Source organism: Curcuma longa, chromosome 7 (genome assembly GCF_044706935.1).
Source record: "Curcuma longa cultivar G26 ecotype Majalengka, Jawa Barat chromosome 7, ITB_CL_G26_1.1, whole genome shotgun sequence".
Lineage (NCBI taxonomy): Eukaryota > Viridiplantae > Streptophyta > Magnoliopsida > Zingiberales > Zingiberaceae > Curcuma > Curcuma longa.
In genome coordinates this window covers 2,407,053-2,478,183 of record NC_133867.1, presented here as the reverse complement: position 1 = coordinate 2,478,183, position 71,131 = coordinate 2,407,053, and the positions used below count along the sequence as shown (strand labels likewise).

The 71,131-nt window shown below is 35.6% G+C and overlaps 3 protein-coding genes and 1 long non-coding RNA gene across 4 annotated transcripts; 2 read left to right on the top strand and 2 right to left on the bottom strand.

Annotated features, from left to right (window-relative positions):
• The first annotated feature begins 7,215 nt into the window (after positions 1 to 7,215).
• Positions 7,216 to 7,978, top strand: LOC141832417 (uncharacterized). Its single transcript, XM_074719922.1, has one exon. The coding sequence runs from the start codon at positions 7,308 to 7,310 to the stop codon at positions 7,770 to 7,772; it is 465 nt and encodes a 154-aa protein (XP_074576023.1). The 5' UTR covers positions 7,216 to 7,307; the 3' UTR covers positions 7,773 to 7,978.
• Positions 7,979 to 15,219: 7,241 nt separating this feature from the next.
• Positions 15,220 to 18,243, bottom strand: LOC141832678 (uncharacterized). Its single transcript, XR_012602122.1, has 3 exons — positions 18,016 to 18,243; positions 16,696 to 17,410; positions 15,220 to 15,482 (listed from the first exon to the last, which is right to left on the bottom strand). It is a non-coding gene; the product is annotated as an uncharacterized LOC141832678 (long non-coding RNA).
• Positions 18,244 to 18,982: 739 nt separating this feature from the next.
• LOC141832352 (putative WRKY transcription factor 9) lies at positions 18,983 to 20,924 on the bottom strand. The gene is made up of 5 exons (XM_074719856.1): positions 20,694 to 20,924; positions 20,464 to 20,601; positions 19,960 to 20,352; positions 19,735 to 19,848; positions 18,983 to 19,632 (listed from the first exon to the last, which is right to left on the bottom strand). Exons 1-5 carry the CDS (start codon positions 20,895 to 20,897, stop codon positions 19,120 to 19,122), a joined length of 1,362 nt encoding a protein of 453 aa, XP_074575957.1. The 5' UTR covers positions 20,898 to 20,924; the 3' UTR covers positions 18,983 to 19,119.
• A 12,004-nt stretch (positions 20,925 to 32,928) lies between these two features.
• LOC141832363 (serine/threonine-protein kinase PBL27) lies at positions 32,929 to 61,463 on the top strand. The gene is made up of 5 exons (XM_074719866.1): positions 32,929 to 33,297; positions 33,903 to 34,099; positions 34,231 to 34,420; positions 59,938 to 60,329; positions 60,541 to 61,463. Exons 1-5 carry the CDS (start codon positions 33,174 to 33,176, stop codon positions 61,102 to 61,104), a joined length of 1,467 nt encoding a protein of 488 aa, XP_074575967.1. The 5' UTR covers positions 32,929 to 33,173; the 3' UTR covers positions 61,105 to 61,463.
• Positions 61,464 to 71,131: the final 9,668 nt, after the last annotated feature.

The window sequence follows — 71,131 nt, the reverse complement described above, 5'->3', positions numbered from 1 at the left end:
GTGAGTCCTTAGTTGAGTTACTTGATTCCATTTAACTGTTTCTGAATTTTACTGTTCCGTATCAAGGAATCAGATTTTGTATTAGATTTACGATGGTTTAATTTCTTAGCCTAGTTCTTAAACCAATTGGAGTTTGTAGTCAATTACATTTCATTCATTCCCTTAGTTGAATTCATATTTCCCTGAATTTAGGTTAATGTTCCATGTTACTGTTTCGTGCCAATTCGTGGTATTGTTTCCTTCGATCTGAATTCATGTTTCTTGCTTGGTAGTATCAGTTTCAAGAATACGTTTCATTTCATTTGCAATTCATTTGAAAACATCAACAAATCCAAAATCCATTTCATTTATAAAGAAAATCCAAAAATACAACACCCAAGCTCAATTTAAGCAATTATCTACTAGTCCTTGGAAAAATACGACTCGAGGCCCCTATACTTCATTTGTTTGAATTTATTATGGGTTTTCGATAAATTTAAATCAATTTGCAACCTTATTCGTGACATATTAAAGCTAGGGTTGTCAGTGAATCCTCTGTGGGCTATTCAAACGCCTTCGAACACTTTGACTTATACCCATTCATCCCAGGTCCACACCTCCTCGGAGATATTTGCTTAAGATGTCAAAGTATAAGCCTCCATGATCAGAGTTACTTGAATACCGTAAGTCTAAGGAAACTAGCATTTAAGCTGCACTGAGATCTTCATTGACATATGTATAAAATCATATGAAATCCCACGGTAAGCCACTCCAATGAACTAGTTACTTTTAACTAGCATCTACATTTAACTCTCAACATTCAATGTCTCCAGCCAGCAAGATCAGCTGCTTGGTAAACCAAGGAGTTTAAAACGTGCTAGTCTTAATAGAATCGATGACGTTCGTATTCATCAATTCCTCGACTAGGGATAATTTTAATACATTTATAAATGCACATGTAGAGATGCTCACTAGTTGTGATTCAATCATAAATTTTCTCTTATGTTATAAATCATATTGCAGACATTCAGTAAATGAGTTTAAGATCTAATCAAACACATATAAAATGTGCACTCAAATAGTTAATTATTATTTATCCAATAAATAGTATAACTGTAAGGCGATTACCTTAGCACACCTCTCAAATATAATAATTAGTAGGTCAATAATGATCAAATGCTTTGCAGTTGGTAAATGTCCAAGCTAGTTAAAGGATGATCTAATGCTTGACAATTGGTGTAAAGTCCAAACAGGTTAAGAGTGATCGGATGTCTAATAAAGGGAGGGTCTAAGTCGATCTAAGGAGGACCAAATGCTTGGTAATAAAAAAAATCCTAGAAAAGTAAATTTTAGATAGAGAAAAATTTTAGAGGAGTGAACTCTAAGCAAAATGAAAATCATTGGAAGTGAACTCTAGGTAGAGGGAAGTCTTAGAGTAATGAACTTTAAGGAAAGAGAAACTCATAGAAGAGGGGACTTTAACGCTCTGTTTGGGAGGAGGTGATGGAAGGTGAGGGAAGGGGAGGAAAGGGTAAGCAAGGGGAAGGAGAATTTTGGCCCTATTTGGAATGGAGTGAGTTAAGGAGGGGAAAGATAAGAGAAGGGTAAGTTTCACCCTTGCATGTTCACGAATCGATATAATTTCTTACGCTCTAATTTGGGATGTAAGGAAGGGAGAGGGCGGAACTCCTGAAAAATATTTGTATTTCAAGTGTTATTCCTATTTTAAAATCTTGAATTCCCAGATTGACTCTTCTGTTTATGTATTTTATTTTTTATATCGTTGCTCCTCACACAACGAGGGTCGTCACCACCCAAATGCGATGCTAGATCCTGGCACATCCATGATCTAACATGACCCTCGCGTCCATATCTTCTTCTGAAGGAGTCCACACAAAAGGATGACAACCGAGGCGTATAACCCTAATCTTCTGTACTTCTCCTCCGAGGATAGGGACAGGGACTTATCCAAAGAGCATGCATTGTCTTTGTTAGAACCTTCCAGTATCCCAGCTTCTATATGCAATCCTCTGATAGAATTTTTTCGAAAAAATCTTTTTCATCCATAGGTTTAATAAGCTTTACATATTTTTGTCGGTGCAAGGTGTACTAGGTCTGACCCTAGACTTCTCGATATTGGACGATGTACCTAGAGTCTGATATCAGTTCGACCAAGGGTTGTAGTCCAAACAGGACTTAATACTTGGAATGTGAGTGAAGTCTGAGTTAGGTCAGAATTGACCAAATGACTCACGCGAGGAGTGCCTAGGTAGTTAAACTAGGTAGTGTAAGTCATGATCTGGAAGATTGAGCAAGGAAGTCTTTGGTGAGTTGAAGAGCTAGGCAGGAAGAGTCCTGACGGTCGTAGGCTAGGCGAAGGCAAGGCCACGGTTTCGAGGATCAGGCAGAAGTCTTAGCAAGGTCACGTGCACTAGGTCCACTGTCAGCAGGCAATGTTCAGAGGATCGGGAGGCATGACACAAATCCAAGCAGATCAAGAGGATCGGATGCTTAGTGGAAGTCTAGGCGGTCAGGTGGACCGGTAGCCTAGCAGCAAGTCCTAGGGGCCGAGGATCATGGCTAAGCGGAAAGTCTAACAAGTCTGGAGGACTTGTTGACAAAACTCTTCTGAGTGGAGTGAATAAGGGCACGTTTCTAGTGTGAGAAAAATAGGCATCAGGTTACCAGCATCGACCACAAAATCCAAACTAGACCCACAGGGTAAGACTTAAGTTGTTTGTGTGTTTGTATACTTGTCTTACAGGAACCAGGAGCTGGAAGCAAGATGGAGAAAGCATAAGTGAAGCAAACAGAGGCAGCTGAACCAAGCCCGGAGTCAACTCAAGTCAAACCTGAGTCAACTGGATCTAGGCGACTCTATTCAGAATTTAGGGGCCTGGATAGTTCAGGCGCCTCGAAGGTGGATCCAGGCAACTCGATCAGAAGACTCAGCCCGGATAAGATTGAGAAGATCAGATCGGATCATATCTTATCCAGTCGCCTGGATAAGGCTTCCAGTCATCTAAGAAGAGGCTATATAAGAATAGGATGAACGTGCACAACCAGCAACACACCGAGAAATCCTCTTTGATGTGGTGCTACACCTAACGTGAACGGTGTTAGGTTGCAAAGGGCTAAAACATACCTAGATCTCCAAAAACACATGGAAAGATCATGGGTTTTAAAAGGTATGAAGATATCTCCATTGGCGTGAGGCCTTTTGGGGAGAACCCAAGAACAAAGCCATGAAGAAGCTTAGGCTGAGGTGGGCAATATCATGCCATTGTGAAATCTCCCATCGGTACCAAACACAAGTGGATCAGAGCGAGGCCGCTCTTCAACGGACTAACCGCTGAAAGAGTCATAATCCAGATCTAACCATGTGAGTTGAACCTTAAACAAAGGAAGTGGGTGCTTCCATGTCTAAATCAAGAGGACCAGACACTAGGCAGGAAGTCCTAGTTGCGGCTAGGCAGGAAGTCTTAGTAGGTTAGATGGACCGAGGGGCAGAAGTCCTAGTTGCGACTAGGTAGGAAGTCATAGTAGGTCGGGTGGACCGAGGGGCAGAAAGTCCTAGGATCGGGTGGACCGAGGAGCACAGGTCAAACAAAGGCTTTCCGTTTGAGGGGGGCCTGTGGTCTTTTGTTTGAGGGGGGGATTGTTAGGTTGCAAGGGTGCAAACATAGTCCCATATCTAAAACACATGGAAAAGATCATGGGTTTAAAAGGATGAAAAGTATCTCTATTGGAATAAGACCTTTTGGGGAGAAGCCCAAGAACAAAGCCATGAGGGCTTAGACCCAAAGTGGACAATATCATGCCATTGTGGAGATATTTTGATTCCATCGGCACCAACAAACGGGGCCAGGCTCATGCAACCGGAGAAGTTCCAGGAGGAGTGTGCGGTGCTCAGGACTTCCGGATCGGATCTACACTTGTTTGGTTTTTCCTTAATTGTCTTACTTTGTTTTATTTATTATTATATTCTTTATTGGACTGTAAGATGAGTTTCTTCGCCTCCGAACGAACGTTCGGGAAGGAGACCACTAGTGGACGGGTGCCTCCCGTACATAGACCTTGAACGTACTAACCCTGGGGGGTTAGGAACCAAGTAAAATCCGCGAGTTCCTATGCTTATGATCTAATTTCGTTGCATAGTATCTCTGATTGAACGAATGAACAAAAAATGCGACGACCACAGTATTCACCACCCCCTCTAGCGCGCATCCACGATCCTACAATTGGTATCAGAGAAGGTTTGCTCCTGATTGGACTAACTGCCACGGGAGCAAGACGACAAAGATGAAGGGGGAGAAAGGTAATTTTTGTAAAGTTCGCTTTAAATTTTATATAATTTATTTTAAGTGCATAGAGAGAGGGCACTACAAAAATCAATGCCCTACTCGTAAGAATCGGACAGCACCACCGGCGGCAAAGAAACAATCGATGCTAGGAGCCCAGAGAAACAAAGATCACATCAAGTGCCAAAAACGCGGACATTACAAGAATCGGTGCTCGGAGAGGAAGACAGCGGAGAAGAAATCAGAATTAGGGGATGCAATACCGATAAGTTTGTTAAATTATGAAAATACCCCTAAGATGTCGCATGCTAGATTTATTTTTTTTTTAAAATTTAGATAATTTTGTTGAAAATTTAGATAAGTTTGAAAAAGTCAACTTGAAAAATTCAAATTAGATAAAATAAAAAATTTAAATAACTTGAAATTTTCAAATATAGATAATTTAGAAAATTTATATTAATTTAAAATTTTAAATCAAGATAATTTAAATAATTTGACCAATTTAAATTTAAAAAATTTAAATTTAGATAACTCAAATAATTTGACTAATTAGAATTTTACCAATTCAAATAATTCAAAAGAAATTAATTCAAACTTAGAACTTATCAATAATTAAAATCTACCTAATTTGAATAAATTAATTATTAAATTTGAATTAAATAATAATTTGAAAATTTTAAATTTAATAAATTTAATAATTAATAATTTAAATTTAATTAATCTAGATTTAAATTAAATAAATAAAAAATTAGATCAATTCTTTAACTTATTCAACCAAGATAACTTGAATAATTCAACTTTAATTAATTTATTAAATCTGAAAATTAATAAAAATTTAACCAAATAAGATAAAATTAGTAACAATCAAGATAATTGAATAATTTAAATTTACTTAATAATTCAAAATTGATTAATCAAGATAATCCTAATAATAAGAAGAATTCAAAACCCATCAAGATAAATCCTAAAATTAATAATTTAATTATAAAAAATATAATATTAAATATTAAAAATTCTTACAATAAATCTTCAAACTCTAAAAATAATCACTCAAATATATAGATTAAAAATTTAAAATTAAATAATAAAATTAACTATAATCGTATACCTTTTAATCATGAAACAATGAATAATTTTAAGAATTTAAATCCAAAAATTTTAAATTAAATACTAAAATTTTAGAAAATAATTCTAATAATTTTAACAATTCAGATCTAAATCTTAAAGATTTTAATTTAAATTATCATCAAGTTTCATTTAATTATGGAACTTAGCTTAATTTAAAATTAAATCCCCAACCTTAAAAAATTTAAAACTTAAATTCTAAATTCAAAACTAAAATTCAAATTCAAAATTTATCTTAAAATTTAAAAATCAAATTAAAAAAATTATTAATTCAAATCTAAAACTAAATCTATAAATTAATAATTCAAAATTAAACTAATAATCCATGAATAAATCAAAAACAAATTCAAAATTCAAAAATTCAATGTTAAAATCATAAACAAATTAAAAATTCAAAAATTCAACGTTAAATTCAAAAACAATTTAATAAAATAAAAATCAAAATTAATAATTAAAATAAAAAATTATTAAAAGCCATAAACTTAATTATAAAATACTTATAATTATGAAACTAACTTAAAATATTACCTAATGAACTAAATTTTAATAAAATTCAAAGTGTGTCAAAGTTGGTTAAAATATTCGCGGGTCCCAACGAAATGTATCAAATCGAGAATTTGATACATTATTAAAAATAAAAAAAATTACTTGAAATGTTTGATTTATGTATACTTGTCATGTTCATACATATGTCTTATTTTAAATACATATAAATGTCATGTCATCATGTTTATTTACTACTTAGTTTAGAACGGTTAATTAATGATACATGAATGGTTGACACTTGCCAACATAGTACCAGGGTGGGACGAGATGATAGTATGTCAGAAAAATTTAGTCTAGTTGGTCAAGTGGGATAAGAAGTACCTTGCTTGGTGTGCTTAGCTAAGTGAAATTGACCGAAACTACCTCGCCATATCCTAGACTAGTTAGACTAAGACTTCTCAAAAAGTTGATTAAGGTTATAATTTTTTAAAAAGACTTTGTCTAAGGAAGTGATCGTTGTTTCGATAACTAAAAAGGCCCTTGCCTCGCTACGACCTAGAAGCCGATTTTTGAAATGTGGACTTAATTGACTGATGGTTAAACTTGGATATAACACAAGGTCAAACACTCATTAGAACTTAACTTTAAAATTAATAAAAATAAAATTGATAACTCATCTCACATAACCCTTATATGTCATGTACTGAGGCACTTAGAATGGGTAAGATGATAAGGACAGTTAAAATATAAAGTTTTAAAAAACTTTTAAAAATATTCTTATAATTATTTTTATAAAAACTATTTTTAAAAAATTTAATATTTACTTAAAATTCATGCTTGTTGTGTGTATCTATACTATAATTTTTAAAATTTTATATTTTTAAAAATTGGTTGACCAACACTTAGACACAAATCTCTAGGTCAACACTAAATCTAAAAAACTTAAGGCACTTAGGCAAAAAATCCTTGTGGATAACAAGGATGTCCTAAGAGAGTGTCTAGTTGAGGGTAGATCATTCTTGAAAGACTTTATCATTAAAAAACCTTAGTTTAAAATTCTAATATTTTGAAAATATTTTTTTAAAACTCTTATTTTATAAAATATTTTAAAAATTATCTTAATTTACCTCTTCACAAGTGATCGTGGGGTCGATCATATGTGACCGTAAGGTGGCGGATTTCCACTTACCTTTTACAAAAGAGAATAATTTTATTATTATTTTTATTTATAATTAAATCATTTAAAATTATTTAAAACATAAACACTTGCTCTACTTAGACAGCTGATACACGTGTCCATCTCGGTACAAAATTGAGGCGGAGCGGCCTTCGGCACTGGACTAGGGTTTACAGGGTTTCGTCCGACCAAGCCGCCGGAACAAATCTCTCTCTAGCCCTCCTGTCCCTTCGGCCCTAATGGCGACGCTCAAGGACGTGGTTGCCCGCCGCCCGATCGCCGCTACCATCCGCCTCATCGTGCCGGCCGGCGGCGCTCGCCCTGCGCCGCCCGTCGGCCCTGCTCTGGGACAGTACCGACTCAACCTGATGGCCTTCTGCAAAGACTTCAACGCGCGCACCCAGAAGTACAAGCCCGACACCCCCATGGCCGTCACCATTACTGCCTACAAGGACAACTCCTTCGAGTTCACTGTCAAATCCCCCTCGGTTACCTGGTTCCTCAAGCAAGCTGCCGGCCTCGAGTTTGGCAGCCAGCGTCCCGGTCACGTGGTTGCGTCCTCCCTCACCCTCCGCCACGTTTACGAGATCGCCAAGATCAAGCAAACCGACGTCTCTTGCAAGCATCTCTCCGTCGAGGCCATCTGCAAGTCCATCATCGGCACCGCGCGTTCAATGGGCATCGATATCGTTAAAGATCTCTGATTCACAGTGCCACAGCCATGGTTCGCCTCTCTTGCTTGTGCGTTTTCGATCAAGGTTCCAGCTGTTGAGAATTCACTGAAAATTATTTATAAAAGTTTAATTACTTTCTTGCTTGATTCTGTTAATAACGTATGGTCACTTTCTTTATTGTTAGCTATCTCATACTTCTTACTATTGAACGTGACAATCTGGCTTCAAATTCTCTAGTTCATATGGTGTTTCATGTGCATTTACTATTATAATGCACTAATTTAATTAAATTACAATCCTCTGCTGGGAAAACAAATGTGTTGGTAATCCACTAGCTACCTAACAAGGATAGAGAAGTTCAAGGACAAGATTGTGCTTTTCCTGTAAATCTTCAGATTCCAGTAGAAATGATTATCAGAGTTTTAAGGTTAGAGAAGTTTAAGGATAATGGAGATGAGCTTTTTGTGTCACATGATTTTACCTGTGTAATTTTTCTGCAAAGTTAAGTTTAGAAACAAAAGAAAGTATTGCACCATTTAATATGATGCTGAATCTCTTCAATGCACTCTCAATCCTCGCAACCTTGCAGCTTAAATAATATAATTCTTAGTGAATTCTTGCAAGTTCTTAAAATGAACCTCTAATGCTGTTTCTACAGCACAGACCAGTGTAGCAGTCTCATGCTTTAATTATCTTTATTCTCACTGTGACTTCTCATTGGATGATATGCAACTCATTTGCTTTTTGTCATTTCCTTCATATTGGCAAGTCCAGAAATGATTCTTATATTCTAATTACTCTTAAAAAAACCCTCCAGTTTTTTGTCACTTGTAAATTTTCGATATTCCATTTTTGAATTTACATATCATGATTGCATAAGATTGAATGACATGTTGGATCTCACTGTTTGTAAAATTTATGACACTAGATTTTCCCTTAGTAAATTTTGATTGCATAAAGTAGATTGAGTCTCCAATTTTGGCAATCTGGATTCCTTCTCATAGAAGTGAGTAAAATTTTTCAAGACGTGTGAATCAAGAAGTTATATCTGTATTCATAGGCAGTATTTGCAGCAAATTAGTAACAAACTGTAGCTATGGATTAGTTGGTATGATTCGTAATAGTCAAAAATAGGTGTGTGAAAAATGAACCTTATTCTCCACATCAGCTTACTCTGATTTTTTTTCTCATCTCCAAGGCTTGTTTATCTCCATGGAGAGGAGAGAAGAACTACAGTTTTGAACTTGAAAATCCACAGAGAGGAGCTCAGATTGCTTTCTGTGGAGCATTTTTTGTCCCAAAATATGTCCAATTAAAACTGGCAGCTGTGAGACTATGCTTTTGAAAGGGAAGGATGAACCACTTTTTTGCCCTTCCATTTTGGTGCGAGCACAGTGAGTCCATTGTTAGCGTGCATAGTTGAAGGTGAGGTTGCATGCATGAGTGAAGGTGGACATGGGCGAGGTTGAAGTGTGCGAGGGTGAGGCCATGAGTGTAGGAGGGTCATGGGTGAGAGTTAGCATGTGCATGTAAGGGCTAGGAGGGCGTAACGAGCGGGGAAGGCAATGGGCATAAACACATTGGGTAGTCGACATGCACAAATGATGGCAAGGTCACGACAAGCGCAGAGATCAACAGGTGCAGTTGTAGGCAGCGATCGACATGCTCAAGTGTGACAAGTGTAATATCTAACACGAGTGAAGGTAGAGTACATGACTATGGTCGCAGTGTGTGGGTGAGGGTGATGTTATGGGTGTGGGCGGAGGGCTAAAGTTTTTCATGCTTGCTTAGAAATTATAAGATGTAACATAAGCATAGGACAAACAAACTCACAAAAGGAACTAAATTTTTTTGTTAAATCTAAAGATTATTAAACAAGAGAGACTATAATTTCTTTTAAAAGACCCTATAATCAGTCAAACTTGGTAATAAAAAATAATTTATTTCCCCACGCTCGGTAATGAATAATCTATTTCCTTAAAATTTAGTAATTCAAAAAAAATTCTGTGTTGGAACTTATTTTTTTTTAAACAAAATCTAAATTTACTTAATTTATGAAGACTAATCAAAATAAAATTTCCTAATTCTTCTTGCATTAAAGTGGTCTTCTCATGAATTATTATCATCTTCTCTTTGGACATGAGTGATGGTACCAAGATTTATTTCAATCTGTTGGAAAATATTGGTTCATCATTATCTTTTCTGGTTGTCCCTTCTCATGCGTGGGGAAATATTGTAACCTCATATTTGCTCTGGTTTTTGTGAAATCAAATTCTTTGTATTGTCATTTTCAATTAGTAAGAAATAGTTTTATCCTTTTTGATTCTTGAGGAATCAAGCCAAGCTTGTAAATGGAGGTGGATATTTGACTATACCACCATAGCACAAGTTTATTTACAGTACTGGAATGTGCCTCGTGTGAGTTCAACAAGTCTGCAAGTGATGAGAAGAAATAGATGAGAAAATTCTCTTTGTATGCTAACTAGCTTTAGCTTCATAAATGCAGGTCTTAATAGATTCAGATGTCAGAAGGATGTTGTGCAGTTTATCTTATTTGTTTGTTTAGTTCATTGATTTTTCGTTTGCGCTCTTAGAATGACATTAGCCGATCTTATTTAATTAGTGGCATAATAGTTTAGTTGTTGTTGCTTTCGTCCTGAATGATGGTGTTAGATGTTCATTCCTGAGTATCTAACAGTATACATTTGATATTTTTATCAAGCTCGTGTAAAAGTTTTTAGTAATCCAAATGACCCACTGAATTGATTGATTGCCTTGCCCAATTAGATCAAATGGTATGTTTGTGATCTCATTTGGCTCATTCAGCTTGACCATCCCATCCGACCGGACATGGTCCATCGACCTACCTAACTTGATTGACCTGCCTAGCTTGACAAGGCCTTCCAGCTCAATTGACTCGATCTACCTGCGTAACCCACTTTGATTGGTTGGTCCACTTCGTGTGCCCAATCCAATCGACTCGCTTAACATACTTAGAACCAATTGGCACACCCAATTCCCTTGGACTAATCGACCTGTCATACTCTAGTCAGTTTGATTACTTGGACAGCAATTTATTTATTGAGTGAATCCTCCATTATTAATAGAAGTGAAAACTTGTGATATATATATATATATATATATATATATATATATATATATTATCAAATCTTTTCCTAGTCTTACTCTCATAGTCTCTTTCTCATGTGTTGAGATAGTCAAATAATTTTTCTTTGAAATTCTCTCTTCAGAAATTATTTCAATAGAGATGAATAATTTGAAGATCGATTTTTGAGCATATATAATCTATGAACATTTTGAAGATTGATTTTTGAGCATGTATAATCTACCTTGCAGATTTATTGATAGACAAACTAATGGAGAAGATTGTTTACTTATTATTAAAGCCTTGTGTCCATAGAGGCCATTGCTAGACTTTGTCCAACTTAATTAGCCTTTGGTACAAAATCTTTTACCATTAATTGCTATACTACCAATTGATTGTAATCAAGGTAATTGATTTTAATTAATTATATTTTTGTATTTTAGAAGTAAACTTATAATGTTTAATTGATTATAATATGTAGAAATTAATTTTTAGATTATTATTATTTTAATAAAAATAACTAAGTATTACCATCCAAAATATTTTAAATTAATTCAAAATTTCATAGTTTAAATTATTCTAAATTCTTAATGCATTAGTTCTAAATTTAATTTAAATTATTTAAGCTTGATTTATTTAATTAATAATTCAATCTATTTATGCAATCATGAATTCATTTAAAATTTGTTTCGAAATTCAGTTTAAACATTAAATTTATTACTTAATTTTAGTTCTAAATTTTATTTATTTAAATTTGAAATTAATTAACTTATGTTTGATATTTATTTCTTTAATTATAGTTATATATATATTCTTCATGCCATCTTTCTTGTCCTCACGAGTAGGTAGATGGTTTCCTATAGGGGTGTTATTGTTAATAGGCCTGATGTCGAATTCCAATGGATGCAGATTGCCTCACCCTTTGCAGGCTAGATTGCCTCACCCTTTGCAGCTGGCTAGTTTTGTTAAGGGCGAAACTTCCCATGATTTATATATCCTCTTTTCATGCACATCTAGTGAGCATCTAATTTTTTTATTTTATAAATTTTATTATGCTTAATACTATAATCCAACTCTAAAGGTAAAATTTTAAATGATTTAATCATAAATAAATAAATAAATAAATAATCTTATCGACGTATAGTATAAGAGATCGTGTGTTGTAAATAAATAATAACCAAGAAAGCTCTTACCTTATCATGATCTGGAAGATGATTTTTGAAATGTGGACTTAACTAACTAATAGTTAAATTTGAATCTAACACAAGATCAAACGTTCATTAAAACTTAACTTGAATCAATAAAGATAAAATTGACATAATTAACATCTCACAAAATCTATCAAGCAACTCTTATATGTCAAGTACTGAGACACTTAGAACGGATGAGATGATAACGATCATTAAATTATAAAGTTTTGAAAACACTTTCAAAAATTATTAAAATTATTTTTATAAAATAATTTTTAAAAATTTGATAATTACTTGAAATTTATGTTTGCTATGTGTACTTATTATAAAATATTCAAAAAATCTATATATTTAAAAATTGATTGACTAACACTTAGACACAAATCTTTAGTCAATATTATGTCTATAACCCTAAGATATATAGGCAGAAATTTCTTGTGATCAACAAGAATATCCTAAAGGGTGTCTAGTTAAGGGAGATGTACTTCTTGAACAAAAGATCTTTAAAAATATTACTTTAAACCTTTTTGAAAACTCATATTTTAAAAAATAATTTATAAATTAGTTTTTTTAACTTGGATTAACCTCTGAGACATATAGGGAGTTTGTCTTATGGTTAACAATAAGCTCTAAGGAAATGTCAGAGTTAGGAGAAATCTAAATTGAAAGTTTAATTAAAATTCATGGAAGTGCGAGTTTCCTTTGACTTACGGTATTCAAGTCATCTTGATCATGAAGGAGTATACTTTGACATCTTAAGAAAACATCTCCATGGAAGATGTGGATCCAGGATGATTGGGTATAAATCGAAGTGTCTGAAGGTATTTGAATAACCCATAGAGGATTCACCGCTCTTTGTAAAAAGAGATGTATACTCTGCGACCACTTGTTAGAATTGTTATTGAAAGTCTTTAGCCAAAGTATTACATGTCAAGAGTATGACACTTTTGGATACATGTACAAGTAACTTGAATCCACATAACAAGAAAGCAAGTTTGGGCTAGGTGTGACGAAGTCAGCCTAGTGGGGACTGACACATATTGATCATATCCTGAACTAAACGGGTATAAGATGGTGAAATTTTGAATTATAATATTAAATATTAAAAAAAATTAAAATAAAAATTATTATTTATTTATTTTTTTGACTTACAATTAAGTCATTTAAGAATTTTCTTTTAGAGTTTAATAGTTGGATTATAATATTACTGACACATATAGACCATGTCCTGAATTGAGCAGGTATAAGATGATGAAAAGAATGAGACACATTTCATTATAGTTGATAAAAAGTTTAGAAATTATTTTGGAATCAATCGTTTATTTTTCGATCTATATATATATATATATATATATAATTGATATACTGTGCGTCTTAAAAGATACGACTGTGCGCAACATCAGTAATATTGAGGCATCCGAAAACATTCCAGGCACCTGAAATAGTAAATATATTTTTGTTATATTTTTTATTATTTATTTATTTATTTGGTTTACGGTTAAACTATTTAAAATAAAATTATTAAAATATTATAGTATTAAATATTATAGTTTAGGAGTTGAATTATAGTATTAAATATTAAGAAAATTTAAAATAAAAATTATTTATTTATTTATTTATGGTTAAGCCATTTAAGAATTTTCTTTTAGAGTTAAGGGTTGGACCAACGTAGTAAAAAACTTATATTCCTTTTATGAAAATAAGTATATGTATATATGATAAACAGTCAAAATTAAAGAGGCTTTAATTTTAACGTTAATTTGTTTAATTAACTCTTCATTAAATTTTAATTAGCCCTCTTATTTTAATTAAATTAATTAAAAATTATTTTCAATAAAATTTATATTATTTCAATTGAAATGAATTAAGATTTAATTAGTTTTAGTTGATTTTTTTGTCAATTGTTATATGCATTAAAATACCAAAGATATAAATTTTGTACATGCATGTGGCTTATTTGACTCCTAGAAATATTGATGATAAATATTAGTAATGTACTTAATGAAGTAAACTCTTCTTTAATCTCAGATTAGCCTTTATCAAAGTGTGCATCATGACTATATATCCAATATCGCAAAATGCTCTATCAATTTATAAAACCTTTCACATGAGTAATTTTCATATTATTCAATCTCATTATTATCTTATATCATACCAATTAGATGACTTAGGACCTAAAACAAAGTAAATTGAAAACTCATAGTCTCTTGCAATGTCTTCAAGAGCTAAGTTAGATATCTATTGCCATAAATATGAGATGATAAAGAATCATGACTAATGGGATTAATTCTTGATTAACCTAGTGATACACCATGATCTCATGTGTTCTTCAAATCTCAACCATATCATCTAAGACACAATTGTTCTACTTGTGTGGAACTAACCTAAGAATCTATCTCCCATGCACTACACTATTAAATATGCCTATGCACTTGCCATTGAGCAACACACACAACAAAAAAAACCTGATTTAGAGACGGAATATTTCCGTCTCTATTCCGTCGCTAAGTCAGGTTAGCGACGGAATCGAGACGGAAGTAACCCGTCGCGTAAAAATGGGTCGTTGACGTCAGCTTAGCGACGGAATTTATTTTCCGTCGCTAGAATTAGCGACGACTTATTAAAAATCCGTCTCTAAAGTTTGCGACGGCTAAAAATTATCGTCGCTATATTTTAGAGACGGAATATTAAATTTCCGTCTCTAAATTTAGAGACGGAATTTTAAATTTCCGTCTCTAATATCAATTTTTCGGCGAAAGGCATTCTGGTCATCAGGTTACTTAGAGACGGATTTTTTTTATTTTCCGTCGCTAACTAGAGACGGATATAAAAATCCGTCGCTAACTAGAGACGGTTTTTTAAATATCCGTCGCTAACTAGAGACGGATTTTTAAAAATCCGTCTCTAGATAGAGACGGATTTTTAAAAATCCGTCTCTAGATAGAGACGGATTTTTAAGAATCCGTCTCTAGTTAGCGACGAATTTTTTAAAAACCGTCTCTAGATAGAGACGGATTTTTAAAAATCCGTCTCTAGATAGAGACGGATTTTTAAAAATCCGTCGCTAGATTTTATTAATTTTTTAATACATTTTTTCTGTATCACATTTCCAGTAAGCACTGCAATTGTCCCTGTTTACATATCATAATTCAAATTACACAATAAGCACTGCATAACAAAATACTATTTAAAAATTTCATTAATACATAATAAAATCCGTCACATATCAAAATACAATTCATAACAAAATAAAACATCACACATGTCTACAGATTTGTAAGTGTCTAAGTCATCACATCTTGAGTACAATACATATACTATCCATCAGAAAAACAAACAAAGCAGGTTTAACTGTGATAATGAAACCATTCTTGCAATGACGAGATCACCAAAAACTTGAGGATTTTGCTCTTGAGATTAAGGCATCAACTTGACGAATCGAACCTGCAGTTGTAAAAGATTGAACCTGAGTTATTATTGTCAAATAATGAAAGAGATATGACAATTATACGGAAATCTAGATCACAACTAAAACATATATCCTTGCCTTTAACTCAAGCCAAGTAAAACAAATAAGACAAGCAATGGTTTTCAATGAAAAGAAGAATGGTTTTCAATGAAAAGACATGCAAGTTCTGGGGAAATTTTAGTAGGAACTAAGAAGTATAAAGCTTAGTGTATAAGAATTTAAACTTTTCTGGAAGAAGTAGGATGTAATATTGTCTATTAGTTCCACGGATATTAAAACAACATCACAATTCAATTTAAATGATGGCATACCATGATAGACCATCTATATAATTCTTTCCTTGCAATACAAATGTATATCACAGAAATTTCTCTAAAGCAAGTGTGCATTATTATCTTGTAATTGTAAGACTGTCACAAGCACGTGGTTGCATATCTCATATATCATATATGCAGAGTATGGCACAGCAGATGAGCAGAATGTGAGGAAACGACATAGGATCAGCTAGGTTCCATATTTTTCGTACATGCGTACCAAATTTAGGATACTTGTCCCCTGGAAATCAATAGATTGTGCCAGACTTCCAGGCTTTCAGCTTATGATAACTCTAACAGCAATAAGCAACTTATTCCTAGTTTGGATGTATAAGTAATATATTCAGAAGCCTAACACTTTCCAGTTATCATTGCTTTCCCAAGTACAGACAAACATTAAGAAAGAAGAGCATCCAGCAAAAAAATTACAGTATTAAGCAAAAAAGGAGCATCAGATTAATTACCATAGTCGTCTAGGGAAACAAATCACGGTGGGGAAACAAATCCCTAATAGCACTGAAGTAAGGATCATTCATAGGATCATATTATACCTTTACAAATTTGTGGGTCAGATAATAGTAGCTACAGGGTACAACAGAATTCTCCACAGTAGGCATGCTCCAAACAAAATCCCTAATAGCCTCCATTTCTATAAATTTACTATCAAATAAGACAGCATTCTTTTCTAGTACTAGATTTGCTAGAATCAACCTTTCAAGCAACAGTAGAATTAATAAAATGCAGAATGTCTGAATCCTTTGCAGTAAACTTCCTGACTGACCAAATGTAACAAGATTTTCGAAGGAAAACACTCATGAAAGTGCAGTGGATAAATAATACAATGATATAAAGTTACGTAAAAAATTCTACTTACCTTCATTCCAATATATCATGCAATTGTTTACACAACAATCAATCTTCTCCACGGGCAAACCTAAGCCCCTGACCAATTTCTTTGTACTATAGAAACTATCAGTCATTTGATGTTCAGCAGGGAGCAACTCTGACATCAATTGGCAAATGTCATCGTAACATCGTTCTGATAAATGATGTTCAGCCTTGATGTTTAACAATCTTGCAGTAGCTGATAATTGGGAATGACCAGATGGATTACCTTCCCACACTTCTCTTTCACTTGCCTTTAACATGTCGTATAGTTGTTGAACTGCAGGTGTTGGTCTTTCATCCATATTAGATAAATCAGCTGCATTAATTGCGTCATTAACCATAGCTTGCATCATATGGTCAGTAGATGGTGATTCCTCTAAAACAGCTGTGCTAGATGAAGAAGCAGCTGAGGTTCCAATTCTTTCCGAAATATAAGGCTCCCCGTGACAATACCAATTGTAATAGTTTGGAACAAAACCATTTTTACAAATATGCACCTTCACGGTATCCTCATCACGGAAAGCTTTATTTCGACATTTGCAATGATTGCACGGACAACGCAACTCTGCACCATTCATACATTCTGGATGGCTCTTAGCAAAGTTCACAAACTCTTCAACTCCGGCATAAAATTCAGGTCGGAGAAATCCATCATCTAATCTATTGTACATCCATGATTTGTTCATATACATTGTAACCTTCTGCAAATATTTGTAAACTTGAGGATAATACAAATGACAATATTTGTACATCTAATCTATTGTTCACTCTTTAATTGAAAGTATATTAATTGAAGCTAATTTTTTGCATTTACATTCTTAGCTCTCTTCAAGTACTTAGCATAGTTCCTCTGTTTATAATACATGTGACCCAGTAGTTCATAATGCACATTTTCCATTGACCTTCAAAAAGTTATATAGGTGATCAGTTTTATTAGTTGAATCAGAGTATTATCAAATAATCCTAGATAATAACCCTATTTTTCCAACATCCAACTATCTAAGCACATCACCCAGACCTTAAATAATTATAATCAGGATTTCTTGCAGATCACACAATGTTCATCGATTGAATCAACTAAGCAAAAAAGGAAAACTATGTATTACAAAAAATTCAACTTCTGGTACAATCATCGAATCATGCTGCTTAATATGAGAAAAGCTATTGGTGCAATCATGGTATCATAGAAAGCTTTTGGTTCTCATGAAATTGCAGTCCGTCTAAAATGCACAGATTACTCATTAGCAACTAGATTACCCATTAGCAACTGAACAGAGATACAAACATCAGCGGGAGGAAGCCTTACAAGGTGGGAAGATCTGTTGACGGAAGAGGAGTTCGTCGGAGAAGATCTGTTCGCGGGAGCTCAGTTGGACGGAGAACGCGCGGAGCTCTTGGCGTCGCAGAACGGAGAGAGAGGCCGCCGGGAGGAGAGTTCGCTGGAGGAGGAGAGGCCGCCGGGAGGACAGTTCGCCGGAGAGGAAGAGGACGCCGGGAAAATGATTTCGCAGCGAGAGAGAGGAGAGGGAGAGAATCGCGCAGGAGGAGAGGAGGGAGAGAATCGCGAGAGAGAGCAGATCTGTTCGCGCAGGAGGAAAAAAAATGCGGCGGCGAAACCCTAATACTATCTACCTAGCGACGGAATTTAAAATTTTCCGTCTCTAGGTACCGACGGAATTTTAATTCCGTCTCTAGGTAGAGACGGAAAATAAAATTCCGTCGCTACATTTTAATTGCTGACAATATATAATATTTACATATCGAGGCTTTAGCGACGGAAAAATAATTCCGTCTCTATTCCGTCTCTATTTAGAGACGGAAATTTATATTTCCGTCGCTAGAGAGACGGAATTAGAGACGGAATTATTTTCCAGTCGCTAAAGCCTCGATTAGCGACGGACACAAAAAATCCGTCTCTATATGTAGCGACGGAATATATTTCCGTCGCTAATTCCGTCTATTCACTGGTTTTTTTGTGGTGACATGCATGGTCAATATTAATTGTAGCCTAACAAAAACTCCAAGTTACATATACTTGCATTCATTCATCAAAATTATATACATATATATATATATATATATATATATATATATATATATATATATATATATATATATAATGCAAATTAAATTATTAATGATCATGTAGGCATATATATATATTATACGCTCAAAATTGTTTTCAGAGTAAATGCAAAATTATTAAGGAACTACCTACATTACATTACATTACCCTATGGAACAGAAGCAACAACATGCAATTAACAACAACAAAGAAAGAAGTATATATGTAGCAAACAATTCAGCATTCAATCAAGTCTAATATAATTGTCTATTTACCTCTGTCTACTAAATTAATCTTCGATTCGATCGATGGATGGCTAATTAATGAGACCTTAATTCCACTTGCTCATGCACTGTTCTCCCCATCCTTGAGCCCTCCACCGCTGTCCTTGTTGATGTATGAGCTAATGGCGGCCGCCGCCACGGCAACAGTTTCCGGCGTGGACCTCTCATCCTTACTCGATAGCCAAGGATTCCCACCGCCAAAGTGATGAGGGCTGTAATTGCTCGAGAAGGAGGGCATGGCCCATGGGTACTTTACACCGGAAGGAAGTAGCACTTGTTGCTGGCCGGATGATCCCAGTGGACTAGGTTGCCGCTCATGGCTCCCCGCCGCGCCGGCTAAGACGCTGGAGAAGCTGCTCGGATTAGCGTAGTTGCTGATGGAGGAGGAAAAAGATGGGTGCCCCGAGTAAGGGCTCAGGTAGGAAGGTGGAATATTCGCGTCGTTTGGTAGCAGGAAATTCGCCGCCGAGGTGCCGGTGGAAGCTAGGGCGGTGGCGCCGACCGGCAAGGGGTGGTTGTGCGTCCCTTCGTAGGTCGTCACCAGTATCGACATGTCCTCCAGGCACCTCTGCACCTGCATTATATATAAACAATAGAGGCTAACCATGCATCTCCTACGTTCGATCGATCGATCGACCGATATGAAACGACTGATGATCGGCGCGGCTGAATTTACCTGCTTCCTCACCGGGCATCCTGGCGCGACGGTGCATCGGTAGTAAGCCCTAGGGCACGGATTCCCCTTCGCGACCTTCTGCCCGTATTTCCTCCATTGGCAGCCGTCGTTCATCTGGGAATCGAAGTGCACTCCACTGATTGAGCGGATGAAAGATCGATCGAAAAACAGCCTTATATTTATCATTCTTGATTGATTTCTGATGGTATGCATGCATGCACTTACCGTAGGCCCTTGGCACCTTGCTCGAACGGAAACTCTAGTTTTTCTGGTGGCCGGGTTGATGCTTTGGCTCGCGACTTGGGACAGCTCCGAATTGGGATATCGCTGCGCGCCGGCATCAAGCGGCGGCGGCGGCGGCGGCGGCGGCGGCCAGTTGCTCATCGGCGTCGACGTCTCTTTGCCTTTCTCCCGAGCTTCGGCCTCTAGTTCTCTCACTTGTTGGCCATCGCCGCCGCCGTCGTCGCCGCCGCCATAGGTTTGCAAGCTCAAAGATAAAGTCAACTCCTTGTCGTCGTCCAGCAGCTGTTGCTTGGTTTCTTTGCTCTCGCCCGACGACTTCTTCTGCTCCTGGAAGCTGCTGCTCTCCCCTCCGAGAGAAAGACAAACTTGCTGCTCCTAAATTTAGTAATTAATTACCAAAACGAGACCGATCGATCGACTTCAAAATCTAACCTCTCAGCTATCGAATTATGGAATACTCGATCGATAGAAATTAGTAATTAATACTTGTTGATGATTTTGCTGCTGGATTCCCGCCAACTTCGCCTGCAACTCTTGATAGTCTTCGAAGGTCCTCTCGATGACCTCTTTCAGTAGCTTGTTCTCCGCCTTCATGCGTTCCATCTCCGCTTGCAAAATCCCCAACTGGAAGATCCACAGATTTCAAAAACAGGTTTCGCAAAATTAAATGAAAAAAAAGAGGTTAATTAATTAATTCTATATCATTCAAAACTCACCTCATCCTCGATCGAATGGTCGTCGCCTGATCCCCTTCCTGAGACCGACGACTGCTTTGTCTTTTCATCAGAATTCCTCGCATGTCCCTTCCCCTTCTGCTCGCCCCCCTCATCTTCTTCTCCTCGTCCCCGTCGCGACTCCTCATCTTTATCCTCGCCCGACCGATCATCAGCTGTGTCGTCCAAGGACAGATCTATATGCATTATCCTCCCTCCTGATCTCTTAATTCTTCTTCTTCTTCTTCTTCACGGTACGAATGACCTCGTAGCCGATCGATGCCCAACTTTTTCTGTGTCTTGACGTTCCCGAGGCGCTGGAGTCAATGCGCAAAGCGTATTAATTAATTAAAGAGTCAGAAGAAGGAAAAGAGAGAAGTCTCACACGCAGCCTTCAATTTTTAATAATCAACTATCAATTCTACGAAACCACATGATCCCATCGATTTACAATTTTCTAATCCCAGGCCTGACGTCGTTATCTTCACCGAAACCCAACAATTTCAAAAGTCTTCTTGCGACCACCACACCGATGGTTAAATTCCTCCATTGACGTTGAGATGAGATGATGATGATGTTTTGGCTTAAAACTCACGTTGCTGTACTTAATTTGTCTAGCTACCAGCTACGGCGTTTAGGGTTTACTAGCTCTGGTTAATTATCTATCTATCTTTCACATGCATATCCACACACACACGTAGACGTAGCGATCGATCGCAGTTGCCATGGCGTGCATGCGTATTTAATTGAGTTTGCATTTATTGGGATTCAATGATTAGTGTGGGTCGCCACTCGATCCCAAACCTTGGGATTGAGGTTTTAGTCAATGCATTCTCTATTCCCAAGAGTCAGAAACTGGACCTGTCGTCATGCAGAATAATATATATGCATAGTTTATGCAGAGCAAGAATATATAACTACCTGAGGCAGCCAATGACTAATAGGTTTGAAATTCACCATTGTCCAAATGCTAATGTTTTGAGGATTTAATTTTTATAGTTATCTCTTAATTAAACTCCATTGAATTCTACTTGTGATATATATATATATATATAGCTAGCTCATAAAGTTTCATGTGGGTATCTTTTGGTTATATTCATTTTATATAGACACACACATTTAAAATTATTCTTACAGAAAGATATCTAGCTCTGACTTTTTTTACTATTGCTAAATATTGATTTAACTAACAAACCCTAATGCTTAATTTAGTTCTTGTGAAATAACTCACCTTGTAACTTTTGTGTGATGTGTCGGTTATCAACAAATGTAGGCAAGCCACTCGTTTATAATCTTATTCACAACATCTTTGAAACCTTAGTTTTCATCACAAAATTAATTTGAAGCCCTTTGATTCGATTAATTATATTCTTATTTCTCTTAGAAGTGTAGATGAAAATAGATGACAAAATATAGATGCAAAAGAAAGAAAGAATAATTTCATATTAGAAAATTTAAGACAAATAAATTAATTTATATTGACTTATACCATGGAAATAATATGAATATTTTGGGATAAGATGCTTTCTCTCATGTATGTGCCTCAACTAGCTTAATTTTCATTAAAACTAGTTGAATCCATTCAAACCTCTAAGTCCTTAAAAATGCTTGTGGTTGATATTGATTAAGGTTTTATTGTCAGTTTAGCTACATAATTGCTTGATCTAACTGCCTAGGTCAATGAAATGATATTTTAATAGGTATTTTACTAAATAAAATTTGATTTTCTGAATTTTTCTAAAAGTGTTTTTTTCTCATTTTTGTTCAAGCTCACTTCAAAGTTCTCTCCACCCAAATTGGTTAAAAGTTGACTTCTAAGTCAACTCCCATTTTTAAATTAGCTTGCAATGATTTTTCATAAAAAATATATGTGAATTTATATTTTTTTCATATGAAATATGGTTTTTTCCTTCAGATTTTCATAATCTAGTGAAATGATGATTAAATGACATATTTTGACTAAAATAAATTAATTATAAAATCATCTTCCTGAACAAATTGATTTTAAAATTAATTAGTTATTTATAACATTTTCACTTAATATATATATATACATTTTAATTACTAGCTCATGCATGCATGGTAATGTAAATTTAAATTTCTTTACTTAAATTTTTTATTATCAAATAAATATAAATAAGCTTTTACTAGCCTATATATTCATAAAAATCTTATTAGTTCAAAGCCCTATACTTGATATTTCTTAAGATTCCTAGAAGTTTTTTTCTTCTAGAAAATAAAAAAAGACACCAAGCGTATTCTTTAGAGACCAACATGAGCAAATTCTCTTCGGTGATTTTTTTAACATCGGATATCCAACTATTAGAATCAATTAATTTTGAGAGCGGTCGATTTGATTTCACAAAAATTTCTCATCAATTATCAAGATAAATCAGAAAATGCTAATAGAAAGGCACCCATCCAGACGATCAACATTCGTAGGTCCACTTCTCATTAAAGAAAAAAATCTTCTGCATTGCGTCACAACTAAAACTCAAACCTGAGCTACTTGATTATCGCTGGAGCACCTAACTGTTATATATACCGTAACCCCAGAGGCTAATCAACTCCCTACAGTATATACAAACAAACATCAATGGCTAAGCTGTCTCAATAAATACACTACACTGAAATGTGATTTTTTTAAGTTATTATTTATTTATATAATTATTTTAGCATTTCACGGCAAGTGATGTATAATATATTAATTACGCTTCACATCTCCAAAATCCCAAGTCAGAAAGCTTCTGAACTCAGCCAGGACATTGTCAACAAGAAGACCACCTACCATTCCATTAATAATTAGCTCGATTAATTATATATACATGTCCCTGCAAATTTTCTTTATATATATCTATTTCCCCCGGTGAAGATTCCAGCTCTGTGAACTTGCAATAAATAAATTTAAATTTATTTTTTTAGGTTAATAAAATAAGTAAGTTTGAAAAGCTTATAACATGCAATAGTTAATATATATATATATATGCTTCAGAATTCGTGTATTGAATTATTATTATTATTATTATTATTATTATATCAACATGTGTAATATATATATAGTACAGTTGGTTCGAGAGTTGACGTTGACGATGGTGCAAGTTGAGAACTCGACTCCGCCACATTCCCAAGTTAGATAAACAAACCTATTTAATTAATACACTTAATTAATTTCTCTTTTAATTAATTAATTAATTAATTAATTAATTAAAGATCGTTGTTGGAGCTGCAGGATTAGACCTAGCTAGCTAGCTAGCTAGCTAGTCATACGTATATATATGCATGCACCCATTATTGACAAAAGTCTTGGACGATCGATTGATCGGCTAATTAATTACAGCGTTGACTTGGAGTTAGATATAATAATTAATTAAAGACAATTAATTTAATTTAGATATAATAAATATCATGTATATATATATATATATATATATATAGTTTTATTGTTATTGTGATAGTTTATTATTAAGGTCGAGAGCCCTCATGGCCCAACATCTTAATGTTAATGGGCCTTTCTTGTTGGAAAATAAAACAACAATCTCACCGATATATCGCCCCCCTTTAAAAGATCCAAGGTTAATTATATTCCTCCCCTAGATTCTGTTTTAAATGGACTGACTGACAATCTCTTATTTTAAGATTGTTAGTTGCTAGAGACAAATAACAAAAATATTAAATTTTAAAATAAATTTAAATTTATTTGATCTGTTGACTTGATTTGTTGGAACTTTGAGTCAGGAGGTCGAGTTAGGAGGTCCAACTACTTAACTAGATATGTCAAGTTGCTAGGAAAGATTGAGCCGTCGAACAGAGAGACTGAATTCTTGAGCTAGGAGGCCAAGCAAGGAGACAAGGGTGCCAAGTAGAGAAGTATATTGAGCATTATCGAGACATGTATATATTATATACAATTTATTTAAAACAGATTCGTCCTCTTTTTTATAGCACTTAAAGGTTCGAATAGACGTTTGTTTCCCCATGGTATAACGATTCAACCATGATAGCAATCAATCTTTGGTTGTTATGGCAAAATGAACAATACATGAATGTTATCATCGGAGGGCAGAAGGTGGAGCAAGAGCAATGGGTGAAGAGGGACGATTGGATTTTATTCCATCTTGCTACCGAAGGAGGATGTCATGCTCCACACGAGTTAGACTTCTCGTGAAATTATTTTCACTTATCATGCATGAACTACAATAATATCGAGCAAGCTAACTAAACTAATTAAATACATACCTTTGAATAAATTCCATCCATACTATGCATAAAACTCAGTCGATAATTTAGAAGTATATATATATATATATATATATATAAAGAGTGAGCAATCCATAATCCATCTAATAAAGATGAGTAAAGATACACTACATGAAAACAATGACATGAAACTTAACATGAAAGACGTGGCAAGCCACGTGTGTCATGCCACGTGGCATTTTCGATCGAACAAAATTAGGAGACTTCTTCCTCCTCCGCAGCAAAGACACCCCGGCAGATTTCTCTCGTTGCAGCTTCTTCCTCCTCGAACGCGACCACCGCAGCGAACACGAGCACACAGCTTCTTCCTTCTCACAACAGAGTTCTTCCTCTGGCACAGATTCCTCCACAGCGTCGAGCTTTCTTCCTCCACAGCAGCGAGCTTCTTCCCCGCAACAATGAGCTTCTTCCCTGAGCAACACCACGAAATAAATAGTAAAAAAAAATCTTCTACTTTCCGGTTGAAGAAATTTAGGGTTCCCCTCACCCCCAAAATGAACAAAATTTTGTAGGCGAGACGAATCGAATGGAAGAACAAGGACGAACAAAAAATATCGAAATAGAGATAACTGACCTTCTCTAAGAAATTGCAGTCGTCGATTGCTCATCAAGATTGTTTCTTTCTCTTCTCCCTAGATGACATTTTCGTCTTGTGATTGGTCGGTGTCGGAATAATTTTATTAATTGAATGAATGAAAACAATGAGGATTACAACCATATATATAGATAGTTAGGGCGGACCAGGTTATATGACCGGGTCACATAATATTAATATTCTAACACCCCCCCCCCCCTCAAACTCAAGGTGGTAGAGTAGAGATCAGCTTGAGTTTGCTTAATAACACATAGAAGCGACTCGGCAAGAGAGACTTGGTGAAGACATCTGCAATTTGATGTTCGGTAGACACAGACCGCAATTGCACAGTGCCAGCACTAACATGCTGCCGTACAAAATGACAATCGATCTCGATGTGCTTAGTGCACTCATGAAACACATCATTTCGAGAAATCTGAATGGCACTCTGACTATCACAATGAAGATCGGTGGCAGGCGGTTGAGGAATGCCAAGATCAGAAAGAAGTCGTCGAATCCAAAGAAGCTCAGAAGTAGAATCAGCAAGCGCATGATACTCTGACTCAGCGCTGGAACGAGAAACAACAGTCTGTTTCTTGCTTCACCAAGAAATAAGAGAATCACCCAAGAAGAAACAATAACCAGTGATGGAGCGTCGGTCAGTGGGATCGCCTGCCCAATCAGCATCAGAGTAACCAGTGAGTACCAATGATGAATCAGCAGAGAAGTGAAGACCATATAGGAGAGTGCCCTTAACATAGCGGAGAATACGTAATACAGCAGAGTGATGAGCTGTACAGGGACTAGTCATGAACTGACTAACGATGTGAACTGCATGAGCTATATCAGGATGAGTGACTGTCAGATATATCAGGGAGCCCACTAACTGACGATAGAGCGTGGGGTTCTCAAGAGGGGCGCCATCGAGAGGAGTGAAACGACAGTCTGCCTCAAGTGGAGTCAAGGCAGTCTTGCTGTCAGTCAGGCCAGTACGGGAGATGAGGTCAGAAGCATACTTTGCCTAGGACAAATAGATACCATCTGCCGTGTCGGAAATCTCAAGACCTAGAAAGTAACGCAGCTTACCAAGACACTTCATATCAAAATGCTGATGAAGATAGGTCTGCAAATCAGATATTCCAGAGGCATCGTCTCCAGTGATCACCATATCATCAACATATAATAATAGAATAATAATCCCGGATGAGGAGCGACGAATGAATAAAGCAGAGTCATAGGGAGAGGCGGTAAACCCATACTGAATAAGTGCTGAGCTGAACTTGACGAACCAAGCTCGTGGTGCCTGCTTCATACCATAAAGAGTACGACGTAGCTTACATACCTTCCCCGAAATGTCTGAACCCGGCGGCGGACTCATATAAACCTCCTCAGAAAGATCTCCATGAAGAAAAGCATTCTTCACATCCAACTGGTGAAGAGACCATCGATGAGCAGCAGCAATAGCCAAAAGACAACGTAGAGAAGTCAAATGGGCAACAGGAGCAAATGTCTCTTCATAGTCAATGTCATACTCCTGTAAGAAACCTCTGGCCACGAGACGAGCTTTGTAGTGCTCAACAGATCTATCAGAATTTGTTTTGATCTTGTAAACTCATTTGCAGTTAATAGATTTCTTGCCAGGTGGTAGATCAACGATATCCCAAGTCCAGTCTTCTCAAGAGCCTGCAGTTCCTCAGACATAGCCTCACGCCACAATGGATCACAGTTTGCCTCACGAAAGGTCCTAGGCTCATGGTTAGATAGAATGGCAGAGAAACAATGGTAATCAAGGTAGAAAAGACAAGAAAATGGATGAAACTTGTGATTTTCTTCCAATGGGAAATGTCCATAAGAAATTAGAGTAATCATCCAAGAGAAGAATATAATACTTATGACCTGCCGAACTTAAAATTGGTGATGTCCATAAATCACTATGTATTATATCAAAAGGTTTTGTAGTGCAAGAATTTGAAATAGAAAATGGCAACTTAACATGTTTCCCAAAAATGCAAGATTGACAAACAGAAAAAGATGGTTGACAGTCAATAAATTTATTATTCCTAAGTGAGCGTAAAACAAGTGCACCCGGATGCCCCAATCGATTATGCCATAAAGCAGGAGAAAGAGCTGCAAAGGTTGATGGAGAGGTGGATTGATGTCTGGTAGTGGTGGTGAGAGGATATAGGTCCCCAGTGCTATCACATCTCATTAGCGGCATCCCTGTCTGAGAGTCCTTCACAGAAAAACCAAATTGATCAAACTCAATAGAAACATTATTGTCAATGGTGAAACGGCGCACAGAGATAAGATTTTTAATGAGTTTAGGGGCATGTAGGACATTTTTCAAAGTTAAAGGTGGGTGAGGTGGGGAAAGGAATTTTTGTCCATAACCACGAATTGGAATTTCCTGTCCACTGCCAACAATAATATTTTTGTTATTGCTCATATTAATATAAGACGAGAGAGTACCTTGAGATGCAGTCATGTGTGAAGTTGCACCAGTATCCATGTACCAGTTTTCATCAGGAACATTTAGAGATAAATTGTGCATTGCTGCATCAATGTCAGTAGGTGCATAACTCGAAGGAGGAGACACTTGGGCACTGTATGCTTGTGGTGGACGATTGCCAAGAATTCCGGGTTGACGAGCAGGAGGTGGGCGAGTCCATGAAGAGGTGGGGTAAGGACAAGGGGGAGCAACCCATGCTTGTTGTCCCCAAGACCCCGATAGTGGGTATGGTACCCACTGGTATGGCTGCTGCTGCTGCCACGGACGATGTTGTTGTTGTTGCCATGAACGCTGCTGTTGATGTCCACCGTTGTGGTTGTTGCTACCACGACCTTTTCCTCTACCGCCATCATATTTTTTTCGATTATTGTTGTGGGTCTGACCACGTTTCTGACCATTATTGTTGCGGTTTGATATATTTCCAGAACGTGATATCGAGCTTCGGCCATAGCTAGACGCAGGATCAATAGAACCGTTGGTGGTGAGGAGGGCGGTGTCTGCAGCATTGGAGGCAACGGCTGCCTGTTTAGCCTTTCGAGTTTCCTCAAGGATTAACCTCGATCGTGCCTCATAAAAAGAGGGTAAAGGATTACTCTGTTGAATGAATGTAGCAACACCATCGTAGTTCTCATTTAACCCTGCAATTAATTGAAGAACTAACCGTTGATTTGAAACCGGTGCACCGACGTTAGAGAGTTGATCGGCAAGCATTTTGAGTTCTTGACAATAGGCTGAAATATTAGGATAATCGTCCATCTGAACTTGAGTGAATTGATTTTCTAGGTAAACAGCACGAGAAGTTTTGTTATCTTGGAAAATATTTTGCAATCGCTCCCATGCTTGTTGTGCAGTTGAATCCGGTTCTAAGATGGTGTGCAAGAGATCGGAGGAGATCGTACCATAAATCCATTGAAGAACTATTGCATCCAAGCGTGACCATAATGCTTTCTCAGTCTCGATAGCCTCTTCTTGTTCCGTCTCGGTTGACTTTGATTTCGGTGGAATAATATGATCGATAACTTGATATGCTCGGCAATGGATTTTAAACAACTCCGCCCATGAAGAATAGTGTCCCTTTTCCATCTCTAAAGTAATAGAGATGAAGTTCTTGACATTGTTAACGGCCAGAGCAGGATGAAATTTGGTTTGATCGGCCATTGATACAAGTAGAAGGAGAGAGCAAGAGAGAGAAGGATGAGAAGGTGGAGAAGAAAGGAAGTTGGAATGGCTAGGGCTCTGATACCATGAAAGAAATTCTGCGTACCCATCTTTTCATTATGATAAAATATATAGAGAGTACATGAGTATTTTTAGGCTACAAATTAAGATGAATATTTACATTCTAATAATGCAGAGATTATTTCTATAATCTAACAAGGTAAATATTTACATCTAATAATAAAAGATTTATAGAGATTATTTCCATAATCCAGAGATTATTTCCATAATCTATCAAGATAAAAAAGACATGCCCTTTGGTGAAGATGAAAGAGACATAATTTTTCACCACTCCTCTTCTTATATAAAATAATGATACTCGCATCACAATAAAAGTATATTGGTGTTATAATGCTAAGGCTAATTACGATCACATAATCCTTTGATATCTCTTATGTTTGGCTACTCTTTTCTCCTAAGTGTAACTAAAGCATCGGAGGGCCTCAATGAGTAACTTCCAACGAGTCGATGCATGTTATTCATGGTAGAGTTGACCATGTCAAAAACAAAAAAGTTTCTTCAACGATCTCAAAAACATCATTAGACTCTTTAGCTCTCGCCGTCATTGTTCTCAAATGAGAAGATAGATTTCCTCTATACTATTTATTATTTTTCATATTCAATATCATGCCGTTTGAAAATAATAAATATTTTCAGGCTATGAAAACATAATAAAATATAGAGGCATCATTTAAAATTTTTATGAAACTATATCTAGATGATTTTATGTTTAATTGATCCTCCAAACTAGTAATTAAAAAAGAATTTTTTTTAACCTTCGGTAGACCACGTAGATGGTAAAATATGAATGGTACATATAAGAGCATCTGAGATCAATTTTCACCAAGGATATTTATCCTGATTGATTCTCAGAAAGTTTCACCAAGGATATTTATCCTGATTGATTCTCGGAAAGTTTGACTACCACTACAAAAAAAAAAAAGATTTTTAGGGACGAATTTTTGCGACGAAAGTTTTTCGTCGTAAATTTGCAATTAATTTTATGACGAACTCATTTTTCGTCGCAGATTAGCAACGAAATTTGCAATGAATGAAAATTTGTTGCTAAATTCGCAACAAATTATTTTCATCGCAAAATTCGTGGGAAATAATAAATTCATTGCAAATTTCGTCGTAAAATCTGTGACGAAATATTATTCGTCACAAATTTGCGACAAATATAAATTTCATCGCAAAACGCCAAGATGAAATTTAGACTCGGCGACATTTGGCGACGAAAATATGTTCGTCGCCAAATTCATTGCCGATTTGGTGACGAAAGCTTTATTTGTTGCCAAATCGATGACAAATGCATTTTTCGTCGTCAAATTCGTTAATAAACCCTAGATCTGAGATATCCTCTTTTCTTCCTCCACTGCCTCCACTCCCTAAACCCCTAAAAACCTTGCTGTTTCCGACCGGATCTTGTCGGATCTTGCCGGATTGTGTGGTAATTAAGCTTCTTCCTTCCTCCTTTTTTTTTTCTCATTCGATGTTTTCATATTTAATTTTGGTCATTGGACAGCTCCATCACCGTCGCCGATCGGCCTCTGGCTGCTGCTGGCCGGCCGGTGCTGCATCGCGGCGCTGCATGGTGGCGCTGGCCGGCGCTGCATCGCGTCGATGGGCGACGCTGCATCGCGGCGGTGGGCGGCGGTGGGCCTGATTAGTTATATGTTTTCAAACATCTCTCGTATCCTTGTTCCTCTGTTATTGAATTTTGGATTCGTCGTCAATTGGCGACGAATTTGGCGATGAATTTGCATTTTCGTCGTAAATATTTCCGACGAATTTTTTTTCATCGCAACATTTGGCGACGCCTTGATTGCAATGAATTTAAATTCGTTGCAAAATCTGTCGTAAACTGTTTTGCGACGAATTTTTTTAAGAAATTCATCGTAAAATTCGTCGCAGAATGCTGGTTTTTTTTAGTGTACAACTATGAGTGTCCGACCATTTTGTGTTTTTTGAATTTATCTGGATGATTGATAAAAAATACATCTAAATTAATCATATGAATTAACCAGATTATAAAAAAAATATTTTTTGAAAAAATAAAGAGAGATTAAGGCAGCGTTTGGTTGGGCTGTTTTCCAGCGTTTTCCATTTTCCTTTTCCAAGGAAAATGGAAAACGCTGAATGGTTGCTGTTTTCATTTTCATTTTTTAGAAAATGAACTCTCATTTTCTGGAAAACTGGAGAATGATATTTTGGTGTTTTCTGGTTTGAGAATGAAAATTGGAAAATTGGAAAACGCGGCTACAGTACCACTCCCATCCTCCGCGTTTGTCCGCCCCCTCCTCCTCCCGATTTTTCCTCTCCCGACATAACCTCCTCCTCTCCTCTTCCTATCGCTTTTCTATCATCGGCGTTGAGATCCGAGCGGCGGCTGCGCGAGTCGGAAGGGATGGGAGCGGCGGCTGCGCGAGAAGACGAGAGGCCGCAGAGGAAACCGTCGCCGAGGACGCCCCTCCGCCACAACCCCCGCCGCGGAAGACGCCGCAAAGGAAACCAGGAGAAGACGAGGACGAGGAAGATGGGGACGAGGGCGGCGCCTTCCCCAAAAGCCTGCTTCCATGGTCGGAGACGAAGCGCCAAGTATCGTCCGCGCAGAAGAGCAGACGCAGGCCCGGCGAAGCCTTCCGCGCACGGCCCTCGCGACTTCGATCCGCCCTTCAGCCGCCTGCCGCCTGTCGCCTGCCGCCTGCCTGCGCTCAAGACGCCGCCCACCAACGCCGGAGTCGCCGCCGCCTGTCGACGCCGCCTCTGCCGTCGGTCGCGAGAAGTTGCCGATGAAATCGGTAAAGGAAACTTTACCGATTAGTTTTAATTAATTGAGTTAATTAATTATTAGATTAATTAGTTAATTAAATCATTAGTTAGTTAATTAGTTTAATAACTATTAGGTAATTAATTGAGGATTGTTAATTAATTGAGGATTAATATGTTTAATTAGGTAATTTAATAAAAAATTAATTGATGAATTGGATTAAGGTTAGTTAATTAATTAAAACTCGTGGGATGAGACAAAAGGCCGTTGGATTAATTAAGATAATTAATTAAAATTCTAGATTTTTATTTTAATAAAAAAATAAAAAATATAGAAAATAGTTATCAAACCAAACGCATTTTCCAGTTTTCTTTTTAGAAAATAGAAAACAACATATCATACCAAACGCATTTTCTGTTTTCTAAAAACTGGATCAGAAAATGGAAAACTGGAAATAGAAAATGGAAAACAGAAAATGGAAAATATTTTCCAAACCAAACGCCCCCTAAATTTCTGCCTAGATATATATTTTTATGTCATAAATTTCCTTCAGACATACTCCATTCATCCATCTTAACACACGTACCCAACTTCAGTAGCTATCTCTATCATCCGCGGCTTCAATAACTACCCGTCGTACGATTAGCTAAATCTACGGCCACAACTTCTACTGTGGCTGTTGACCCCGAAAAAGCTAGTAATTGTTTCTCTTCCCATTTAACACCTTCTTCACCCAGACCCAACAACATACCGCTATGCCACGTAAGGTGTTTATTTGAATTGTTTCTTTTCTTTTTACGGGTATTAACTGGGTAGGAGTAATTCAAGAAAGTAGTCGCTATTTCCTCTTTTCTCTCCGGTATATTATGTGGCGACCTGCCAAGTTTACTGTCTCACACAAGCAAGCTGCTGAGCTCTGCTCGCCGATTTAATTTCAGCTCGGGATTCTCTCCTCCGTCTGGCTCCGCCCCCTTTTCCGCCTCCCTTCCCCTGATCTCTTTCTCCATCTGTCGCAGGCCGCTGATCTGGTCCACCGCCGATATTTCGAGCCGCTCCGTCGCAGTCGGGTGGAATCGGGGCGGAGCTGTCGGCGCATCCGCAGATTTTGGGGTTTCGGAGGGGTGGGGTGACTTTATCCTGGTTCGCTGGTTTCTGATGGATTGTTTCCTGTGTTTTGGATCGCCGAAGGAGGACCTGAAGAAGAAGAGCCTCGGGAAAGCCGGAGGAGATAGTAAGAAGGAGTCTTCTGCCGCCCCTTCGTCCCATCACGGCATTTTGAGTGAGAAAACTGGGGTTTTTTTTTTTTGGAGAAAAAGATGGTTGTGTGTCGGACTTATGGATCTGATGCGTTTTCTTGGCGTGTTTTTTTTTTATGTTTTATTTTGGGATTGATCGTCCGTTTAGTTTGGATCGTTCTTTGGTTGGATCCGTGGAATCTCTTGATGGTTTGTGTTGGGCTGTCGTTTGAACATTCATCTGGAGAAATGCTGAATGCGTTGGACATTCGTTGGTTTGTGCTAGGCATTGTACATGATTTGGAGATGAAGCTAATATCTCTCATGGCCATTTTTTCCTTGACATGTTCATGGAGTAAAAAGGATATCTAGTCTACAAAGAAATGACTGGATTTCACTACGAAATGGTTAATCTTTATAAACAATACTCGAGAGTTCAATTTTAAAATTTATGGTGCTTGTATATTTGTAGAGTCCACCCAATAATTAATTTTGAATCAATGATTCTCTATTCTATGGAACTTAATGGGATATTTTTTCCTTGCCTTTTGGAAAATAAGTTATGTTATTCGAGATTTAATTGTTGATTTTGCTTGGGGTTTAACTATTAAGTTATTTACTATTTATTTCATTTTGCTTATTGTAATAGATAAATCAAAGTTGAGGACAGATTCAAACTCTAGAAAGGAAACTTCAATATCAAAGGAAGGCAATGCTGGGAATATTGCAGCACAGACATTCACTTTTCGTGAACTTGCTGCCGCTACTAAGAACTTTAGACAAGATTGCCTTTTGGGTGAGGGGGGTTTTGGTCGTGTATATAAAGGAAGGTTAGAAAATGGACAGGTTAGTATTGTTTTGCTTTACCCATCAACAAATTTCTTGATCACTTTGCCTAGGTTTTTCTTAAAGCATTAAAGAAACAAGCCATACATGTATCTATATATTGAGCATAAAGCTGACTTAGAACTTCTCAGGTTGTTGCTGTAAAGCAACTTGACAGAAATGGCCTACAAGGGAACAGAGAGTTCCTGGTTGAAGTCCTTATGCTTAGCCTTTTGCATCACCCCAATCTTGTCAATCTAATTGGTTATTGTGCTGATGGAGATCAACGGTTACTTGTCTATGACTTCATGCCACTTGGATCACTAGAAGATCATTTGCACGGTACTGTGATTTACCTATTTGATTCTTCACTTTCCTACTTTACTGTGCTTGTAGTTCTAGATCTAGTTTAAGGTGATAGATTTTAAATGATTAGTACAATTAATACTCATATACCATCATCTTGCATGTTATAGGGTTAATAAGGATCTTAGTAATGTTTTCTTAAATGAATGCATAAAACTGTGAAATGCCATGGGTTTGTTGTTGATAATTGTTTTGAGTTCAAATTGCTACATCGAATTCCAAATGCTGCTTGAAGTTAGATTAGGACTTGGAAAAAGGATTCTTTTGACTTATTTGGTTATAATCTAGATTGGCATGTTCATCACTTCAAGTAAACCGGTTGTTTATTCTTCAAATTCCACTTGTTGCTTCTTACCATCTCCTTGATCTGCCTACTTTCTCCATGTCACTCCCCGGGGGTGTAATTCTTGGCACCCCACTCGGTGACAATATAAGAAAAAAAGACCTAGACATCATATATTCAGGATAACCAAGAAATTCATCAAGATATCTATTTATATCATGTTCTTCATATACAACGAAAAGTATACAGATAAAATATCAAATGAAACAAAACGTAAACACAACGAAATAAAAATTAGACAAACCAGGAATTAACAAGTTGAAATCTCTGAGCAATTCTATGTAAAATTGAAATCAACTATAAAATCAAAAGTGTGTCTGTGTCTGCAAAACTGGAGGCCAAAGGGGAGTAGATAGTAAACCAAATGATTAAGTGGATAATCAGAATAGATGTGCATAAATTTAATCTTATTTAAATGGTCAAGGAAGCATAATTTTTTATTACAATTTCAAATTCTTCTTTATGTTCTCAATTTATATATAAATGTATATATTTAATCATTTAACATTTGTATGTTAGAATTTGAATTTATCTTTATATGTTATCATCAATTAAGATAAATTACCACATTGTACTATTTAATCAACATGTATACGAGTCATCCATGGTATAATATCAACATGAGTAAATATCATAAATCATGTGAGTGTCAGCATGTATACCCATGGTCTAAAATTGATAAATCAACTAAGAAGTGAACATTGGAGTCAGTATCATCAGGGTGGAGAATGTCATCTGACGTATGGGCTAACAACCCCCTCACTGGTGGAATGCATAATAAACACTGACCATGGGCGAACACATTACCACATATCATGTAGGCGGTTAGGTACTCTGGACCGCGGGTGAACACGCTATCACATATCATGTGGGCGGTCTAGTACTCTGGTATAAGATTAGACTTAAAGTATTTACTTTTAGGATTTCATTTTATCCATTTATAACAATTATTTAATTTTTATATCTTATTGATTAGTCTGAACGAGCAATCCAAGTTAATCTCATATAAAGTATTTTCATTCATTTAAGTATCATTATAGGGTTTATAGGTAAAAGTTATAAATCAAGAAGTTACAAGTATCAACATCAAGAATATCAAAGAGCATGGCAGGTCAAGCAATATAAAGATTGTATTAATGAACGAGTAATTCAGAATGTTTATTTAATTTTTAAAACAACCCTCCCCGTCTTAATCCTCATATGAACCCACATGTGAATAGGAAGTGACATCAATTATTTACCCTCCAATGGTTTAATTATTTTAAATCCTCATTTCACTATTTTAAATATCATTTGAATCCATTTTTAAACAGTTATATAAGCATATCCATATAATCAATTTATCTATTTATTAATGCACAACGATAATCATTTGAGAGTCAAAGGATGGATGCACCCACTTTATATACAGCAAAAGCTTCGAACCTCAGTAGGTCACCGAGCTCCGATCAATCTCGTATCTACAAGTAGAATATGAAAATGACTCAGAAAACTCAAAATAATATTCAATAACAATAATAACACAATTATAATAAATGACTAAAGTTTGAACTTGACGGATCGAATCGTAATCTCTATATCAATATATCCTCATTTCCTATAAGAGACCTTCATTATTATCCCATCACAACTTTATTTAACCTAAATAGAAATAGATTACAATAAAATATACCTTCTAAGGAACTGGGGCTGCTGTTAGTGGCACCGAAAGGGGCTGCTGTTATTGGTAGCTCTTGTCTGGAAAAGAAGAAAAACAAAACACAAAGGGCAGCAACGATGATTCTCTTGCTGGAAGAAAAGAAGAGCTATTGCTCTTGGACAAATGAGGGAGAAGAGACTACCTTGTGGTGGTTGGACAAAGGGGAAGAATGGTTGCTCGCAAAGGGGCTGCTTGTTCCTTTGTTAGCAACCTCAAATAGCTCTGGTGGGCTCGACAATGACACAAAGAGAGCAAGGCAAGGCAAAACAGGGCTATTCTTGTGGTGCCAACAAAACCCTAGAAAACATGCGAAGAGGAAAAAGATGCGGGGCTGCTCTTGTTGCTAGAAGAGGGCAGCAGCTGATGCTGCATTTCTTGCTTACTGGAGAAGAGAAAGGAGAAGGAAAGAGAGCTCTTGTGCTTGAGAAGAGGGGTTGTTGCAGTTTTTTTTTCCTCTGCCATTGGAGAAGAGAAGAAAAGAAGAGAAGAAGGAAGAATGGGGGAGAAGGAGAAGGGAAAGAAAAGAGAGGGGGTGGGGGAATGGGCATGCGTATGGCAGGCATAGCGGTGGCAATGGATCTTTTTTCTTTCAATACTTAACACTCCATGCCAGAGACTGATCTTAATATCGGCTATCCTGGGTTGTAGCCTAGCCCTGTTGCCCATACAAAAATTTTTGTATTAAGGATTTTAGGTATTTTTTTCTCTCTTTGCGTATCTCTCCAGGGGCGACAACAAATCCTGAATTGCGAATCTTTGTACTTCTTTTGTTCTCTTCTTTGTCGTGTGTCGTCTAGCCTATTGAGATCGCCTCTTGTTGCATCTGTCGGTGCGATCGAGTCGCACCGCCGCTGCCGTGTGCGCGACCAACTCGCACACCCCTTGCTCTTGCCTTGTCGAGCAATGCTTTGGCCGTAGCTCTTGCTGCACGCGCGACCGTGAGCAACTCTTGCTTTCCCACGCTCACGTGCAATAAACATATTCATGTAGTTTCCTCTTTTTTTCCTTACCTGTCTTTTAAATTTAAATTATTTTTGTTGGCTTACTAGATTTCTTAGGTTATCTTTTTCCTAACTTCATGCATTTTTTTTTTTTGCACATTTTGGTTCGCATTCTTTCAACAATCATCTTGCAATAAAATATAACCTGTTGGGCCAAAAAATTGAAGTTTTATAGTGATACGACTTATTTGATGCGTCTTACAACCCCATGGGAAATGTAACAAACACTTGTTGGATTCCCAAGGGATGTATTAAGCACGATCTTTCTACTCACTGAACCAAAATACTCTTTGAAATTTGCAATTTCCCTCATTTTTGTATTTTGTTTGTTAAATCTTTGAAACAATCAGTGAATCTTATTTGAAGGTACTAAGAATTTCTGAAACGCAATGGACTAAGAATTTCTTTCTTTAACCTTGAGTTTTTCAATTCCCTTACAGGACTAGTCTTATCAATTGAGTTTTTCAATTCCTTACAGAACTGCATTTAAATGACTGTTCTAGTATACCATAATTTTATAAATGTTGGGGACTTAGATCAAATGTTATTACCCATCATGCTAAAATTCATTGAATTTTATGTGCTAAGTCTTCATGCTGATTTCACTAAATTAAAATAATAGCTCTTTTTAATCCTGCAGTCCTTTTCTGTGGTGACTAGTGATGATTTTTATGTGCCATCATTAGTTATCATTTTCAAGGAAAACATTTTCCTTATAATCGGAATATTACCCGTTTCAAAGAAAGAGGAACATGGAAAAAGAAGGTACACAATAGATACACAGCCAAAAATCTAACAAAACTTTGATTGGGTTATTCTACTCAACAACACATATTCTACTGGGTTCCTTTCTTTGTTGAGGTTGATAAGTTCCAGTTCTTTTCTACCTTGACCATTCATATTTTAGGAACATATGTAATCCAAGGGTAGAACCTATTAGCTTCATCAAACTGAAACTGTATAGGTGTAGTGCATATTGAAACTGTAAAAAAAGATACAAATTAGTATTCCTGCTTAAAGTGAACTTATCATTACTGTTATAATCCAATGTTACAGATTTTTTGAAACATTGCTAGCATTATTAGTACTCAACACATTGTCAGAGATGGGAGTTCATATCAATCGAGGTTTTCTTACTTTGGACTTTAACCTTAGAAAAGTGACAATTTTGTGCTTTTATCTTTTTCATTCATTGTTTGAAATTATGCTATTTTCTAGTGTGAGTTTGATCAATTATTATTTTAAATTTGCTCTCTTTTTGATAATAATATATAATTTATTATATTAAGTTCAAGCTTCCCCTCCAACTCTAATTTCTGGATCCATCCTTGCTCCATACCACATATTTCTAATGACTATGCAGACCCACGGTAACATATATTTATATCAACTATCTTGGTCCATTTTACTGACCTTTATAGTTGGAGAGCTTCTTGCATTTGTTTTGAAGATCCAAAAACTCAATCTTGGATCTCGAGCAAAATGCGGAATTACAGAGTGCATAGTTACTTTTCATTGCAGTTAAGATTGTGAGGGTTGGGATGGTGCTTGGGAACAATAATGAGTTCTTAGGTTTGGGTTGTACCTAAAATGTAGGATTGTTATATCTTTATAATTTAACAAAAAATAAATATTTTTTGTCTTTTATAATTATCATATATGTTGACTTTTTATCATTCTAATATCAAGAAGCTCAATGTAATTATTCATATAGTAAATATACGAACAATGCAATAAAATTGTTAAGATGTATTATTTTTTGTTTATAGTAAACATTGAGTTATAAGATGGATGCCAATGCTAGAAGTTAAAAAAGAATTCTCACTTGATGAAGAGTCTTCTTAAATCATCTTCATCATCATCATTATCATCACCATCAATAATCATTACTTGGTACAGTTTTATTCTTGGTGTCGGCATGTGTTGCTCATGTATCTCACTAGAATTGGTATTGTGGTGGGAAGAAGAAGATAAGATAGTTGTTTTTCTAGGCTGACAAGTTTTTGAGTCGCAAGTAATTACTAATTATTAATAGATTTATGATTTGTTAAATGGATGTCTTGCATTCCTATTTCATTGGTATTGACTTTGTTTGGTATTTTGGGGTAGCATGAACAAATTATAATATGTCTAATTAATATCATTTGGAACATTCTTTAGAGGGGGTCAAATAATTTGATGGCTGTTTGGAAATCCAATCTTGTGATTCAATTAAATGTTCTTTTATTATCTGGAGAAAGCTTACTGGGGATAGTATTATTGGGTGCCTTTTTTGGCACAATTCAAGAGCAATTATATTGGCAAAAATGTATATGGATATGATATACCATTCCTCTCATCTCACAAGGAGCAAACTATGAAAACTCAACCTTTTGGAATACAAATGCAAATTTGAGAACTTGTCAAAGATGAACTGTACAACATTATAAGAAAAACCATTGACACAAGCAAGGATTAGAAGAATATTGGCACAATCTCCTAGGAGCATCTCTCATTTATAATTCCTAAATAAAAACTACCCTTCTCCATTTTCTATGAAGTCAAAAACTATTAAGAATTAAATTCCTAATCTTCTTCCTACTTTGCATCATTCTCATTTCCCAAGGAAAACCACTCCAAATGGCGCTTTTATTAGGTCATCATTTCAAAGCGAAGGGAACAATTGTGTCATCCACTTTGTTCATTATTGGTTGCCCCTACTATAAGTGAGGTATTGGTGTATTTTGTTTCTCCTTTTGATACTTAAGAAATTAAACCTTGACTTATTCTCTTCTTTTTTGGTCACCCTAATGCTTTCCAATGAATAAGAAAACATTACAACTAATTGCAGAGCGACAATGATGTCTGCATCTCCACAATAATCATGGGGGTATAAAAATGGGAATGGTGATAATGAATCTGCTCACACGATCCTGAAGTACAATCATCACTACGTGAGTCTAAAATTTGTCGTCTAAGTTGCCAAGCACGTTGTGTCTTATTCAGTTGATGATTGCAGGAAGTAGGTAAAGGATATGCAAGTGATTTGGAAGTTGGAATTTATGAGCAAACAAAGGTTGGGAAAATTTATGGGAAGGAGGGTCACAAATCTTGTTGCAGTTGATGACCTAAAATTGTTTGTTGGAATTGTCATCAATAGTGCTCGGGTGGAAAGCAGTTTGTTACAGTAGTTGGGTGATGTGGTGGGACGCACAAGGAGCAATTAAGATGAAGCAGTGTAAGAGGAAAACCGAGTGTCAAACACAAATTTAGCTCTAATACAAATTTGATTGGAACACAAACTGATCTCACAAAGAACCAAACTCACATAGAAAAATCTTATTAAACTAAAAGATGATTAACATAGAAAAATATTATTAAAGTAAAAGATGATTGACAGGAGGGTATTAGAATCCCATTGAAGACTAACCTAATAAATTTAGAAATATGTTAAATAATATGAAAGAAATAATTGTATACCTAAAAGGGCCTGGTCAAATTACCAATTAAAAAATTACCTAAGTAATTCTTCTAATAATAGGATCTATTGAAATAAACTTTACAAAATATGAAATTGTAATAATTTTCTAATTCGCATCCCTGAGAGTAACACAAGTCGGAAAATTGACACTCAAATTACCCTTCAAATCTGATCAAATGGCGAATGCCCAAAATTCCAACACCTTTACATTTATTATAATCTTGTGCTTATTGGATCTGCTTGGTGGCCGATCTGTAAGGTTGGGCTGTCCACCTCCAAGACTAGTCGGACCCAAGGTCCAGATACCTGGATTAACAAAATCAGTGGTGATGTTTCCTTTTACAATTTTGAATGAGCTAAAATGAACTAATTATATTGACAAGTAATCATGTTGTTTATAAAGTAAAAATCTAATATTACAAGAAACAAAAGCACAACAAAGATAATATTTTTTAAAATGATGGATGGTGATTAAACTAAATGCAACAAAGATATTATATGATAGTATAAAATTGATTTTGAGTGATTGGAGAATGATGTTATCCTAGGGCTTTTGTTAGAAATATTAATTAAATACAAAAATGTAGACCAACTAAATAAAAACAATTTTCAAAGAGGGATGCAAATATACTAGAATTATGTAAATCTAGTTCAAGGTTGAATTTGCCATGAGGTTAACTTGGTATCACATCTAGGATTGTACCGATAGTCAAGTACCCGGTAGACCATTTGACTTTCCTCATGAAGGGAAGATTAAATTGGGTCATGTAGAAATTCAATTTTAGTTGATGGTGTCGATAAAAGCAACTGTAGGACTATGAGGTATTGGCGGTTGGTAGGAGGCACTAAGAGTCACGACACTATGAAATTGTGTCTATTGAAGCATTGTTCTAATTACCATAACTTAGTGTTTCATTTAGGACAAAATTGACACAGTTAAAAACCTACATTGACCATATTATCTTCCTCATGAAGAGAAGATTAAATTGGGTCACATAGAAGGCATTCAGCTTTGAAGAATGGTGTTCTGAAAAGCCAGATTGGCAGATGGGTGCTAGAAGGAGATGCAACACTAGGGAAACTAGGTATGTTGTAACATTGTATCTATAAGTTGAGGGGTTGAGTGAATTCGATAATATATTGGAAGATGTATGTCACACACGCTTGAGCTAAGCCGGCCATGAGGCAAGTTTCACTCATCGTGTGGTCTACAATAATGTTAGAGCAAAAACACTCTTTAGTACATTCCTCTGAAGGGATGCCACTAAGTACCATGCAATCAACTTGATGTAAGCATAAAATGCAATGTAGTTAAAAAAAATTGCTTCATTTTAATACCTCAAAAATAGAATCTAAACATCAACAACAAACAAAAAACTTCTTTCACTGATCTTTTAACTCATAAATAAGAGGTATTGGCAGGTGGTATGAGGTATCAGGAGTTGTGATACTAGGGAAGATGGATCTATTGCAACGTTGTTCTAGTTACCATAACTTGGTGTTTCATTTAGGACAACTGACACAACTAAGATGCTATATTAGTCCATATCACCTTCCTGTTGAAGAGAATATTAAATTGGGTCACATAGAAGGCATTCAACTTTGGTGGATCATTTTGTCAAAAGCTAATTATAGGATATAGACTATTGGCGCTTGGTAGGAGGGTGTTAGAAGGATACTTGACTCTAGGGAAATTAGGTATGTTGCACTCTTGATCTAAGTCTGCCATGAGGTAAGTTTTGCTCATCATGTGTGGTCTACAATAATGTTAGAGCAAAAACACTAAACTAAATACATACCTCCAAGGGACGTCACTAATGCAATCAACTTGACGATCAACTGCAATTAGAGGCTAAAATTGTAGAATATGAGCATAAAATGCTAACGTGAGCATAAAATGCAAAGTAGATGTAAAAGAATTGCTTCATTTTTTTATCTCAAAAGTAGAATCCAAACAACTCAACAAATGAAAATCTTCTTTCATCAATCTTTTCATAGTACTAAAGGTGCTCGCCTGACTGCACCTAGGTGTAAGGCGCAACCAAACGAGTCTTTTGCGCTTGGTTGCTTTAAGCGAGCACCTTGTGAGAGATCGGTCTTGAGGAAATCGATGAAGATTTAACTATACAAATTTGAAACATCTGGTGATGATGATATGATTAGGAATATGATGAAGATTTTGATGATTTAGATATTTGAATTTTTTAAATTTAAATTATACATATAATATATTTATTTAATAATGAATTTTATATTTATATTATTGTTTAATATTTTATGCACTATAATTTTGTTAGTGAAATATTTTGACAGAAATTTCTTATATATGTTTGAATTTTAAAAAATTATAGCTCACCTTACGTCGTGCGTCTTAGGCTCTATAGCACCTATGCACTTTTGAACGCCTCATGCCTTAGATAACTATAAATCTTTTAACTCATTATTAATAATATAACAAATTATTACTACATTTCAATTAATCATATTATTATTTGGACATGTTGACTTTTAAATTCTTTAATATTATTGTAGATTTTCACTCACACCAATTAACACATTGTGATATTGACTACTTTTAAATTCATGTTATTGATATTCTCATGTATTTTTATCGCAATTCACATCTCTTTATTTGATTTACTATTTCTCAATTTTAGTTCATGATTATGGTGAAATGTTGAAGTCACTATCACAATCCTTCAATTCCATTAATAATATCACTTTAATGGACTTGGGTTATTGCTCGATCAATGCAAATGAATAAAAATGGAAACCCCCCACATAATGTATAAGAGTAAAACTATTAAATTGCGGATTCCACCTTTTTACAGAAGAGTTAAACTATTAAAGCATCTGTAAATCGATGTAGCTTTGCGCCCACGAGGCAGGGTTGAGCTGGCTACTACGGGGTAGATATTGCTATAATGGGCAAGGGTCAAATCTCGACGAAGCCGAGAAAAAAATGCCCTCCCCACAGTGGCTAACTACAGTTTCTCGATTTACTTTTTTACAGATGGTCATGGGGTTGACCGTGTGGGGCCGTTGGGGTGGTGGATTCCACCTTTTGCTACAACAAAAGAGTAAAACTATTCCTTGAATCTCGACGAAGTCAAGAAAAATGCCCTCCCCTACAGTGACCAACTACAACTTATTGATTTACCTCATAGATGGTCATGGGGTCGTTGGGGTAGCGGATTCCACTTTTTGCTACAAAGAGTAAAACTATTCCCCCGTGCAGCTGGCGCGGGGCAATCTTAGAGGGGCCCTTGGGGTGAGGGTTATTATCTTTTGTTGCAAGAGTAAAACTCTTTGCACTAAGTTGTTTGAGAACATTTGCCCACATGGATTAAAATCTAGATTCATGTCGTTTGACATGATTGAGATTTACTGTTCCATGTGATGATTGGAACACGACATTGAGCAACACAAGAAAGTTACCATGTGTCATAAAGTGTCAAGAGTATCACAAAAATACCATATAGTTTGAGGGTTATTTCAACCGAAGAAGGTTTTTCTCTCCTTGACTTATGGATGAATCAGCTAGATAAGCTTGTAGGAGAACTCAAGTGGGCATGCACATGGATTTAGCTATAATTTGCCACCAATTTGGAGGCCATATTTTGATATTGACTTCGATATTTGTATTGTGAGTTTGTAAGATGGGCTTCCAGTGTCAAGACTTATAGGATTGTTTGCATAAATCGTAACACTAATTTTCTTTTTATAAATTAATATATCAATTTAATTAATTATTGTTATAAGTAAATAATTTAATTTATATGTTAGTAAATATCAAATTATTTAATTAATTCTATATTTTATAAGTCATGAAAATGTAGCGGTTCTTGCCGAGACATTACAATTGGATTCTGTAACGTGTTCCTTCTGAGAAACAACTTAACATTAGCATAGTAGTTTGATGAATCTATGCATTGAATATTTGTTTGAAAGTTAATGCTGACTGACAACCTAATGCGCAATCCTTATCCTTTTTCATTCGAGCTTGAGATTGACATTGATGGATTTTACTATATTTACAAGTTATAATTATTATTTTTATATCAGTAAATAATAATTTAATTAATTATTGTTATGATTTATAACTAAATAGTTCTACTTATGAATAAATTAAACAACTAATTATATTAACAAGTAAATATCAGTAAATTATTTACATGCAATTATTCACTTATACCTCATAATAAATATTTCCTTGTAATTATCATTAAATTAAACTCCGCCCATGGCCATGTAATCGCCATGACCGGTCTCAAGCTCGGATAAAGGAGGGTTGCATTAGATTACAAGCCAACATTAAAACTTAAGCAAATATTATATATAGATCCATTAAATTAGTATGCTTATGCTAAGTTATTTTTTGGAACGCATTGCAGGGTGCGATTATAACGTTTCGACAAAAACTGTTACATCTGTATGAGAATTGGAGTGTAGTATTAAATATGCAAGAGTTCTCACATCATAGGTTAGATAAGAAGAAACATTATAGGAATTTCAATTATCTTAGATTTAGAACATGAAATATAGGAACATTCATTGACAAAACAATGAAGGTAGTAGATCCAATGATTAGAAGAAGAATTAATATTTTATGTTTACAAGAGACAAAATAGGTAGGAGAGAAGACAAAGATGATAGAAAACTTAGTTTTTAAGTTATGGTACATAGGAACGAATAAAATGAGAAATGAAGTAGGAATTATTGTAGATACTTCGTTAAAGGATGAAATAGTAGTAGTTAGGAAGGGAGATAGGATTTAACTTTTAAAATAGGGGTAGCAAAAGAATGTATTAATATAATTAACATATATGCACCTCAAGTAGGATTAAACAAATACACTAAATATAGATTTTGGAAAAGACCTAGATGAGGTAATACAAAAAAAAAATCCGACAAATAAGATGATTTTAATAAGAGATCTAAATGAGCACGTAGGAGTAAGCAAAGAAGAATATGATAGCGTGTATGGAGGTTATGATTTTGGAATAAGAAATGAAGAATGAAAATTATATTGGATTTTGCAATAGTATATAAATATAATAGCTAATATGATTTTTAAAGAGAGAAGAACATCTAGTTACTTTCAAAAGTGGGAACCATAAGCACAAATTAAGTTTCTTATGACTAAGAAGAGGGATAGAAAAATTTATAAAGATTTGTAAGATCATTTCTGGAGAAAACTTAATCACCCAACATAGGTTAGTAGTATTAATTACTCTATTACAGTATAATATCAGTAAAAGTGCGCATGACTTTTAGGATCAAGTGGTAAAAGTTAAAGAAGGGAAGCAAAGTATCTTTAAGAAGAGGGTATAAACACAACTATTATAAGTACATGGTGACTTGAATATAATATAAGATAAGATGATGTCAAATATATAAACAGTAGTCAAAAGCATACTCGGTTAGTCAAAAGGTTGTGGAAAGAGAAAGTAAAAAAGATATTAAAAGTAAAAATACAACCTATAAGTCATTGTATACTTGTAAGCAAAATATCTTTAAGAAGAGCGCAGAAGCACAACTATTATGAGTACATGGTGACTCGAATACAACATGAGATAATGATGTCAAATATAAAAATAGTGGTCAAAAGCGTACTCGATTAGTCAAAAGGATAGATGCTACCAAATAAAAAAATCTTAGTTGTGGAAAGAGAAAGTAAAAAAAGAAATTGGAAGGTAAAAATACAACCTATAAGTCACTGTATACTTGTAAGAATGAAGACAATTTTAAAAAAGTATGTAGTAGCCAAGGAGGCCAAAAAAGCACGGAGTGAAGTTAAGAATAAAACTTTTGAACACTTGTATCAACAATTTAATACAAAAGAAGGGAAAGGAACATCTATAAAATAACTAAAGCGAGAGAAGAAAATAAGAATCTTATCGAAATTAGATACATTAAAGATGAATCCAATATGATATTAATGAAAGATGAGGAAATAAAGAAGTGATGAAAGAGACATTTTTATCAACTTTTAATGAAGGGTTAGGCGATCAATTTAGCTTAGGAAATTTAAGTAAGTCGGAGAGAGCATAGACATTTAAATTTTTATCGGAAGATATTAAATGAGGTGAAACATGTAAAAGCGATTGTATAAGATGATATTCTAATAGAAGTATGGAAGTGCCTAACGAAGTAGAGTATTAATTGATCTACAAAGTTATTCAACCTGATATTTAAAACAAAGAAAATTCCTGATCATTGGAGAGTAGGTTCTTTAGTCATATATAAAAATGAAGGAGATACATAAAATTGTGTGGATTATAAGAGTATTAAGCTAATGAGTCATACCATAAAACATTGAAAAAAATGATAGAAAAAAGATTAAGAAGTTTAAGGTGATCGAAAATCAATTTGGATTTATGCATGAAAGGTTGACTATAGAAACTATAGATCTTCTTAAATAATTGATTGAAAAGTGTCGCGAAAAGAAGCATGACTTGTACATGATATTCATTGATCTAGAAAAAACTTATGACACAGTCTCAAGAGAAATTATATAGAGAATTTTAGAAAAGAAAGATATTAACGTATATGAGACAATTAAGGATATGCACGATGATGTAATGACAAGAGTGAAGATTCCAAATGAATTAATCAAAGGATTTTCTATAAAAATAAGGTTACATCAAGGATGAACTATAAATCATATCTTTTTACGCTAGTTATGGATGAACTCACTAGACACATCCAAGATAAATTATTATGATGTATGTTTTTTGCAGATGACAATATTTTGGCCAATGAGACTCGTTAAAGAGTAAATGCTAAGCTTGAATTTTGGCTGTAGATGTTGAAGTTAAAAGTTTTAGGATTAGTAGAGTAAAAATAGAATATATGAAATTTAAGTTTAATAGTAGTAGTAAATGTAACAAGACAATTGTTAAAATAGGAGATGACGAGTTACTTGTAATTGAAACTTTTAAGTATCTAGGATCATTTTTGCAAAAAGATGAAGAGGTTAATAGAGATGTTTTACATAAGTTACAAGAAAAATAGTTGATCGAGGAGGGTGTGTGATGTTCTTTATGATCGTAAGGTACCTCTAAAGTTTAAAGAGAAGTTATATAAAATGATAATTAGATCTATATATTATATAGAGTTGAATATCGAGCTATAAAGCAAACACAAGCAAAATATGAGAGTCATAGAGATGAAAATGTTAAGGTGGATGTACGGATATACAAGGATGGACAGGATAAGAAATAAGAAAATCAAAGAAAATATTAGGGTTGCACCTATTGAGAGAAAATTCCAAAACACATTTAAGATGGTATGGATAGTATATAAGTAACCAATAAATGCCTTAGTTAGGTAATGCGAGATCGTGAGAAATACACGTTAATTGAGGAAGAGGGATATCAAAGAAAACTTGATTAACAATAATAAAATATGATTAAATTTATTTAAATATAGATTATGATATAGTAGGAGGTCGAGCTTAATGATGCAGACGATTTATATAGTTGATCTTACTTAGTGGGATAATAGTTTCGTTGTTTTAATTATCATTCAATTATAATTATAAATCTACTATTAGTAAGTTAAATAAATAATCAATTATAATTGTGAGTAAATAATTATAAAAAAAGTAAATTATAACTACGAAGGAAATACTTAATTGCAATGACATAGTTAATTAAAAGAAACGACTTATGCTAAGTAAAATTAATTATATTATTATTTTTAAGTTAAATAAGTATTAAATTCTTGAAAAATGATACACTACATGAACATGTAGCATGAAAACCCAACATGACACACTACATGCATGGATGTGGGATCCACTGTATAGATGTGGGACCCACTACATAGAGTGTGTCATGTTATGTTTTCATGCTACATTTTCATGTAGTGTATCATTGCTCTAAATTCTTACTGGCACGATACGATACAATATTGAAATCGTATTGTTTTGGTCAAAGAACCAAACTGTATTGTTTTGGTCAAAGAACCAATCTCTGATATTTTTCGAATTTTAAACCTTTTCTGGACCAATATAACTCATAGCATGCAAATGGACCAAAGTTCCTCTTAAGCATGAGAGCCCAAATCACATCATTTGATTTTTGCTCTGTTTACTTTGAGATGTGGATTGAGGAAGGAAAGGAATTCAAAGTGGAAAAAAAATTCCTAGGGAAAAGGAAGAGAAAAGAAAAGAATCTCTAGGGGAAAGGAAGAAAAAAAAGAAAGAGGGCAGCCGTGCAGTGTCGTTTGCATTGGCTGCGTAGGGCGGAGCAAGGTGGCCGTGCAGGGCCTCCTGTGGTCGTGAGCATGAGGAAAACAAAAAAAAAATGCGATGGAGGAAGGAAAGGTTCGTTCCATCCGATTTTGGCGAATAAAAAAATATTCAAAAAATGATTCGAGGATAGATTCTTAAATCCATCTGCATATTATAAAAACATTAGAAAGGATGAATAATCCATTCTTTCTCACGAAATAATCATTGAAAAAGTTTTGTTGGAAAAACTTTCCCTAATTTTTATTTCCATCCTTCCAAGTAAACATGGGGTCAAGGTTTTCACCATTATCACTTTATTATTTCCATATAAGTTGTTACGTGTTAGTTTTACTCTAGATGTTCTCAATCACATTTTTATTCACTTAAGAGACTTCTTCAAGTTCTTATTTCTTTTAAGAGTTTCACTTATAGGTTACTTTGTTATCAAATAGTTAACTCAAGTATAAGCTCGAGTGTAAAATTCCCTTCCTCCAAATGGGGAACACAATCAAAGGATGCTGGGCATCTGAATTGGCCGCCGTATGCACTTCCTGATTTACCCTGGTGGTCGGTGGGAAACTTCCGTGGGACTGGGCCGGCCACCCCCAGGGATTGAGTCCATGAGATTGACTGGGATTTATCATTATTTTTTTTAGTGTAAAATTCCTAAGCGGATGATAAAACTATGAAGCTCGTCAATTTTATTCTCTTATGTTGCCCAAAATAGCATTATTTCTATCCCTATCCTGATCATTTAAGAATATATAATTTTTTTTCCTTTTAAACACCAACATATTTAGTTCAAGCTTAGGTTTACAACAATTATTATGTTTTAAAAAATAATTTGATTATTCCCTACAGATAATGTTATTGTGATTTCATGTGTATGTTATTCCTGAATTTGAAAGTGTATGAAGAATAATAACCATTATAATCATTCGAATGTATGCTACTCCTAAAATCTATATCTCAAGTATCTGTGGTGGTAGTTATAACATTTCCTCAATCTAAGTATTGACGACTAATAATTATAAAAGAAAGTAAAGTTAAATAAAATAAAAAAATAAGTACAAGTAAAATAAAGCAATTATAGTGAGATGATGGTGAGATGTTCCTATGTTGAAGTAGCCATGAGAGGAACATCAACGGGTGAAGGGGTTAATCTCTTTGGAGCATATCCAAATCTTCATTAGATCCCAATTTATAACTTCTTTCTCTCTCTTTATTTTTTTTCTCACTTTGTCTTTTTTTTTTCTTTTCACATTAAGGGACTAACCTGTGAAATTACAAAGTAGGTAGCCTAAATTGCAAAATTATGTTAATAATTAAATTGGTTCCTAAGTTGAGATTTGGTTCATCTTCTCACTAACAGGAGATGTGAATCGGACTTTAGGGCATTAAGAAGCCACAAATTGTTCGCTGTCGAAGTTGTCAAATGTTGATAGGGTGTGAATGCTAGATGAGTTTCTAAACACAGCTGGGTGCTTGCATAAGAATTTCAAAGGGGGACAAAGTGGTGTCAATTGGTGGGTGAACTATGATTATCATGGGTGGTTGGAGATGATGATGTAGCTCGATTGAAGGGTGAATAATGGTGTAGAGATGCTTCCAGAGGAGGTTGTTTGGTATCACCTTAAGGGACAAACTTTGAAGTGTCATCGAGTTTTGAGGAAGAGGTGCATTTATGTGCTCACTATCTCTGGATGCGATTGTGGCAGTGTGACAAGGGAACCAAGTCGTAGGCGATGTTGATAGTGTTGGACAATTTTTGCCAGAGATAAGGGAAATTTATTAAATTTGAAATTATAGAATCAAAATTCAGCCTTATCTGTTACCCGAGTTGATAATCTCAAGCTGCCAAGCTCTGCACTGCTTGGTTATCTAGGTGAGTGGCTGAATATGAGTGGATTACTACCTTGTATAGTCGAGTTGACTTGGCCGAGCTGCTGAGCTGACTTGGTTGAGTGCAGAGTTAGAGTGCCTTGTGAGTTGAGTACTGAGGTCGAGTGCCAAGTGAGCCGAGTGTTGAGGTCGAGTGTCGAGTGTCGAATCCGCCGAGTGCTAAGTTAGGTGAGTGCTGAGGCTAAGTGCTGAGTGCAGAGGCCGAGTCAGCCGAGTTCCAGGCCTATGTGACATAGTTTTCTTAAAACAGATTTGTTTTCTCTGTTGGTGCTTAAAGGTCATGATGGACGTCTATTTCCCAGGATAATAATGGCAGCTGCGATCACCACTAAACATAGGTCAGTCGCAACGAACTGAAATTGTATCAGAATGCTATCACAAGTTCTATTGAGTGAAAAAACACGACAAAGAGGAAAACATTTGGGGGAATGAAGGTGGATGGCGATAATTTGCTTGCACTCTCTTGCTCAAGATTATGACTTCCTTTTTTATAGGAGTTTTGATCTTAGGCAATGTTAAATGATCAGTTAATGACCATTTACTGTCTTTACTCACTCAGATTAAAATGCTAGCCGTAGTCGACCTTTTTTCCCTAGAGATTACGGATACACCATTAACATCAGTTAATGCATCCGTTATGCAATTGAGCAGGTCGTAAAATCGATTTGAGTGGAAAAAAATGGTTTATTCATTTGGACAAATTTTGCCGCCATTGGTCTGACATTTGATGCGCGCAGGTTGTGCTTGCACATAAGTCAATTTGGATCAATACAATCTAGATTTTGGATTTTTACCCTCCTGTGCACCCACGCGTGAGATAAAGCCTCTCCCCATATATATGTTCACAACATCAATGCATGTGATGCAATATAAATCAATAATAAAAGTCATGAGACTCCTAATGTTGGAATAAAAATACATGCACAGTGGAGTCTCTTTCATCCACCTCTTCTCATTTTTACTCAAATTTTCAACAATCCCTAACATGAATGGAAACAGGGTATGTGATAACATTCAGTAGTTGAGTCCAGTACAAGATATGTAGGTTTTATCCTGTAAACTTTTCCTTGCGCAGACATGTTTGTTTACTAACTGACAGTAGATGCGATGTTGTTGAACTGTACTGCCGTTTGTATAAGCATTGACATATTTCACCCAAGGCTCTCCTTGATACAACTCAGTTCTTATAGGTGTGTTCGTTTATGACCATGAACATGCTTGGTTCTGTGAGAAGTTCTAAGAATTGTGCTTCTAATTCTTTTTGAAGCGGCTCTACTTCTTTCTCATATAGGTGATCTCTTAAGAGTATTCCATGTTATTCTATTAGATCATTAAAAGCCATGTGATTAACTTCCATCCTTTCACTGATTCATTGGATCGTTCTTCCACAGTGAGCTGCTTAGTCGATGGAGTTAGGTTGTTCCTTTGAATTTAGTTATTGGGATCTCCAATCTGCATAGGTTGGGTTCATTTGCACTAACGTTTCTCATCGACATTAAGTTCATTTCTCACATTGAGCTTGTAACTAACTCTCTATTTAACCATGTGGTTAGCAGATCTTCTAGGTTACCCTTTGACTTCACATAGTAACAATAATAACTCCCGTTGAGAGTAATTATTTAATGGTATTGTGTCTATGATGTATTTGTTTAGACTTAACATTCCATAGATGACTCTGTGATCGATCAATTGCTGATTGACTATTACAATGTATGCATATTGCCGGCATAGGTTTCACCCATCTTGAAACATCTTCTAAGAATTGTCTAGCCATTTAGTCTCTTCATCATATTTGTCAAAAGTTACAAACTCAGATTTCATCGTGGATTTGGTTATTACAGTTTGCTTAGAAGATTTTCATGAAATGACTGTACCTTCCAAAGTGAATACATATTCACTCATAGATTTAGAGCCTTTCATGTCAGATATTTAATTCGTATCGCTATATCCTTCAATCACAGCAGGATATCTTATATAGTGTAGTCCAGAATCACGAGTATACCTCAAGTACCTTAGTACTCTCGTTATCCCTTTCCAGTGCTCAACATTGCTTTCCTTCATGACATTATCAAATTTCTTATATCACTGTTTTGGTGTTTGTTTCAAGCCGTATAATGATTTCACTAATCTACAAATCTTATTTTTCTATTCTGGCATAGAAAATTCTCCTAAATTCCCATTCAGACAAGTTGTTTTTACATCCAGCTGATGCATTTCAGATTCTATAGAGTGACAATCGCCAACAATACTCTAATGAAAGTTATTCTCGATACCGGAGAATACATATCAAAGTAATCAAGACTTTCTCGTTGTTAGTAACCTTTAATTATTAATCTGGCCTTGTATTTATTAATCGTGCAATCTGATTTCATCTTCTTCTTGAAAATCCACTTGCTTCCTAGTAGTTTACTTCCTTGAGGAAGACCCACAAATTCCCAAGTGTGATTTTACAAGATAGAGTAAATCTCAGATGAAATTGTCTCTTTCCATTAAAGACCCTAAGAAGAGCCCATTGCTTTTAAATAACTTTGGGGATCATTTTCTAACATGATGATAAAATCCATTCTGAAAGATTTTTCCACTCGAGCTTTTTTACTTCGCTTGAGCTCAATCTCAACTTCATCTTCTTCTTGTGTTTCATATGCCCGTTTTGAGGAGTTACATTCTCTCGGGTTTTATACAGAAACATATGTTCGAAGAATGAGAATAATCGAGTTCTTGTATATATCTAGTATTTGAGATTCATACATAAGGAACCTGTAGGCACTGCTATTATGTATATATCCAATAAATATGTAATAAATAGTTTTTGGTCCTATTTTGATTTTTTTTCAGATCAGGTACAAAAATTTTAGCCAAACATCCCACATTCGCAAGTATTTGTAGGATGGTTGTCTTCCGTTCTACAACTTATATAAGCTTTTATCTATTTTCTTCCGAGGCACCATATTTAAAAGGTAATTAGCTCTCAACACAACTTCCTCCCATATGTGCTCTAGTAGTCCAGAGCTTAATAGAAGAACATTTGTTATCTCTTTCAAAGTACGATTCTTTCATTCAGCAATACTATTTTGCTGAGTATAGGAAGCTGTTGTTTTGTGTCTGATCCCATGTTTAACACACAACTCAACGAACAGTGATACATATTCACTATCTCAGTCACTTCAAATCCACCTTAATCTTTTTATTAAATTGGTTTTCAACCTCATTCTTATAGAGAATAAATTTCTCTATAATTTTATCCTTTTAAGAAGATACACAAAATAATATTTTGTATTATCATCAACAAAAGCGATGAAGTATTTATTTCCACCAAGTGCCGGTGTACCCTTTAGGTCATACACGTCGGTGTGTATTAGGCCGAGTGACTTATTGCTTCTTTCAATGTGTTGAAAGGATGATTGTCATTTTCGCTTCACAAGTCTCACACTTGTGTTTTGGGTTAAGATGGAATGTATGTATGTTTTACATGTTAATTAATTTACGTAGCATATCGTAGTTAACATGTTCTAGCCTACCATGCCATAAATATGAAAACTCAAACATACAAGTTGAAGAGTTTTCATTCTTATTAATTAGAGTCTAATAACCATTACACTGAACTTAAATAACCCATCAATTACATAATTTTTTTCTACAAACATTCCATTCTTGGACAGTACCATAGTTTGTAGGTCGTGATTTAATGCTGGATCGATTTGGAGTCAGAATTGGTTCAGTCAGAATTGGATCGTAGATGATCCTACCAAAAATCTTTAAAATTTAATTTAATATTTGATAGGATAATCAAATTGATCAATGAACACTAAATCAATTTAATATTTGATTAAAATTTTATTTAAAATAAATTAAATCAAATTAATAATAATATTAATGACAATAATAGATTAATAATATATAATAAATAAATACAATTTATTTATAATTTTCAAAATTTAAAATAAATTTATATATATTTTAATGAGATAATTCGATTAGGGGTTAAGAAAGTCTATTTAAACTATCTTTAAGTTTAAGTTAGGAGTTGATTAAATTAATTAACTAAAGTATTAATTAAAACCCTAAAGTTTTTATTTCACTATGCCGATGCTTTAATTGATCACTACGTCACTGCTCTCACCTGTGCCCTCATCGTTGTTGCTCTCTCAAGCCCTCACTTGCGCTCGCGCCATTGCTGCCAGCCATCGCTCGACGCTTCCCATCGCGAGCAGTCTCATTGGCCATTAGAGACCGTCCCTGTCGTGAGAAACTAGCAACCCATGCATCTCCTCTGTAAGCCACTGGCGTTGCCTCCTCCGTTGTCGCTGCTCGCCGACGAGGACATTGTCAGTGGACGAGGATGCTATCCGTGGTTCTACCGACGAGGAGAATCATTTGCAACGTAAGAGCGTGCCAATTTCCCATCAATTTTATACGATTCGAACTGTACTGTTCCGATTGTATACAAAATTCGATGCCCAACTGATTCGGATCGATTTAGGATTTTTGGATTGTAGAATCATACGACGATCCGAATCGCAATTTTACGAACCATGTATAATACAACTTTGTCCGATTCAAAAACAATGTGGAAACCATGCTTGCTTAGAAGCGACGTAGACATTAGATTCTTTTAAATCTTTGGAACATACAGTACGTTATTTAGAGTGAGCTTTTTGTCCGAGGTCATCTTTAGTATCATTTTTCCTTGATCCATGATGTCTGAGGTTATTGAGTTCCCCATGAATAGCTTATCCCTATCAACTTCTTTAAAATTGTGGAGCAGCTCCTTGTTGCAGAACACATATCTGGTGGCACCGATATCGATCCACTATTGCTGCGGATTTGAACCCACCAGGTTTAGCATGGAGACCACAATGCAGAGGTTGTCCATTTATGGTCTCTCGTTCAGGTTGGCCTTCTGCTTCTTTGACTTTCTGCACTTCGAAGACTTGTGATCGACTCGGTTACAGTTGAAGTACTCCCTAGAGAATTTCTTCTTACTTATGCTTCCTCTGGGTCCCATATTGGAAGATTTATGAATCTTCCTTTTTGAGTTTTGATTGTGATCGACTACGTTGGTTTTTACAGTAGTTTGAGAGAACAACTTTCTCTCTGAACTCTTGTTATCTTCCTCAATGCGAAGTTTAACAATGAATTCTTCCACATCCATCTCCTTCCGCTTATGCTTCATGTAGTTCTTGAAGTTCTTCTAGTTGGGAGACAACTTCTCAATGATAACAGCCACTTGGAAGGTTTCACTCAGAACTATGCCTTATGAATGAATCTTGTGCAGGATCACCTGAAGCTCTTGGACTTAACTGATTACTGTCTAGTAATCAACAATCTCATAGTCTAGGAATCGACCCACGATGAACTTCTTGGCCCTCGCATTCTTCATCTTGTACTTCTTGTCCAAGGGCACCCACAACTCCTTAGTCGTTCTCATCCTGTTATACATAGTGTACAACGAGTCGGCAAGACAGTTGAAGATGTAGTTTCGATATAGGAACTCATAATGAGTTCATGCTTCCACTACACTGATGTTTTGGATATCAATTGCATCCTCAGCTGGCTTGGGTGGTTCCTTGATTAAAAACTGAGCCAGATTCAGCATGATCAGGTAGAAGAGCATCTTCTGCTGCCATCTTTTGAAGCTTAACCAGTGAACTTTTTTGGCTTTTCCTCATGGTTGATTAGAATGTTTTCAATCGGGATGGAGGGGGTCATCACGTGTTGAGTCTGTTGCATTTCAATACTTTTCGTGGCCATCTCAACAGAAATGAATCTGTTTTAAGATTGTTGGACAATCTTCGTTGGAGATATAAGGAAAATTTATTGAATTTGAAATTACAGAATCAAAGTTCAGCCTTATCTGTTAAGATGATCTGAATTGATAATCTTAGGCTGCCAAGCTCTGCATTGCTTGGTTATCTAAGTGAGTGGCTGAGTCTTAGTGAGTTGTTGCCTTGTATGGTTGAGTTCACGAGCTGACTTGGTCGAGTGTTGAGTCAGAGTGTCGAGTTAGAGTGCCGAGTTAGATGAGTACTAAGGTTCAGTGCCGAGTCAGCCGAGTGCTAAGGTCGAGTGCCGAATCAGTTGAGTGCGAAGGCCGAGTGCTGAGTTAGCTGAGTATCGAGGCCGAGTCAGTCGAGTACTAAGGCCAAGTGTCGAATCAGTAGAGTGCCGAGGCTTGCGTGTTGCAGTTTTCTTAAAATAGATTCGTTCCCTTTGGCGGTGCTAAGAGGTCATGACGGATATCTATTTTTTAGGATACAATGGCTGATCGTGATCACCACCAAGCACAAGTTGGTCGTGGTGAATTGAAATTGTACTAGAACGCTATCACGGGTTCTGCCAAACGAAAAAACATGATAGAGAGGAAAATTTGAGGGAACGAAGGTGGATGAAGATAATTTGCTTGTACTCACTTGCTCAAGATCATGACCTCCTCTTTTATAAGAGCTCCGACTATATGCAACGTTAAATGGCTAGTTAACGATCATTTGCTGTCTTTACTCAGTCAGATTAAAAACCCTAGCAGTAGTTGGTTGTTTCGCCCGGGAGGTTACGGATATGTCATTAACATCAGTTAATGCATCCGTTATGTAATTGAGTAGGTAGCAAAATTGATTCGAGTGACAAAATATTGGTGCATTCACTTGGGTAAATTTTGTCCAGACCAGTCCGACATTCGACGCACTTTAGGTCATGCTTGCACATGAGTTAACTTGGGTTAGTAAATTTTGCCCAGACCGGTTTGACATTTGACGTATTTAGGTCGTGCTCGCACATGAGTTAATTTGGGTCAGTGTAATTCGGATTCTGGATTTGCACTCCTTGTGTACCCGCACGTGAGAAAGAACCTCTCCTTGTGCATATGTTCACAATATCAATGCATGTGATATAATATAAACCAACAATAAAGTCATGAGATTCTCAACGTGGAACTAAAATTCATGCATAATGTAGTTTCCTTCATCCACCTCTTCTTATTTCCATTCAAATTTCTAATGGATAGATGACTTTGGTGCTTTGGAGAGTCTTCTAGACATTAAGAGTATGGTGACAACATTGGTATGGAGGGAGTGGAAGGACAATGTTGCCGGTGACACCTATCGCACGGGACAAAAGAGGCTCTTGGATACAACCACATCACGGATCTGGAAGAGGATGATGACATGGTGACCAATGGAAGATAAAGAAAAAGGAAATCATAGGATATGATTAAATCATGTAGAGGAATTTTATAATATTAAAAATGAAGTGATGACATAGGCATGAAGGTAGAGGACTAGTTGACTTGTGAGGTGGAATTAGGGAATGAGGATAACTAGTACCTAGATTGAACCACTAGCTTTCAACTCTGATATTATTGCAACACCAATATTGAACTGATGAACCACAAAAACTTATGACAAAAATTGATGAAGCTAAGTGATAATCGGACAAGAGAAAATGAACCTCACAAAGCAATTATTAAAGAGGAAATTTATTAACCAAAGCTTGAATATTATATAAAAATGACACTTTTACAGATTTCATATCAACTAAACTAGGACAGAAATACCATTAATTGAAAAACACAATAATCTCAATAAAATCTTATCAAATAAAAATAAAAATAACTTCTGCCATTGTAAAAGATACCCATTAAACTCTATCGATATTAAAAATATTTCTATCAAATTAAAAGTTACCAATCTTTACTTAAGTCAACAAGCAAAAAAAAGAAAGGAAAGAATGGCTAGCTACTGAGCTCTTTGCTACTTCTATTATGTATAGAAGATTTTCCAAACATCTTCTATTCACTGCTGTGCCCTGTTCAATTTTTATGAAGTGTATGTTCGTGTAATTGGATTTTCGTACCTGCTTCTTTGACTTTACCACAGTTTGTGTAATTTACATTTTCGATCAGTTTTGCTGTCAAATTTTTGTACAATAACTAATCGTTTTAGGCTAATGTGTATTTTTTCTATGTATTTAGACTTTAGGCTGCTAGGAATTAGCTGATGTTATCTTCGTATGTTATCTGTCTGGGCTATCAGTAGATATTGCAGTTCACCTTCTTGCCTTTTTTTTTCTTCTTCAATTTTATTTTTATTTTTTTAAAAATGAACCATGCCACTTTTGTTATGGGTATTTTGTTCTCTATTTCATGTTATTCAATGACTTCACTGATGAATCTTCAGATGTGCATTCATTCTCAACGTCTATGAGTTGCTGTTAGTTTGACTTCACCGACCGTGCAGATTTGAGTTGCTCCCCAGAATAGTTTTGTTTCCTTGACTTTTGCTTGCTGTCTGTCTTTCTGAAAACTTACTACAATAGGTTAAGCATTGTATTATGCTGTATTATTTTAGGTTAAGCCCCTTTGTGTATCTTTCTACTCTTGTTTTTGTAAACCTTTCATTAGTGTGGAGAATTTCAGTAAGAAAAATGAAAAAAGAAAAGGAAAAAAACTGCTAGAATTGATTTAAGCAAATCATAGTAATGACATAAAATATCCTTCAATTAGTTCATAGTAAGGTAATCGCTCTGTTGGATTCAATCCTTCTAGAAAATTCATTTAAACATGGCATTCTCTAATTAAATGAAGATTTATGATCAATTATGAAGTGTCTGAATATACACTGTCATTATCTTTGTTTATATTTTGCTTTATACTTGTAGTTGTGAACTGCTGTTAGTTCCTCAGCAGGGGTTTTCCAATTATATATTTGTGTGTAAAGTTCCCTCTGATCCTGTAGAACATGATAGTGAAATTATTACGCTACTTTTAACTGGTGTCATGATCAAATTAGCAAATGATTGAGATCTTGATAAATCAGCTTTATAATATTAAATTTCCCCTTCCATTTTTCGTGCAGATCTCCCAGCTGATAAGAAACCACTTGATTGGAATACTCGAATGAAGATAGCAGCTGGTGCAGCTAAAGGTTTGGAATACCTACACGACAAGGCAAACCCTCCCGTCATTTATCGAGATTTCAAGTCGTCAAACATACTTTTGGGTGAAGGATATCATCCAAAGTTGTCTGATTTTGGGCTTGCTAAACTTGGTCCTGTTGGGGATAAGACTCATGTATCGACAAGAGTGATGGGAACATATGGATACTGTGCCCCTGAGTATGCTATGACAGGACAGCTAACAGTGAAATCTGATGTTTATAGTTTTGGTGTCGTCTTTCTTGAACTAATTACTGGACGGAAAGCAATTGATAACAGTCGGCCTTCTGGAGAACAAAATCTTGTTGCATGGGTATGTTCTTTCACTTTCTTAAACTACACAACAAAACCATGCTTCGCTAATAGTATCATGATTTGTTTATTAGTATGATGTTGGTGTTGAGTCATGTTAAATGCATGATGCTTGGAGCCTGATTCTTAACTTTAGATATTGTATTTTTAGAATATATTGAAAATATTTGATTCTTTATTAAAATATATGTACTTTTTAACGTCACTTACAGGCTCGTCCATTGTTTAAAGATCGTCGAAAGTTTCCTAAAATGGCTGACCCATTACTACAAGGCCGGTATCCAATGAGAGGCCTATATCAGGCACTGGCTGTCGCAGCCATGTGCTTGCAGGAGCAAGCAGCTACTCGCCCACTCATAGGGGATGTTGTGACTGCACTTTCATATTTAGCTTCACAAGTTTATGATCCTAATGCCTCTAATACTCAGCCTCAAACCCCAAGGTCCAGGGCTGGTTCTGACAACCTCAGTTCGCATGGAAATTCTCCAGATTTTCGGCAAAGAGAAGTCAAAGGAGCAAATAGGGGCAGAAAAGTTGGCAGAGATGGTTCTGGTGGTGGCTCGGGGCGGAAGTGGGGTTTGGAAGAGTTGGGGATTGGACAGGGGTCTCAAATGGATAGTCCTGTCCATGTAGGGAGAGCAAGAGACTCCCCCAAGAATTATGAGCATGATCTTCTCAGAGAGCAAGCCGTTGCAGAGGCCAAAGTATGGGGTGAAAATTGGAGGGACAGACAACGCAACAATCCACCAGGTAACTTCAATGGTACACATGAATAGAGGCTATCTCAGATCCATTCATTTGGATGCTACTCTGCACCATACTTCCATGGAAAGATATGGTCAGAGTTAGCCAGTCGGGAGTCGAAGCGTCACTGGTTTCGTTATGGTGCTGAATTTTCTTGTGGATACAGTTGGATGCTCTCAGTGTTGCTGCATTCATGTTGTATATCTCTTCTGGTAGCTTTTTAAAGATGGCACACTTAAAAGTATGAAAAGAAAGCGTTATAAACTGTAGAGGTCTCCAGTTAGGTTATATATAGGCACATTTCTGTGTAGGGATTTTGTAGCTTAAGGTACAACAAAATGCCATTCGATTTTGTCCATAAAATATGCATTTGGAGTTTGATTTGGATTTCTGTCCCTTATCAACTTGTATTTGTCATGCATTTGAACTACCAGTGCTGCATTTGTTCCTGTGAGTTCTGTTAGTTATGTGGCTGGTGTTATATAGTTTTGTATGTTTTTGTAAATTTACCATAGTAGTATAAATTTGCTTCTAGGGTTGTGTTTGTAGAAACACAAGTTGTGATTTTTTTTTTTGACAACAATGTTATGAAGAAAATACCTTTGCTTCCAATCAATGACCTTGTTTTACCCGTGAAGGTGTGCTTAACATGAACTGATGAAATTATTCAATCAGTTAAAGTATGTTTCTTTCACGAGACAAGTCCTAAATTAATGCTCCTTGTTTCTTTCAAAGATGAAGGATGAGGCCTTCAATGGATGTATATAAGCTCCTTAATTTCTTTGGGAATTTAAAATGAAGAACTATTATTTATTCTGTAAGATTTGTTGTCTAAAATATCTAAAAATCATTTTAAAACAAGGCTCTAAGGACTCCTAAATATGGTTGAATGCTAAGGCTAGGTCTACCAAAACAAGCCTTTGGTTGACCAATAGGTTGTCCAAATAAAGCTCTGAAGTTGACCAAGCAGTTAATATGTCCATTAGAATCTATGGTTGAAAATAGATTGACCTATTATACATCTTAGATCGCTAAGTCTTTGGTCAACTAAGGCTCACTACTTGATCATCAAGATTCGGTAGCCTTGTAATCCTATTAACTTTGTAGATTATCCTAAAGTCCTGAGGTCCTGACGGAGCCAAGGGGAAAGGTGGGCGATGGCCGCGACCACCCGCTCCCCCTCAATTTTTTAATATAAGAGGGGTAGAAGTATAGAAATAGAAGACGAATAAGGGACAACGACATAGTTGTCCCCTTCTCAATGTAAACACACATCCCTCTGAAATATTAACTTGAAGCTACCCAATTCCGTCCCCGGGGCAATCTAAATCTTGTAACTCAGGGACCCGCGGTTCGATCCCCAACTACGGCGTATTTGCAGAAATTTTCCTCCAAATGGGGAACGCAATCAAAGATATCTGGATTGGCCGCCGTTTGCACTTCCCGATTTACCTGGTGGTCGGTGGGAAACTTCCGTCCGGGCCGACCACCCCCAGAGATGTGACTACTGGGATTATCATTTTTTTTTTTAAGCTACCCAATTCCTTCTAAGTCTTCATGCAATAATCTACAATGTATGTCATCCAAGCTTCTCTTCTATCTGGGCTATCCATCTAGATTCTAATCTCCTCAATCTAGGCTACTTACTCTCAAGTTCAATCCTCTTGATATGGAGCAATTAAATCAACATGAGAAATTTTGGCATCTCAAATAGTATATCCAATACAAATGATAACTTAAACCCTTTTCAAATATCAAAGTACATGATTAATCATAATTTTGAGGAATCAATAATCTTTTCTTTTTGGTGTTTAGCTACCACTTTAAGCTAGAGGGTCCAGCAAAGTTAATATATATATTAGGGAAAGAAAAATTGAGGGAAGAAAAATTAATTAAAGGTGTATCTAATTTCATAAAGACATAGAAGATTAAAGTATTTTATTTTATTTTTGGTCCATCATAAAAATAATAAAATAAAATAATTTAGCCTATACACATTAAAGCTTATAAAAGTTAAGTATGTCTTATTTGATCATTTTTAATGGGCAACAAAACATATAACAATAATGTACAATATACCATGTAGTCCTACTTTATTTACTATCTCCTTTACATTTGGTTGGATTAAATGAGTGAGAAATGACACCACCAAGAACATGCTGTAAAAATAATCCATCCATTTAATTCAGTTGTTCCAAATCCTTTCGATCAAGAAGATGCATAACACTTGATTTACCCAGTCGTCTACTTTCAGGATTAGTTGAGCGAACCTTGGACATCTAGATTATATTAAAAAAAGAAGATGCATAGCACTCATCATTTCGTGTTACTACCATTCAATTACTACAATTACTTAATCCATATCCATGAAAACTGAAACTAGCACTTTAGAGCTTCAAAAACAACTTAACTAACTTTCGAAGAAAGGTAGAAAATGCATAGATCGATAATTCTTTCTTCTTGTTCCATCCACCAAATCGACTTCGGCATGATGTTACAAGATACATTTTTCAGAATTCGTAGAAGTGCAGTGCTACTTAACAGATACCAGAATTAAAAATACTTAGAGAAACAATTTAACGAGCTAAGGGAGCACATCCAAGAACAAAGAGAGTTAGCTAGCCATCAATTTCTTCGAAGATCTTGATGCTAGCAGATGTGGCTCCTCGATCCAGATCCGATCCTCAGCAAGAGCAGGGATACACAGCGATCACCTTTCGTCTACGGGGAGGCAAGCAGGCGAGCAAAGCGAGCAACGCAAGAACAGCAAGCACCAGAATTCCCATCAGGTCTATGCCACCCCCTCCATTTTGATCATCCGACATGCTGCTGCAGCAAAACTTTGCCATGCTTGAGGAAGAGAGATCTTTGTCTGTAAAAACTAGTTGACAGTGGACTTGCACAAGAGAATTTAGCTTAAGATCTATATTCTCTCCCCCTTAATTTCCAAGTGAACGAAGCTTCCATCTCCATGAGCATAAATGTGTTAGTGTTCTTGACGCTAGTGACCGACAAGTAGTTAGGACATCAGCATCATGATCATGTGCTGCAATTGTTTGTTTGAATGGAAGACAGAAGAAGACACGCAATCACTACGGTCCATAATGCCACCACTCTTCCACAAAAGTGAAATCTACCACCCAGCAGCTTCACACAGTCGGGATAATGCCACCATTCACTACTTTATATATGGTGATAAATGATGCCACAAAGCTAGTAGTTTTAATCAGCATTAGATTGCGGTCCACCATTTTGTCTAGCATATGCATATGCATGCTAATTAAACGAGCTCAAGCTAAGTTGAGTCAAGTCGAATCGACTATATATGTTAGAGTCTATTTATTACAAAAAAGAATGAATAATATTTTTTAAAAAGCTATTTAGTTCAAAATGGAAATTAAAAAAGATGTTACCCTTGTAAATAAGATAAAATTTCATCTATTACATATGTACAGATATATTCGTTAGCCGAGTGGACGTATGACGGAGGCAAAGTAAGGCTACAGACTCTCCTTTTGATCAAACATTTATTACAAATTCGTGACCAACTTGTATAGCAAGCTGACAGTGCCAATATGAAGCTCACAAATTGATATGTAGTGGAGAAGTAGGAGATGCAAAGGCATAAGACTTCTTCGGACGAAAAGGGACAGCCCGAGCATGGGCTAAGGTTGTGTAGAAGCCTTACCTTATGCCCAAACACAGATTTGCATCTGGCTCCTTGCTCAAGGTCGGCTGCGGATGAAAACCTCATCTCCTACGAGACGTGCAAAATTTGCTCGTTGCGCCAACAAGCGGATGAAGCATGTGCTCACCTATTCTTTCGGTGCCCCACTAGTATGACACTATGGACTAAATTGAAGATTTGGCTAGGCATCCGATAGGAGATATCCACCTCAACCTACCTACTATGCATCTTACGACTAGCATACTAAGGCAATGGGTGTCTCACGAAGGTTAGATACTTGATTATTTCATGTATGAATTTTCTTTTGTGGCAAGCTAGAAATAGATGTCAATATGGGGGTGATGTACCCAACGTAAATAAGATGTGTTTTAAGATTCAGACGCATATCTACCGTTTTGTAGGTGTCTAAACTTGTACATCCCACTTTTGCCTATATAAAGCATTTACCTTTCATAAAAAAAAGCATATATTCATTATATAGTTTATGTATTCCGAGTATAAAACTAATGAATGAAATTATAAAAGATTGTTAGATCAATTGGTTCCTTAACTTGTCATTAGGTTTGTTCATGAATGTCATATTTAAGTTTGTTTGTTTATCTTGTTAAGTATAAAAATATGTCCAAAACTTATTTATTGTATATTTGTTTATACTATATATCATAAAAAATTATTCATTTATTTTATTTGTTCATCCTATATAACATAAATGTTTAGCTTATCAAACTATATATTGAGCTTATTCACAAATATTTTATTCAGTCTCAATATTATATATCTAATTTAAAAAAACCATTAACACCAAGATAAGAGACTCAACTTTATTAGAATAATTTTATATAATATACAATTGTACAATGACAATTAATCTTCATAACTTTACCTTTTAATAAAATTTATTGCTCAAAATTAAATAAATTATTTTAAGGATTTATTTTGATTCATGCGCGCATTATCTTGTTAATAAAAATGATTTATTTTGTCTAAGAGTTGTGTAAATTTAAAAGGTTGTGGCTATGAAACACTCATTTATAAGACTCCATTTACTCAAATAGAAAGTTTGGAGGGTGGATGGGGTAAGAATTATAAAATTACAAAAACTTAATGATTTTATACATCTTTTATGTTATTTTCTATCCTTTCCCTCATATTTTCCTTCCAAGTAAATAGATCCTAAGAGTCATTTTGTACATATAAGTAAGACTAATTGTAAGATCGTCTTCTTTGTTTTTTTTTTTTCATTTGATTAAGAATGTCTATTCTTTTCAATGGAATAATATATATTATAAAAACGCTAAGAGGACCTCAAAGAATATTTTATCTTACAATATCCAAGAACTATCAATGAGACTTACGATAACTAGTGAATCAAAATAAAAGCAATTCTTGACTCCACATGGAGTATAATGTTAGGACCTATGCGAGATAGATGAGGGAGGAAGGTGAATAGTTTTGATCACTTCTTGTCTTGATTGTGGGCTCATTGCTTGAATGTGAAGTGGAAACTTGAATCAAAATCGATGCCACATGCATAGCACCTTAGTTTTACTTGGTATCCATCTCTTAAGATGATTAATCCAAGACATATATACTCCTAACGGTCTCCTACCACTATGAACTTCTCCTTTTTGGATACTTTCTGGAAGTTGAGAAGCCTCTTACAATACATTCTTATAAGAACACAACAACAAGAATAAGATACAAAGATAAAAAAAATGAAAATGACATTACAATGAAACCTTACTTTGCTTTCTTGTTGCTTGGAATAATCATTTGTTGGTATGGAAATGCATCATCACTTAGTCCTCAAACCTCCAAGAATTAACCTCTTCAAATCTCCACAAAACTCCTTTTCTAGGGTTGCTTTCGGGCTAATTTTTACCTAGCAATCGATTGATTATCATCATTAATCGATTGCCATTGAATCCAACCATTTAAACCTGCAAAATAACTTTTCTTACCTGACCAATCGATTGGTGAGCCATACCAATCGATTGCTTCTAATCAAACTGGTCAATCGATTTTGAAGCATTCTGTTCACTGCTACAATGCCACCAATCGATTACTGGAAGCCACTAATTGATTGGCTACAATAGCAAAAGTATTATAGCAGAAAATCCTAAACCAGTTACTATAGCAAATCCTAAAGTTATTGTAGCAAACCCCAAAGTTACGATAACTACCCCTAAAGTTATTGTAGTAACACCTAAGTTACTATAGTAATCATAATTTTTAGGGCTTAGGGCTTGCAGTGAACCCTAGATACTGTAGCAACCCTAACAATAGTAACAAAACCCTAATTACTGTAGAAAATTATAAAAATGCTTTAAACCCCAATTTTGGAGTCTATAGTCCATCGATCGATCGATACACCAAATCAATCGACTAATACTCATGTTTCAATCCAACCAAAGTTGAATTCTCATCTTGCCTAGTATCTGATTGACCTTAACCTACCAGGACTTTCTTTGCTCAACTTCTAGTCAACCTTGACCTACCAAGACTTCCCGTTTCCTAACATCCGATTTAACCTTGACCTGCTAGGACTTCATCATCACCAAGTGTCCGATCCTCTCTATGATCCACTTGGACTTCATTTCTCATGCCAAGTATCTAATCTTTTATGACCCACTTAGATTTTACTTCTCATACCAAGTGTCTGGTCCTTAATAATCCACTTAGACACCAACTCTCTATTGGACTTTCGACTGTTAAGTTTCCAATTAAACGTGACCCACTTGGATTTATTATCTCTGTGCCAACTTTCTTTGATCTTCCGATCACCAAGTGTCAGATTAACCGTGACCCATTTGGACTTTCTCGCTCATGCCAATGCCATGCTGGACTTTCGATATTATCAACTATTCTGTTAACCTTGACCTACTCAATGTCTCACTTTACCACCTACATATTGCTCAAACAAGATAATCCAACTTGAGTCTACTTGAGTTTGTTCAACTCGGTCAACCTTAACCAGAGGTTGATTGCACTAACAATCTCTATCTTTTTGATGTTTGAAAATATGTTCAAGTTAGGTTAGCTCATTAGCTCAACATCCTACTTCTCATGCCAATGAAGATTTCTTAACTTGAACCCTAATTTATTCTCCTCCTTTAGCACACATCCAAAACCTTCTTCCGAAAATTCATTCTTCTTATCCAATCCAATCTACACAAATGAAGGCTAACTACCTTCCATTTCATTCAATGCTCAAATTAGAGTACACAATCCTTTAATCATCACTCATCCTCAAAATTTTCAAATCTTCCCTTTTATATCCAACTCATGCCTTTAAGGTGGACCTCTCCCTTAAAGCATGTTCCAACTTTTATCATTGCATCAACAATGATTTGATGTTCCTAAACCTTTATGAAGTTCTAAAATCTAAGTTATGAGGTTAAAAATTCATATCATTGAATCTAAATCTACATCTGTTTCTCATTTTCATTAAGAAAATCATATTTGAATGTCTATCCAAGTAGACCAGAGGGTTAGGGATAGTTAAGATACATAGGAGTGAGCTTAAATGACTTAAATAAATCTATTTTAGCTAAAAAATATAATTATCAGTCAATTGCTGGTTACTAATAGCAGTCGATTAATATTTTAAAAACTGCACTTTTAATTTTCAGATCAAATTTCATAAATGCATAAGTAATTCTATGATTTTCAAAAAAATCATAAAATTTCATATGGACATTACTATGTCAAATACTATCAGGAGAAAAATAGTTTTATATGAAAATACATCTTATCTTTAAAGAATGATACAAAGTTGAAAACTATTAAAATTTTAATATTTCATTCTAACTTTGTATCAACCTAATCAATGGTGATTCCTATCAATAAATGGACTTCACCAAAGTTCTCCAAAATAATTTTGAAATGGTTTTCAAATATAATTTCTAACTATGATCTATGGGCTAAATGCATATGACTTGTATATTAGCTTTTCCCATGATTGGTTAACATTCAATTCATTTGCTTGGATGCAACTTAACTCAATTATATGTACTAAATCAACATCTTGAGCTATGCTTATCATCTTAATGTCTCATTTATGTTTGATGTATCTCAATACACACACAAGTCATCCTATAGTGTTTGTGAGATGTGAAATTGATTTTGTCCAAAATTAAGGGATCATGCATCTTTAAATTTAACAACCGAACAATAATTTGGTCACTATATTGCGATCGAACCGGGTTTGGTTGCTAAAGTTAGCGACCGAATGAGGTTCGGTCGCTAAATTTAGTGATCGAACTATAATTCGATCGGTAAATTTTTAACTAATAGACCCTACTCCTGATCCGTTCTGCCTGAATCCACATTTAACGACCAAATGTATATTTCGGTTGCTATTTGACGACCGAACTGATATCGATCGCTAAATAACGATCACATTTAATTTCATCGTTAATTAGCAATAGAATTATAATATCAGTCGTAAAATTAACGATTGATATTAATTTGGTCGTTAAATCCCTCGCTATTTATGGTTATTTTTGTAGTGTCTAAGTATTCTAATTTGACCATCTTACCTAAGATGTCAACTAATCTCATTTGTCCTTAATTATAGATATTTAAAATTTATGCATAAAAATTAGTATGACATACATTAAATGTATATTTTTCAAAAGAAAATCTATTAATTGCATATATGACATATATGTACTAATTTATCATAGCAAGATGTAATATTAATATATGTTATGATGTCATGGTATGTGATAGGGCACTTGCATGATAGCTGTAATACAAAATAAAATTTTAGAATTTCTATCTAAGTTTCATCAATTTATCACTATGTCAAATACATGATTTAACATAGGCGTTCCTATCTCCCTCGAATGTGTCAAAACTCTCAATTTGACACACTTTTGATTTTATCATTTTCACTTTGATTAGTCTCAAGACTCAAAATTTTATCACAATACTTCTTAAAAAAATATTATAATACCTTAAAAATACTCTAAAATATTAACTTCACCATGGTTGAGTTAACTACCCTTCCAATAAGGGTAGACACACCCTATACCCATCTAGTGTGAAGAAATCACACATTTAGGAACTCAATATCTATTGGAGTTCCTTGGATGTCCTAGGTACTCAATAGGGATAACTTTCCTAGATACATTTCTAATGATTTTTCTAGGCTTCTTAGAAGTCTTAGTCATGCTAGTCTTCTCAAAGTTAATACTAGAGATAACCTCCATTGTAATCTTGACTTAACTCCTAGACCTAGGATTAATTCTATAATTATATGGAATTCTTTGATAAGATGACACATTTTCCTTAGCCTTAGACTTGTGATCCAATTCATTCTTGCCCTTGAATGGTTCTTGCCTACCTAACCCTAGATTTTTCATTTTAGACCCTTTAACCTCATTTGTTGTATTTTTTAGGTCTTCTCCAATTTATCAAGTCTTGTCCTCAAGACATGATTTTATTTCTCCAAATCATTAATCCTTGATTTTTCATTTCTAGCTTGATTATTTTTTTTCTAGGCATGTGTCTAGTCTTTTTAGAATTTTTGTCTAGATTCTTTCTGTATCCTGCACGTGAGATTTGGGGGGTGAATCACGTGCTTTTAAAAATTCTGTTGGAAATATGAATGAAAATAATGAAATGGAAAGATGAGGGTCTCCCTCATATGGAGGACTTTAGTCCCACATTGGTAGTTGAAGGGCAACTTGGTTGGTTTATATTGTATCACAAGCATTGATGTTGTGAACAAATGCAAGGGGAGAGGCTCTCTCTCACGCGTGGGTGCGCAGGGGGGGGTGCAAATCCAGGGCCCGGATTGCACTGCCCGCAAGGTAACTTGTGTGCGAGCGCGACCTGCGCGCGTCGAATGTCGGACCGGTCAGGGCATAAATTGCCCAAGCAGATGAACCAACATTTTGCCATTCCTTTCAATTTTTGTAACGTTGGCTGCAATGAAACGGACAAGAGTAATTACCTGGCGTTGAAACGGCCAGAGTTAATTAGACGTTTCGAATCAAGCGGTCATTAATCCATTAATTGTCATTAATCTCCAATTAATGGCAGATACGGTGCAAGGTTATAAAAGAGGCAGCGACGACAGTAGGAGAGAAAGAAGAAAAAGAGAGACTTTTCTCGATCACTGCTTTCTTATTCTTGGCACCCCTCTGGTGATAGTTTTGTGGTAGACAGTTCGCCGGAAACGATCCGGTTTTGTCGTTGTATCCTGGGAAATAGACGTCCGTCGTGAGGGACGAATCTGTTTTAAGGAAACTGCATTGAACGCAGGCCTCGGCATTCGGCATTCGGCTCGGCCAAATCGGCATTCGGGATTCGGCATTCGGCATTCGGCATTCGGCATTCGGCACTCGGCCGAATCGGCATTC

Bases quoted from the DNA above. Each gene is read 5' to 3' on its own strand.
- LOC141832417 (XM_074719922.1), top strand. From the start codon at position 7,308: ATGGCGACGCTCAAGGACGTGGTTGCCCGCCGCCCGATCGCCGCTACC.
- LOC141832352 (XM_074719856.1), bottom strand. From the start codon at position 20,897: ATGCATATAGATCTGTCCTTGGACGACACAGCTGATGATCGGTCGGGC. The intron at 20,602-20,693 runs GTGAGTTTTGAA...TGGATCTTCCAG, and splicing joins ACCATTCGATCGAGGATGAG to TTGGGGATTTTGCAAGCGGA. The intron at 19,633-19,734 runs GTAAATTCAGCC...TATATAATGCAG, and splicing joins GATGCCCGGTGAGGAAGCAG to GTGCAGAGGTGCCTGGAGGA.
- LOC141832363 (XM_074719866.1), top strand. From the start codon at position 33,174: ATGGATTGTTTCCTGTGTTTTGGATCGCCGAAGGAGGACCTGAAGAAG. The intron at 34,100-34,230 runs GTTAGTATTGTT...AGAACTTCTCAG, and splicing joins GAAGGTTAGAAAATGGACAG to GTTGTTGCTGTAAAGCAACT. The intron at 34,421-59,937 runs GTACTGTGATTT...TTTTTCGTGCAG, and splicing joins ACTAGAAGATCATTTGCACG to ATCTCCCAGCTGATAAGAAA.